Source organism: Vitis riparia, chromosome 1, assembly GCF_004353265.1.
Source record: "Vitis riparia cultivar Riparia Gloire de Montpellier isolate 1030 chromosome 1, EGFV_Vit.rip_1.0, whole genome shotgun sequence".
Lineage (NCBI taxonomy): Eukaryota > Viridiplantae > Streptophyta > Magnoliopsida > Vitales > Vitaceae > Vitis > Vitis riparia.
This window is the reverse complement of record NC_048431.1, coordinates 12,839,419-12,911,507: the sequence shown is the minus strand read 5'-3', so window position 1 is coordinate 12,911,507 and position 72,089 is coordinate 12,839,419. Positions and strand designations below refer to the sequence as shown.

Sequence of the window (72,089 nt, the reverse complement as noted above, 5' to 3'; positions counted from 1 at the left end):
TCAAGGTGAAGGTGAATAGTACAAAAGCTAAAAAGAGTAGGGGATTTCCAGCTAAAGTTATGTGGTATTTTGCACCTATCCCATGATTTAAGAGAATGTTTCAATCCTCAAAAATTGCAAAAGATCTAACCTAGCATGCACAAGAGGGAGAGTTTGATGGGAAAATGCATCATCCATCAAACTCCTTGTCATGGAAGGTAATTGATCATAGATGGCCTAATTTTGGTGTAGAACCCAAAAACGTTAGACTTGTGATTTTAGTCAATGGTATAAATCCTCATAGTTCCTTGAGTAGTAGGCATAGTTTTTAGCCTATTGTAATAATCACTTATAACCTTCCATCATGGTTATGCATGAAAAGAAAATTCATGATGTTATCCTTGTTGATATTGGGTCCACAACAACATGAAAATTACATAGACATTTATTTAGCACATTTGATAGAAGATCTCTAACTTTTGTGAGAAGTGAGGATTGAAGCTTGATGCATATCAAAGAGAATTCTTTATATTAAAGGTTGTTTTATTATTGAAAACCAATGATTTCCCTACATATGGTAACTTGTCAGGTTACATGGTTAAAGGGTATTTTGCTTGTCTTGTATGTTGCGAAGAAACAGATCCTTAAAGATAGATTGAAGCATGGGGAAAATAACTCATTTGTAAGCCATAGACGATTTCTTCCATGCAACCATCCTTTTAGGAAACAAGAAAAATGCATTTAATGGTAAGTAAAACTTCTTATCACCTCTACAACTATTGAGTGGAGAGGAAATATTACACAAATTAGATAGCATTTGTAATTCATGGGAAAAAAAAAGTTTAAATGTGATAAGTCTAAAGGAAATACTACAAGTTATTGGAAGAAGAAGTTCATATTCTTTAAACTTGAGTATGAGATTATGTTTGTCATAACTTGGATGTGATGCACATTGACAAAAATGTTTGTGAAAACATCATTGGTACATTACTAAACCTCTAAGCGATGACAAAGAATGGACTAAATTCTCGTTTAGATCTTATTGGACTTAAGGTCTAACTTAAGGTTTGAACAAAATTGAACTTATCTTCCACTTGCTTGTGAAAAACTCTCTAGAATGGAGCAAAAGATATTTTGCCAAACTTTAGTAGACTTGAAGTTCCTAAAAGGTAAGAAAAAGAACAAGCTTAATAGAGAAGCTAAGGATTTAAAGGTGTAGTTTCGTTTCTTCAATGCTATGATGGTCTTATCATGTATCATTGTGATGTTAGCTGACTTTTTCATTGTATTGTAGGCTACTGTTGGTACTAAGCAGCTTCTACTACATAAGGATGCGGAACAAGTGCACATTTTTTTTCTTTTTTTTTTCTCTTATTTTCATAGTTTTCACTTGTCTGATGTTGGTTCTTTGGGTTTAATTTGCATAGTACTCCATGAATTGTGCTTTCTTTTGTGCAAGATTGCCCAGTGAAAGAATTTTTGAAAGAAATATGATTAGCAATGGAGGGACTAAGCAAAAGCAAAGATTGTTAGGATTAATTGATGTACAAATGCAAACTTAGATGTATGCATGATACATTGATTAGTCCTCATCAGCGAGTGCTTTCCATTCTACCCTTGTCAATTGAACTATCTCTTACATATTTTATTTTTACCTTTAACCTTGAACTTTTCTAAGCTTTGTTAGAGGGGATAAAAGAATGAAAACAATATCAACTATTGTAATTCTCTTCCTTTCTCACACACCCAATATGTGTAATTCATTTTTCCATTAAATAATTATTTGCAAAAATATGAACCTTCACCAAATATATATTTTTTCCTAGATGCCTTATCATCATCACCTTCATTGTCCCCCTCATTTTCTTGTGATATAAGTGTCTTTATTAGTTGTACTCTTTTTTGCAAAAAATTAAACAAAGTTTCAAATATGCTTCTCATTTCTTGCTTAACATCTTTAAATTCAGTTTTCAGTTCTCCCATTTCCACATTCAACTTCTCCAATGCTTAAGTAACAGTCTTTAGTTCTAGTACACGTGTGGAATCAACTATACATTCTACATTTCTCTACTTTGGCTATGTAGTAGACTCCTTATTTATTTCTTTTTCTTTTTTCTCCTTCTAGACCAAATAGATTTTCTAACATCAATTTAATAGTAGGTTGATTCATTTCCTCTGTTAGGTGTTCTATTTGTTGTTGCTCTGATTGCTCATCATCTTCCTATGGAGCTTTGTGGGTCTTGCCTTCCAATGTAGCTTTCTCTTTTTCCTAAAAAAATAGGAATTATTTTTTATATAGAACTTTCTATTTTTAAAAACAAAAAATAGAATGTGTATCCAATCGAAACTACACTTTATATTCTACCATGGAATGGAGTTTCTTATGAATCAAATAGTACATAAACATTGTTAGATAGAGTTTTGCTATAAGAGAAGTGAAAAGCATAAGTTGTCAAGTCTTTAGGAAAGAAACGATAAAGAAATGTCAAAAGTATTATACTAGAATATTGAGCACCAAAATGTGCATGGTTACTTCATAATCATAGGAACTGCACTATTATATGGAAATTAGAGAATATAATTTTTTTTGTTTTATCTTGACATAAGTTGCCTACATATCTATGTTGTTTGAAAAGCATTTGAATTTAATGTGACTTCATAAACGTGGTTGAAGATTCGAAAGACTATGTAGAAGTTTCGCTTTAAATGTTTATATGCTATTAGGTTTGCCGATTTTATCAATAGAATGATGAGAAATCTATGTACTTTGTTTGTTGAACATTAGAAAATCTTTAGGTTTGTAATATATGTGGTTTTGCAAGATGTGCAAAGTAAACATTAATGTTGATTCTTCTTTCTATTGTGATCGCTAATTTTTGTTTCTAAAATTTGGTACCAACTAGCATATTCTAAAGTTTTTGTTCATTTGATTCTCTACTCTACTTTTTCTACATTTGAATTTCTACTTCGTGAAGCTTTTTGCCGAATTTAGATATAAAAAAGGCCATGCTATTACACATGGGAAAGATGACCATCATTCTTATTTCCTTAATTTAGAAAAAAAAAAGTAGGCTTGGGATTATGTTAGTGATAGTTTTGTCTATTAATTGAACAAATCAAAAGTTGATGGCAACTTGGCAATGATGGACTCTTGTTGTTTGTCAAGTAAAGGAGATTATGGTACATATAGGTGTATAGACAATTGTTAGGAATATTAGGCTAATCCAACCTATGGTAATCACCCTAGATGGGGGGTGAATAGGGTGATGGTCTCTTTTCACAAATTTAAACAAGTGAATGCAAGAGACAATTATATGCAATTATATAATAATCAATATATAGACAATTGCATATAAATTAAAGAGTAGGGAAGAGAGAATGCAAACACAAGAGTTTATAGTGGTTCGGCGCAACCCGGCCTACATCCACTCTCCTCTAGCTTCAATCCCGAGCTTGAGGTTCCACTAATTCAAGACTTCCAAACCAAGCCTTCAAGCAATACAATTGGATTATGGTTCCAATCACCCTCTTGGACTTTTGGCTCCAAGCACCCTTTACACTTCTCAAGAGATATCCCACTCTTGAACAACTTCCTCTCAAGGATTTACAAATAAAAGATCTCACAAAAATCCTAGCACAAGAACTTTAAGCTCAAATGATACAAGGAAACTAGGATTGAAAGGTGCACTAAGGATATGCAAGTTTTAGAACAATGGTGCACTCAAAAACACTCTTCCAAGGCTCAAATATAATCAAGAAAGATTTGGGAAGGTTAAGCTTTTTAAACAATGAAGATTGGAGCCTTTTTATAGAACAGAAAAACCAAACTAGCCATTTGGGGGTTCGACCGGTCGAGCTAGGGGTCGACTGGTTGACTAGCCGTTAGCATTTAATGCTTGGCAGGTGACCGTTGGGCCTCAACCGGACCTCGACCGGACCTCAACCGATTGAGGTTCAAACTTGACCGATTGAACAACCCTTTTGGAAGAAAGAGAAAGTTTTTTGCACCCTTGACCGGTTGAGCTAGGGGTCTACCCGGGCCTCGACCGGTTGAGTTGTGGGTTGACCCGGACCTCGATCGACTGAGCTGGGGGTCGACCTGGACCTCGACCGGTTGACCCTGCGGTCGACCAGCTCCTCACCCGGTTCAACGGGTTGAGTCGTTTTTTGGCTCAACAACCAACTTTTTCAACTTAAAACCTTTTAAAACAAGTTTGAAAGACATTTAACACAAGGTTTTAGTTGAAAACATGAAATCATCCAATTCTTAAAATATTTAAAACAAAATAACTCGTGGATGATTTTGGTGCATAAGTAAATAATGTAATGCATGAAAATCCTAGTGCACCAACAACCTTACAAAGAGATCTTATGAAGCTTGGGTCTTGAAAAACACTTTTCTTTGAGGTGGTCTTCTTCTTCATGATTTCTCCTTGGCTTGATTTGTTTTTGTGATTGCCACTTTGGAAATCATCTTGCCTAATCACACTTGAAATATAATCATTAGTTCTAAACCTTGTTTTGTTATCATCAAAATAAAGATTATCCAAACCTTGGTTTCACAACAATTTAGAATTAGTGTCACTTTTTTCAAGAGCAAAATTGAAGTAGTATGTGTTGTTTTCTTTTCCTAGTAACCTTATCTGGATCTCTACTTACTATAGTTTATGTTAAATGACCAAAATCCTGACAACTAGTTTACTTGTTTGGTATAACTTGATTGGTTGGGGCTGAGGTTGACCAACTCTTCATTATGTCTTAACTTGAATGCTAGTTTATGTGATGGACATTAGTGATTTTTGTTACTTTTCATTCTGTGATGTTTACTACTAGGATAAAACAACTTGACATTGTATCATAAAACAAGTTGATTTGCCATTATTGCTAATAGATTGTGGATGACCTGTATTATCTTCTTTTTCACTTCCTTCTTTTCGTTGTTGTTAATGTATATCTTTCATATTGTTTCCAGGCAATTATTAAAACCCTTCCACCTCTTTATGAAACCATAGGGGATCAATTTTGTTTTTTTTCAAATATGTGATCATAAATCTGTGGTAAGACACCATTTTAGAGGTAGCATGTCAGCAATTAGTCCACATTTTGGTAGCCTCACTCCCGCTTAAACAATTTCTTAGAGTGAGAACTTCAATATTCAGTTATTAAACACTATTCTAGTATTTCAAAAATAAGCTAATTCATGATGCTATATGAAAGCTAAGTTCTTAATTTCTGAAACTACTTAAAAAGGGTTGAATAGTTAATTAGACCCAAATATTAAATATTTATTAGACATTTTTAGTCCGTTCTTCATAAACTCCACTATGTTTCAGTCTTACTCTAAAAAACAATATATACATATGGTGAATTATTTATTTGACAATAGTAATCAAAGTAATTAACATTTTTTATATTTGAAACCATTTTTCATACTTAATATGCTAGAAATTGTTCATCTTGACTAAATATACTTTGGTTGTTCAAAATAGCATCTGAATTGGATTCAAGACATAAACCAATATAGATTATAATAATCCATTTCCATATCTTGCATATCTAACCATTTTTTGTACTTAATATGCTAAAGATTGTTCATTTTGACTAAACATACTTTGGCTATTCAAGAGAGCATCTGAATTGGATCTAAGGTATCAACCAGTATGGATCGTAAGAATCGCTTTCCATGTCTTGCATATCTATTCTACTTAAACAGAACTCAATGCAGTTTCCTTCATTGTCTTTATTTTCAAGTTGAAATTTTAGCAAATTATGCAAATTGTGGTGCAAACAATATCTTATCCTAATAGTTTTAAAAATTAAGTTCTCAACTCTAATAATCTTATTGTGATTGATCACCTCATATATCGTGTTCATTAAGAAGTTTGGGGAATGCTTTTGTGTATATGGAAGAATGTGTGTGAATTCGCAAGAAAATTAATCAAAATTACTGATTGTTTGGGCTATGGGATGGATGGAATGGAAAAAAAAAAAAAAACATAGCCACAACAAGAGAAATGTATCAAAGAGCACTATCTATTGGCTTAACTTTTGAAAGTGTTGCCCATTGGCTTCAAGTAAACACTAAAAAAAAAAAGTAAGCATACTAGTATGATAGAGTGATACAAATATTAGACATAAATATGAGATTTCTATCCTTAAGCCATGGATCTTTAAGGTATTCCATATTTTCACAATCCTTTAATCTTCATCAATTGAATGAACTTTATCCTTACAAACTACCCAAATTAACAAATGCATTTTTAATTTAACTAAGTTGATTTTGCAAATTTGAATAGGAGCAAAAGATCTCGTATGGTGGCTTAGATGAGCTTGGAGCACTTTTGCATGGGAAGATCCTCCACCACTTGCTAATTAAAGAATATAACTTTGCATTCCAACTCTTAGAATCTATGTAAACTTGTACATGAATGCATGTATAAGTTTAAATCAATGAACTCAAATATATAGTTATTTTTTCTTATTATATGACTTTAATATGATATTATGTGCAAATTTTCAATAACAATGAGATGTCATATTAGGATTTCTAACCAATGAAATTAATCGAAATAGGATTTGTTAGCCCAAGGGTTCTCATAATTTTTTATGATAACAAACCATGGTTAAGTTGCTAATAATTTTGAATCAGAAAAGTTTCAGGTTTTGGTTTAGAAATTCAAAAGGATATTTAAGAAAATCATCAAAAGACTAAATGAATGCAAGATCAAGACATATGAAAGACCATTTAATCTTAGAAAATATATGTAAGATGAATGCATTGGTGCACTTAGGATTTTCATACCAATTCATGCATTTTAAAAAACTCAATTTATGTATTAAAGTCAATTTTTTTAAATTGACATATTAATACACTTAAAGATCGTATCTAAGTGTTAGAAGTGAAAGGAATAGAAAAAAAATATGATTTCAGGCCAAAATAGGTGAATCGATCAAGGAAACTAGTGGATCGGCTCACCTAGTCATGGAATAGGTCAATTGTTTAAGTTTTCTTGGTCGAGAGCTGGTTAAGGGATGTAAAAAACCTTCTCTCTCTTCCACTAACTATGCATTCTCGATCAAAGGTGAGACCTCTCCCTGTCAAGGTTAGGTCTTCCCAGTTGAGGCCTAACGATCACCTGCAATGCATTTAATGTCTAACAGCTAGTCAACTGGTCGAGTCGGAGCTCGACCGGTCAAGGCTACTTTTTAGCATTTTTGGTGCCCAATGCTAGAAACCTATAAATTAAGAGTTCCACTTCATATATGAACAAGAGAACACTTACATTTAATTGTCCAAATACCGGTTATTCACTTAAAAACTTTTTTTCTCTCTCTTTGGTACATTGATTCTTCACTTGCATATCCTCTAGTGCACCTTTTGTCATTCATCCTAGCCTTCTTGTGTATTTGAGCATTTATTGAGCTAGGTTGAGAATTCCCTTCATTATTGATTAAGTGAGGTTGTGTGAATAGAAAATTTCAAGTTAGTGAATACTTGAAGGATTGTGTAAGAACCCATTGAAGCTAGAATCTAAGTGTAAAGACTTTAGAAGCTTGGTTGAAGTTACAAGGATAATGGAAGCCTCACTTGGTTAGGAGTTTGAGGAGAGTGGATATAGGCAAAGGGGGCCGAACCACTATAAAATTTGTGTTTGCTCTTTCTAACTCAATCTCTTTACATTTGTTCCTTATTTTGCTTAAAATTGTTGTGCTTGAAAAAGTTTTTCAAACCAATTCACCCCATTTCCCCCTCTCTTAGGTGTTTTTCTTATTTAGATTAACCTTATTTTCTCAATTGGTATCAAAACTAGACCTTTTTGTTTAAGACTTAACCATCTAAGAGATAATGACAAATCTATCAAGCTTATCTCACTTTGAAAGTTTTGCAACCAATAAACCTCTATTTTTTACAAGAACCGATTATCCTTATTGGAAAACTAAAATGACTTGGTTTTTACAATCAATCGATTTAGACTTATAGGATGTCATTGAAAATGACCCTACTATTCCTTCAAAATTTGTTGATGGGGTCAAACAAGAATGAGATGAGCATGATAGAAGAAATGTTCAATTGAATACTAAAGTCGTTTATACTTTGCAATGTAAGATAGATAGAAATGAATACAATAGAATTCGTCAATGTAAGTCGGCTAAAGAAATTTGGAAATTACTTGAAGTAACTCATGAATGAACAAATCAAGTCAAAGAGTTAAATATCAATTTACTTGTTCATAATTACAAATTGATTTTGATGAAAGATAATGAAACCATTGTTGAGATGATTACTAGGTTCACCGACATTGTCAATGGTCTTGAAACCTTGGGAAAAACCTATAAGGAATCAGAGAAGGTGATGAAGATCTCGAGGTCATTTCCACCAAAGTGGGATGCAAAGGTCACCACAATTCAAGAAGTCAAAGAGTTGACCAAGCTACCTTTGGAAAAGCTCATAGGATCCTTGATGACATATGATATCACCTTGGCAAGAAACAACAAGAAAGAAAAGACAAAAATAAGAAAAGTATGGCTTTCAAGGCTACAACAAAGGAAGAAAAAGAAGTTGAAAAAGAAAAAGAAAGTGAAAAAGATGAAGACTTACTTTCATCACAAGAAAATTCAACAAGTTCATGAGGGGTGAAATTTTGGATCATATACCATTTATCTTTTGGATAGCATGGGCTATCTTTGATATTTGGGATGTTTGGACACATGATATATATTGTTTGATACACTTGCCATATGATATGTCTATATATCCTTGATGACTTGTCAGTTGATAATTTTGGTCAATGATTTTCATTACAATACTCTTATGCTAAGTAGATTAAATTGACATACTTGATATCTTGTTTTAAAAATATCTTTTATTTGTTAAATGATCTATGATTGGTTTGAAAGGGAGGTTCATTTCCTCCAAGATTTGTCATCACAAAAAAAAAAAAAAAAAAAAAAAAAAAAAAAATTGTTAGCCCAAGGATTCTTCTAATCACGTTTTGATGATAATAAACCATGGTTAAGTTACTAATACTTTTAAATAATAAAAAATTCAAGTTTTGATTTGGATATTCAAGAAAATCATCAAATGACCAAATGAATGCAAGATTGAGGCATATGGAAGACAATTTAATATTAGGAAATATATGTAAGATGAATGAATTGGTGCACTTAGGATTTTCATACTAATTTATGTATCTTTAAAAACTCGGTTTATGCATTAAAGTTAATTTTCATTAAAACCCAAATTTTCTCATATGAACCTAAGGCAAACTTTTTAAAATTGAAATATTAATACACTTAAAGACCTTATCTAAGTCTTATAAGTGAAAGGAATAGAAAAAGATAGGTTTTTAGGCCAAAATAGGTGAACCAGTCAAGAGGACTAGTGAATCGGCTCAAGCGGTTGACTAGTTAAGTATTCCCTATTGAGAACCAGTCAAGGGATGAAAAAAAAACCTTTTATCTCTTCTAGTAGCTATGCATTCCCGGTCAAATGTGAGACCTCCCCTGATTGAGGGTAGGTCTTTCCAGTTGAGGCCCAACTATCACGTGTAATGCATTTAATGTCTAACGGCTAGTCAACCGGTTGAACCGGAGCTCAACCGGTCGAGGCCACTTTTTAGCATTTTTGGTGTTTGAGACTAGAAACCTACAAATTAAGAGCTCCACTTCATTTATGAACAAGAGAACACTTACATTCAATTGTCCAACTACCTGTTATTCACTTAAAAACTTTTTTTTTCCTCTTTGGTATATTAATTCTTCACTTGCATATCATCTAGTGCACTTTTTGTCATTCATCCTAGCCTTCTTGTGTATTTGAGCATTTATTGAGCTATGTTGAGAGTTCCCTTCATTGTTGATTCAGTGAGGTTGTGTGAATAGAAAGCTTCAAGTTTGTGAATACTTGAAGGATTGTGTAAGAGCTCATTGGAGTCAGAATCCAAGTATAAAGACTTTGGAAGCTTGGTTAAAGCTTCAATGATAGTGAAACACTCACTCAATTAGGAACTTAAGGAAAGTGGAGATAGGCAAGGGTTGTCGAACCAGTATAAAATTTGTATTTGCTCTCTCTAACTCAATCTCTTTACATTTGTTCCTTATTTTACTTAAAATTATTGTGCTTGAAATTTTTTTTCAAAAACTCGATTCACCCTTTCTTTTCAGTGTTTTTCTTATTTAGATTAGCCTAATTTTCTTACTTGGTTGGCAGATCAGAGGTCGACCATATCCATCAACTTCTCTTGTGTTCAAATATTGTGGATGCTTGAGTGAATGCACTATAAGGTTAAGATATACACCTTTCCTGACAACAATTACTTTTAGGAGAGTTGGTAGCGTCTAAGGTCCTACAAGTGATATCAAAGTCAATGTCACGGGTTCGAACCCCATGGATTGGCAGAGAGGAGGTTGGTCGCATCCATCAACTCCCTTTGTGTTCCAATGTTGTGGACACTTTGGTGAATGCACAATAAGGTTAAGATAGGCACCTTTCCTAACAACAATTACTTTTAGGAGAGTGGTAGCTTCTGAAATCCTACAGGATTCTTTATATAAAAAAACCATGATGCTTGTAAAGAGTGTCAAGGTTTTAACAGAAGCACATATTAAAAAAAATATGACGCTCATAAAAGTGTCCTTGTAAAGATCTTACAATGAAATAAGATGATACTTTATATATATGAGCATCAACATTGTTTCTTATATACAATGATACATTTTTTTTCCTTAAGGCTTGAAAAGTGTCAATGTTGACTGGAATATAAATTCATTACACACCTAGGTAGATTGAATATGACTCTTAAAATGAGTATCAAGGTTTTAATTTATAGAAGATGAGGCTTGTAATACACATCAAGGCATATAAAAATATACAATGACAATCTATAATATGACACTTTAAGAAAGCGTCACTATATATCCTCCTTGATGCATTAAAAGCATCATTGTTTTACTTTTTCCTTGTAGTGTATATCAAGCAAAAACAAGGCATCATGAAAAGAAGAATCTGATCTGGGCATTAACCACTTGGTTTTGTTTGGAGATCAGCGCATTCTAGATTTGCATTAGGCCCATTGTTCATTGGGTTAAGTTTCAGCTTATGCAGTAAGTGGTTATATTTGATTCTCTTAGTGGAAATGGACTTTGCAGTCTTTCTTGTTGCCAGTTTTACCGGTTGAACTGGAGTAGCCCCACGTGATCATATGAGTTGGTCATGAATTATGGTGTGGCGAGCATGTGCATCCATGCTTATTTTAATTACTTATATATATTTCTGCTCATAATTTGAAAACCACAAAGTGGCTGAATCTTCAATTTTTAGAACGTTGGATTCACATTCTATTTCAATCATAAAACAGGTTCCATGGCCTACCAAAAGATTGTACATGTTCCTGTAAACTGAATCTTATGTTTCTAACATGAACTTGAACTTGCTTGCTAAAATCTAGAAAACAATGGTGAACTGTATATCAATTTGATTAAGTATAGCACTTGTTCGTAGAATAACTTGTGGACATCTCACTAGGGCATGGAGAAGAATCCCACAGCATATTTGGTTTCCATCCTTCAGCCATATTCAAAGGCAAACCGAACGGAAATCCCATTGCTCGAACAGACTCCCATTGATCATCACCATGTATCACATTCAGGTTCTTCAGCAAGGCAGCCTCTTCGCCACTACAGACATTGCCTTGTATATCCTGTGGTAAAGTGACTGGGAAGCCATTGCATAGCTGTTCTGACCCGCTAAAATCTATGCTCTCAGAGGTCTTACCAAGATCTCCAAGCATGGAAGATGGCATATTTAACAGCATGGAAGAAACATCAACTGTGGGTGTTACAGGTCCAGACGTTCCCAGCTGTGAAAGCATGAAGCTTGTATGAAGGTCTCCTATGGCAGTGGAAAGTTGAGATGGTTTACCAGCCATTGGATTAATGGGCTTGTAGGAGGAAACATGTATAGGAGAGAAAGTAGTAGTGGAGGTTTGTTGTAAATCTTCGGTAAAACAAAAATGGAAGCCCGAGCTAGGTTTTGCTGCCAGTGACATATTCCCTGAACTAAACTGATGATCAGCATTGCGTGCAAACTGGCCGAGTATATCAGATGTTGTGGTTTCAGGCAATGGAGAGACCCATGAGTGAGAAAGAGCTCTTTGTGCCATGGAGTTGGTTTTCTTAAAGATCCTGCAAATTGCCCATGAATCCTGCAAGTTCAAAAGCAGTGCTCAATTAATAAAAAAACCAAAATATGAAAGTAGATTTATGGGGAAAAAAAATACTACTCTATTGAGATACTTTACATTGGCAGGAACGCTTTTTTCCATTAATCTTTTTGGTGGCGCGGAGTTGGTGAGAGAAGGCAACCGAAACTCATGCATCATCCAATCAGTTTTGATCCCTTTGGCAGCTCTGCCTTTGTAGAAAACAAGAGACTTCTTCAAGCCAATGCACTTGGTACCTTCAGAGGAGTAGATAGGTCGGTCTGTTCCTGTGGCTTTCCAAAATCCAGCTCCAGTTACTCGATTAGGTCGTGCACTGTTTCTATACTTGCGGTCCCTAGGGCAGTAAAAATACCATTCTTTCTCTCCCGTGGTTGCCAACTCTTCTTGCAAAAACATGAGCCAAGAGCAACTTGTCAGGTTCAGTTTCATGGAACAACTCATGCATGATGAGAACTTATAAACTACCTTTCCTTGAGTTAGAAGTGGGTATCAAAAATGAAGAAGTTGTAGGCGCATGTATATATAATGAAATGGTGACTGAAACAACTGTCTAAAGAGATGGATGATTAACATAACCCTAGCTTTCATGCTGCTATGGAGATAAAAGTCTGAAGAAACTTCGTTTCCAGATAAATAGAATAAACTTTACATAAACTAGGTCAGCCATTGTATGAAGGCATGAATAAGATAAAAGACCTAAACTCTTACTTGGAAGATCCCAGGGATCATATTTATAGATATCTAGTTGCTTGATGAGCTCAATAGAGAGAGGCTTCTGCTGAATCTTCCTCTTCAGGTAAAACCCAACCAGCTCCTCGTCCGTGGGATGAAACCGAAACCCCGGAAGCATGACTTCCTCCAGTTTATCAGCATCATTTCTCTCCATATTTTTGAAAAGTACTTCTTGTCAAATACTCAAAAGAAAAGAAGGGACTCTAAAAAATGCACAAGGTATATATATGGAAGAGAGGAGCTGGATATCTATCTGTTTTCTCCTTAAGATGGATTAGAAAGATAGTCTTATCATCTCACCTTCAGAACCTAATCAAAAATAAGACCCTGAATAATTAATCCAAACCCTTGGCGGAAAATCTGAAAAGCTACTTCAGAAGTGAAGAGCAGCTTAAACCGTGGGCACAAACCCTAAGAGAAGGCGTAGTAGTCAAAAGAGATGAGTTGAAAGACAAGTAGTTGAGAGTGAACTTCACTTAACTTGAACCCATTATATGCTTCCTGAGGAGGGGTCTGCCTCCGAAGCTTCAGCCGCCTTTCCAGGTGACTTTTAAAGGAGTGTGTTTTGCGAGGATCACGGTGTGGCTGGCTCACAGAGAAGCTAAAAGCAAAGCTCTTAAAAAGGAACAACTACCAAGAAACCCCAAGTCAAGGAATGAATTTTCATTTTAGACTCTTTACTTCTTTCTTGTACCTTCATGAATCCATTTGGTGTTTGTTTAACCAAATTTAGGAATCTCAAGAAACCACCAAATCAGCAGTTTCTGGGGATTATGAAAACTATGCTAGTTTCACATTTCTCATACTAGTCTTATGAAGCTTTTCTCTTGTACATACAAATCAAGACAAAACAAACTTCCAAGAAAATGAATTTTATATAGTCAGTGTTTGAATTGTTATTTGGAAACGTGGAGCCGAGCCAACCCCCAATAAGAAAAGCTCAAAAATATATTCAACTGTCGATTAAAGTTCTTAAGAGACCCCCTCATGCAAGCTTATTTTATTCAATATTTTGCAGGTTTCCTTTTAGTTTTCTCAGGATCCAAAAATCCCATTTCTATTCCATTCTTAAAGCTTCTATTCCACTGACCTGTCAGATTGAATATATTTTGTGTCAAATGGAGGATCCCTGATAAAAGTCTAAGGGCTAAAAGCCAGGGACCACTTGCCCTATTTGCTGACCAACCTTTCTTTCAGAGTTTAACCCTTTGGACAAATTGACTTTATGGGTTGGGGAAGGGTGTTCAACCGTTGCTCACTGACAAATTTGCCCTCACATGGGAGGTCCAATATCAATATTTTATTTTTATTTTTTAAAAATATTTTCATCTCTTCAATTTTCTTTTTCGTTATCTTGAGTAGTGGATAAATTAGTATTTGTTTCATGCAGAGTATTCTTTATATTTATGTACAACAGATGGTTTCATTGTGCAGAGAAAATAGGCTAATACAGATTTATGGAATTGTTCCTTCATTTTATTTTTTTTTTGTACTATTAGAGTAATGAAAATGAAAAGGATAAATACTCAAACTGTTCATTAATAAAAAGAATTAAATCCCAGTAAAGAAAAAAGTAAAGAAAATACCAAGTAAATTATAATTTAGAATTCTTCCAGTAAAGAAAAGTATAAGGGAGAGTAGCTTTTTACGTCATTATTCAAAAATCAACTTGGGGCTGGAATGATCCCTGGTAGATTTTACCATCCATTTGTCCCATGCCATATGGGTTCTACCCCAACATGGCTACTTGTTGATAAATTTAAGTTTTTTGTTTAAAGTTACAATAGAAGAACTCCTTCGGACCAAGCCTGCCTCCTAGGATAAGCTTCACCGATATGTGCATATCATTTATTTTAGGAGACACATGTCATTTTGAGCATACAAAAGGGCTAGAGGGTGCTTTTGGTCATTTAAGAGAGACACAAGTCAATTACCCTAGATAGTGTGGGCTTTGGAAAACCCATGTATGGGATTCCTCAATTTCTTGCTTTTGGTAATGACAATTAAGGTGACTCCTAAAATTAAATCACAAATTGAAATTTTTCCCTCAAAAACCCTACTCCATATTTAAATCTAATGCATGAACTTCGATTTCTCATAATTAGGTTTGATAAGTATGTCCACTAGTTGGATGGCAAGTTAGTAAGCGAAGTACCATGTATTAAATGGGTGAAGTTCAGTGAGTCAAATGCCAAACTTGGGACTCCAAATTCAGTGCAACTCCCAAGCCCAGCCCTCGTTTGGAACCCTTACTGTCTCTTTCTTGACCTTGGGTTTGCTTCCCAAGCGTGCAACCCTTATTTAAAAAATGGGTCAAACTCTTCAAACCCAAGCATCAACACCTCTTTCTATGTGAACATTAGGCCCCTTCATAACAATCATAAGTCTCAAGTCCACTTAAACTGAATAAAAAATTCACTCACCTTCCATTGAACACAGTGATTTGGGTACCTCATTTTTCTTCATGGCTTCAATTTCTTAAGCAGCCTCTAATTTCCGGTGACTTTAACCGTCACAGTTTGTTAATCCAGCACCCAACAAATGAGAGAAAAAATGGTCTTGTGATATAGATTATATAGGTTGATGTCATGATACTATGTTACAATTTCATAATATCACATGACTTATGGTATTAGGCGATAAAAAAGATATTGGTATGGTATCTTCCCATTTAAAGCATAAATAACTGTGACAACAATACATCTTAGAGAACACAACACATGTTGTTTTGATAGGTCATAAAATAGTCAAACTTACTTCTACTTCACTTTATGATTCGTTAAGTACGATGGGGGCAATGTTGTTATTGTATTATAGCCACCCTCATCATCTGTATATGCTTCAATTGCAATCTTTATGTTGGCTGTAGGAGACCATCACCCAACCAACCAAAAAAAACAAAAGGGAAAACCCATCCACCGAACACGCCCGGACACAAGGCCAAAATTAATTGTGTCCATACAATGATCAAGGATGAGTGGATAAAGAAGAACCATAAGGGATGATGCTCCTCCAATCTGGCAGGGTGACGTTAGCCACTGCCTCTATCATTAACACCAAATTTGAGTTCCCATGCCCACTGGCTACAGCTTGCACATTACTTGGAACGCACATTAAGCCCTCCTATTTATTAATTATTTAGTTCCAATCCAATCTTAAGTTCCCTAATATTTCTCAATCTAAGTTAATTTACAGTGTCATTTGCAGTCTTACGTAAACATATAACTCTTTAATTTTTTAGGGTTTTGGGTCATATATTGGTTCTCTTTCAGTGATACCAGTTGACACGTACTGAAATTGCCGTCCGTCTGCAATTTTTCTCATTTTATGCTTACTAATGTATATTTCTACTGCCCTCACTGAGGGAGCTGGGATTTATCCCTTCCGATTAGACCTATATGTGCCCTTACTTTATGTACCGACCATATCCAACTGATCCAAGCTGGACATCTCTACCTGACATGGGGACCTGCACAAAATAATAAGATAAGCATAGTTAATTTACAGTACAATCAGACTTGTCCGCTTAAGTGTATCATACCTATAACATAAGTTCCTTTTAAGCTGATAAGTTTGTTAATGGAAGATTGTTCACTAGTTACACGAAAAATTCAGCTAACAAATTTCTTATTCACAATGGGTTCATGAATTTTAGACAATCCATTAGAAGTCGCCATAGCACACTATCTCTTAATTGGTGGGATGATCAAGATGGTTTTTCCATTATAAGTGTACTTAATGGCAAAGCCAACAAATGGTTTGAAAGGGGGCAACTTCTAACTTTTTATTTCGAGGGAATGAACAAAAAGCATTTATAATCTAATGGTAACAAATAAATGTTCCTTTTATATATGAGAAGGGGTTCAAATCCCCTGAGTGTACTAGTATATATGGTTACGCATGGAAGAGGACCTACGAAGTGTTATATGGATAAATAGCTATTGATAATAGGACTGCTCCAACCTACTAATGTTGTTTGGGTCTTCAACCTTGAGAAAATATTGCATTAGTGCTAGGTCATCAATCACTTTAACCTACAAATAAAATCCTAGAGTGATTACACATTCCATATAGATTGAATAATTAATGGTTTAGGCAAGTGACAAAAGATATTCTCAATAAAAACATCATGATATGTCATAAGTTTGAGATAATATGTTCTTTGGAATGATTCTAAGCATTCTTGATTAGGAAATTTATGGTCATAGTAATCTCTTAAGTGGATTTTGCTAGGAAACCTAGATTGTTTTGTTCCCTAGCCCTAGATCTAATAGGGTGTATAATATATATCATAGGCTTCTCTAAATCTTAATCAAAGTGAAATAACAACATTTAAATACCAATATGATATCAAATTTAAAGAGTGTTGAAAACATACCTGGATCTGAATGTTCCCAAATCGTTGAAGTTGTCGAAAATGCAGTAGAACTAGTGTACCCAATGTCTTCCATTCAATATCTCCTCCAGAGTTGGGCACGAGAAAAGTATGGGCTTAAATGACTTGAGCCCAAATTAGGCTTAGGTCACCTAATCTAGCCCAATTGGATCCTAATTAATTAATTAGCTCTTACGTACTCCAATTAATTGATTAACTCATACCAGAAAAACAATTTATAAAATCTAATGCAACCTTGAACTTTTACCAAAATGACCTTATGCGCACTTATAAACCAAAATCCAAATCCCTCAAAATAAACATTCCTACATGAATTATGAGTTTGAACGATGACCACTAAGACCCATAGGAAAATACTAACTCCCTTATAATCCAATTATAAAGTTGATTCAACACTTCACTAGAAAAACTTAATTACATTTTTGTATCCTATGAAATTATAGCGAGGCAAAATTCGAGTATGCGCCCTACTATTCATTGCATGAAAACTCCCCACGAACTAGTATTTGTAATCTAACAAGGTAATGTTATCACCTATCAAAATTATCTTTTCAATCGTTGAGTTACAGATCCACCTATTATGGCATCAATTGACATACTCTAACTCCAATGAGCATATGTCAAAATTCCACTAAAGAAATTGCTATGGTTATAGTCGTCTAGATCACATATCCTTTAGATCACTTATGGGAACACATTGTCTCAATACCATGAGATACAATACCTCTATTGAGAATATTTTTTGCTACCAACTTCTATCAATAGCAACTCAATATATAAGGATATATGACTACATTAAGGTCTCATTTGTAGGTTTAAGTCTCTTATTGATTTTGGTCTAAACTCAATATCCTCTCAAGGTTGAGAGTCCATGCAGCATAATAGCTTGGTGAATCATGACAACTAATAGTCTTACATCATGATTCACCATAGGTCATATCCAATGTGTACCATACACACTAGTACATTCATCATGGAAAACTCATCCCGACAACTAAGATAAGTCATCCTATAATTAAGAAGCAATGTACTATACTCCCTACTAGATTGCCTTAATCTATGACTTATTGTAAACAACTTATCATCTTACAACAATTATTTGTATCATTTATGCAACTCTTAATACATTCAAGTCATATACAATGCAAGTGATATGAGTTTGTATCCTCAAATAACAAATTAATGCAAATGGGATAATAAAAGGAAATCAAGAAACATAATTAAATAAATTTATAAATGAATCTCAATCTATTACATCATGTCATGCTTTCTAGCGCTTAATCCCAACAAATTCAACATATGTCATTCGTGGACAATAATATACCAATTGATCATGACATAGGTGAATCTAAGACTCAATGATTATAAAAGTAATCTTAATAGGTTGATAGTCACTACCTTGTTGAATTACAAACATCAGTTCATGAGGAACCTACATGTAATGAATAATAGGTTACAAACTCGAGAAATTAATTCATTTATATATTGGAATGTAGTTGACTTTCTTTAGTAAAATATTGAGACAACTTCAAAATTAAATTTTGAGGGAGACAACATTTTCCTATGGGTCGTAGTGGTCCCCAACTCAAGCTTATATTCTTTGATGGCACATGGTTTGAGGAAAGTCTATTTTTAATTATAAGTGAGCATAAGCATATAAGTGTTTTTATATAACCACAAGGTTGCATAAGTGCTTATAATTAAGTAGCTTATGGTTTCTACTTATGTTATTTAATTAACTAGAGCCATTGGGTTAAATATAACCCATTAAAACTAGATTTAAGTTACCCAAGCCCATAAGATGGAGGCACTTAATCTAATTAATATACTAAATAAACCTCTTAAGGTTTAGGGTTAGCAATCTTTTGTTTTTTACTTCTAGGAAAAAAACCTAGCCTCCATCCCCTTAGGGAAAAGAAACTCACATTTCTCTAATGTGACTAGATTTGAAGAAAGGGTCATTAAGTGAAAGGCCCTAGGATGTTGAGATTACTCTATATCTTGGAAAATGTTAATGCAATTATCTTATAAAGTAATTTTGAAAAATAAACATATTTGTTGTATGTAGTGATTTAAGATGTAAGCTCCACATTATCTCTAGGATACCAACAACTTCTATAAGTATCGTTGACCACATCTCTACTCCATAAAACCACCTTGCCCATCCAAAATGTGCCAATTGTCCCTTACAGGCAACACAGGGCTATTCATAATCTACCACTCCAAATACACTATATAAGGATCATGAATATAAAATGGAAGACAAGTATAATCTAGTCGTTAAAAACACCACTCCATTCTCCTTCCTTCATTTCTTTCTCTTTGCTTGAAACCTAACTTGACCAATGGAGGAGAATTTTCAAGGTCCACTTCGCTCTTCCTTTTGTGGTAGGTTATCCTCAACAATCCTATGGATCTACATCAGAGCTTGGTTTTAGCCACCTTACTAGTGACTGAATTTGCCTAATTAATGTCATCCCAATAACTAGTACCATTTATGGTAACAAAAAGCATTATGCGATATCAGTAATGTTGGCCACATTCTTTAACATCAATTCTAAGGAAACCAATGACTAGTCTGCTTTGACAACCAAAGAGCACTTTTCAGCCCAATGAATTGAGTTAGAAGCTCAATAGGCAGAGCATGTTAGGCAAATAAAAGGACTATTCCTCATAACTGAATTGTTATGTAAGGAGAATGAAATGCTTGAGACGTAGTTGGCTAGTATGCCTCAACTCACACTAACAAGGCAAGCAGTTTTAGCCACTCCTAGTTTAAAGCTACCTAAAGGTTTGTTGGAGTGTGTTTGATAAATTCAACCCACTATTCAAAACATTTAATTGTTGAGGATGTGTGTGCCTACTAATAAGCCCATCCCAATACCTACCATGCCCGAACCGTTGGTGGAGTTGTTTTCTGATGAACTAGATCTAGATCAAGCAATCATCATTTCATAAGAATACATGCACAACATCTAGAGAACATGCATAATAATCGGAAATACACAGTACTCGATATCAATGGCAAGATGCATTTGTTTGTGTTTGATCATCTCTCAGTTTAATCAATCAAATCTTGTATGATATTATATCCAACATCTAGAGAACACACATAAGGATTAAGGGCACATTATAGAAGAATGTCAACATCTACATTACTTGGTGGAGAAAACAATCAAATTAGGGTAACTTTGTCAGTTCATCCTTAATGGTGGAGCCACTCCTCCCAAGAAATTCTAGATATTTGATATCTTTTTCTTTAAATGAGATTTCAATTCTAGCAACACTTTCATTAGATATCTTACAACTAGAATAATTCTTCCACAATCTCTTTCCTTTATCAATGGTTCCACCAATTGATGTCTCCATAAATAATTAAAATTCAATTTCTTGATCTATATAGTTTATTTTTGAAAAATTGTAAAGTTCTTTTGTCAAAGCCTAATCAATAAGCCTATAAAATCCTTCAAATTATATCTGATTAAACCGAAGTATTGTAAACAATCCTTCATTTACACTTCATAACTTCTTTAGAAGGTAAAGAAATAGTAAAATCTCATAATTTGTGAATAGGATCAACCCAGATTGTGTATTAGTACTTATTAGGTATAGAATAGATCTATTTATCTTTGTTCCTACAAATAGAGTTCCATTAGTACCAATAGAATACAACATATATTAATATTAACCCATTGGATTTATAATTGCATTACTTATAGCTTTCTAGTTCATAGACAAAGGTGATTTGGAATTGCCTTTCATTCCAAGGCATGACTTGTATCCCCAAATTACCAGTGCCACATCTTTGACTCCCTAAGTACCTTCAAGAAAGGCCTAACCAACTATTCATTATCTATAGAGGGTCAATAAATTCAAACTAACATTTTTGCGTGCAAAAACGCTTTATGCCTAAGCATTCTATGAGAGATAAGGGCATCTACATTTTTTATTACTCCTTTACCCCACAAAGTTTACAATCAATTAATGACATCATCACTTTCTTAGAGGTGGATTTACTTCATATACAATGTCCTCATGAAAATGCCTTAATATTGATGGTAAAAATTTCTAGATTTGATGTTTGCAAACTATTCATACATGTCTTCGCATACAAATAGACGAGATTCCCTCTAACAACCTTAGAAAGCCTAGATAAGGTGCTAGCCTAGTTCAACAACTCAACCACAATTTCTTTAAGGGAGGTAGTCTTGTCCATCTTAATCAATCCCATCACCATGGCAATTCGATTCTTAATAGTGATTTAACATTCACCATATAGAATATTGGGGAGCATATGGATAAATAAGATGAAAGTCATTTTGTTCATATACCATTAGAAAATTAATTATCTGACCACCCAATTGGAACATATCAATCTACATTGGAGCTAGCTGGCAATAAGGAAGTGTTAACAAGTGACTCTAGAGCACTTAGAAAATCAATGAAAAATGGGTCGGGCATACCAATAAATAAAACAAAATAACAATTAATAGTCAAGGCACAATCAACTAAAGAGGATTGGTAGACTGAAAAGCAAAGCCATTCTAACTAGTTGACTTGTTCAACAATGGGACTGGTTGCTAAGTGTTTCTAAGGAATTATTTGTTTGAAGAAATTTCCAATGCATTTTCTTGGAGACATTTAAATATGAAAGAATTAGCCTAACTATTGTTTACTACATGTTGAATATCCGAGAAAGAAGCCAACCATTAGATAGAAGAGAAGACAACTCCACTTAAAGCAACAAAATATTATAGAGGAAGGAATCACTTGGTTGTTAGAAGCCAAATTATCAAGAAAGTAAACTACTTGGTTTGGTTAGCCAACATAGCAGTAATGCCAAAGAAATAGAGAAAGTGGTGTATATGTGTGAATTCATATACCTGAATGAGGCATACTTAAAGGATTGTTTCCCTCTCCAATAGATAAACGAGCTAATTGATGCTACGTCCAAGCATGAATTCCTATCCTTTATGACTATTTTTTTCTTAGTATAACTAGATATCTATGTTATTGGGATCCTAGATTGCTTTGTTCCTAGGTCCTGGATCTCATTAGGTGCATGCAAAACTTTGTAAGCTTTTATAGATCAAAGCATAGAGGAAACAATAGATATCGAAAACAATTTAAGATATAGAAAATCGGGTTTAAAAGTGTTTACCAAGATCCAGATGTTCCTAGATTGTTTTCTGTCAATGAAAAGTAGGACACAAGCAAGAAGATCGCGTACACCCCGAGTTTTCTGCTTGATGACTCCTCTTTCAATCTTGGCACTCAAATGATGGAAATTAAGAGGATGGAGACTAGGGTTTTCTCTCTAGAACATAAGGGAGAGAATGACAAAAGTTTGAAGCCATAACCCTTAAAGAAGTATTTGTAGGTTTTCCATGGGTAAGTGATTTGAGTCCACCTAAGGTTTAGGTCACTTAATCTAGCCCAAAAATAGTTTTAATTGATTAATTAACTTAATATGACTCTAGTTAATCAATTAACCTAGTTCAGAGATACCGTTCACTAACTCTCGTAATATTTATCAAAATGCCCATATGCACATAGGTGAACCAAGAACTAATCCAACCCTCATAAATCGTGTCATCAAGGAATATAAGATTGGGTAGGAACCACTGGGACCTATAGGTCAAAACCATTATAAACTTTAGTACAAGCTCAATGTTCTCTCGAGATTACAAGACAATATAGTATAGCAACTTGGTGAAATCATGACCATTTGATAGTCTTATGTCGTGACCCATCACAGGTCCTGTCCAATGTATAATCATATACATTAGTGCACTTACCATGGGAACCTCATCCTGATGGTCAAGGTTAATCATCCCTCCAATTAGAATGTAATATATACTACTATGATATGCAACCTTAGGATTCAAAGAAGACAACATTTGTGGCTTCACAAGGATTGTATTGCTATAGTATGGTGTTTTTTGGCCTTAAAAATATTGAGGCTACTTTTCAAATGCTAGCAACCAAAATCTAAGCTTATACTTAGTCAGATAAAAAAGGTCTAAATAGGTAACATATTGGGCGAGACTTTAATTACCTCAAGCAAATCATGTCAGGTACCTAGATGAAGCATTTGAAATTATATAGTATTGAATACATGAACTAGAATCTAGGCAACATCACTTCCTCTTTAGCTTGACCTTTGTAGCCTTTAAGTACTTCCCGGTTTCTTTGTTAGACTTTTGCTATCTCCTCCTCAAAGATGTCGTTTTTTTTATCCTATTTAACTCAATCAATGCTTGAAGACTCAACTTCAACAAGTGACTCCCTAAACCAACATAAATACAAGAGTTAGATCTAAAGTGCTTAGGTGGGTCCAAAGGTGGCCACATATTCAAGCCCAACTTTGTATCAAACCAAGAGCTCACTAGAAAGACCATGGGAAATTCACCAAACAAGTTGTTGACTACCATTTTTTTAAGGCAACTATGACTAAAATTTATAATGGAACTATAAAAGGGGGACAAACCGACCCCCGACTCCCTAACCTTAACTTAATCCAGATGCATAATAGCTCTAGTATGCCCAAATGCATAGTAAATATGGAATAATACAATTCTAAAAGAAAAGTTCTCTTACATTAGACCTAAAAAGTACCACCAAGACCCATCAACAATAAGGGACTCACTCTATTGTCATTCACAAAGGCAAAATCCAAGCGAATAAGAAATAAAAAAACATAGAACCTAAAAAACAAAAAACAAAAAAAAAAAACAACAAAAAAAAAAGTAAAAGAAGGGGATACCCACCAAACTATGAGCAAAGGCAATGACATGAAGATAAGAAACAATAATCATGAACACAACAAGATGTTTCAAAAGGGAACAAAAAAAAACCCAGTGATTGAAAGCCTTAAAAATAGAAAACAAGAGAAATTATTGAAAAATGGTTCTTATTTAGGGAATAAGAAAACCAACGGTTGTATAGAGAGTGAAAAAGTTGTCATGATTTTCTGGTCTCTTAATTGATGGGCACACCACCTCATGTTCCAACTAACAATGTCTTCCCTAAATGACACTTGTCCTTAATTAGCACTACAGCTAAAAATTTGAATTTGCTAAAATAATTTTTCTTTTTCACTATCTTTTTAGAAAAGATAATAAGTTGAAAATGGGGCAATTGAGGAAATTGGGCTTTATCTACCATTCATGAGGACAAAAGTCAAGTCATTATAAATAAAAAAAAATGCATGACAAAAAAATAAAGGAAAAAGAAATACTTATTGGATTATGAGCAAAGGCAAAGAAACAAGGACAAATAACAATGATCACAAATGTCACAAGATGCTCCCAAAGAAAAAGAAATTGTTAGTGGTTGAAAGCCTTAAAAATAGAAAACATGAGAAATTATTGAAAAATGGTTCTTATATAGAAAATAAGAAAATCAATAGTTGCATAAAAAGTGGAAAAGCCACCCCGATTGTGTAATATTTCCTAATGTATGGGCACGATGCCCCATGTTCCAATTGACGATGCCTTCCCTGGATAAAACATGTCATTAATTGGCACCATATCTAAATATTTTAATTTTCTCAATTAATTTTTCCATTTCACTACTTTTTTTAGAAAGAATGATAAGCTGAAAAATGGGGTAATTGAGAAAGTTGGGTTTTGTCCCTTTCCAACAAGCTATGTGCCTGAGCTTTATGTACCGTTCATACATCACAATTGAACCTAACCAATCTAGGTCGAACATCTCTACTTAACACAAGGACCTATATGAGTTGACAAAGTAAGCATAACTAACTAATAGTATGGCCGTGTCTGTCTGAGTAAGTGTGTCACATTAGGATAATCCTTAAAAGTATAACATGATGTAACAGACTTTAAATTCATTATTTATTTAATGATATTTTAGTTTCACTTTTATCTATTCTTATTTCATGCATTACACTTTATGAGCATTCTCTCCTAGTATCTCTTGTATTGTACATGACTTGGGTACATTAAGAATTGCACGAAAGATCTAAGTCATGGGTTCCTTTTAAGTAAATGATTTGTTCACAATCAATTCATGGATTTTAGGCAATCCATTTAAGATTGTAATGCACTACCTCCTAATTGGAAGGATGACTAGTCTTGGCTATCAGGATGGGTTTTTCATGGTCAGTGCACTAGTGTGTATGGTTACACATTAGACAGGATCTATGATAAGTTGTAACAAAGGCTATCAAGTAGTCATGCCATCACCAAGTTGTTTCATTGTGTTGACTCTCAACCTTTGAGAGAATACTATACTTGTGCTAAACTTAGCAATGACTTTGACTTATAGATGAAATCATAAGCTAATCATATATTCCCTATGAATTGGGTCATTATTCATGGAAATCGATAGTAATAGGTATTCTCAATAAAGGCACCATGATATCTCATAAAATTGAGACAAAATGTTCCTTTGGGTAACCCTAATGAGGTGTGTTTATGTAAACTATGGTCATTGAGAAAATAAAGGTTAAACTTAAATGAGAAAAACACCCAAGAGATGGGGTGAATTGGGTTTTTAAAATTCTTTTTTAACACAACAAATTCAAGCACAAAAGAAACAAATATAAAGAGATAGAGTTAGATAAATCAAACTCAGATTTTATAGTGGTCTGGCACTTCCTTGCCTACATCAACTCTCCTCAAGCTCCTAATCGAGTGAGGGTTCCACTAACTTGAAGTTTCAACCAAGATTCTAATCTCCTTTACACTTGGATTCCGACTCCAATGGGCTCTTAAACAATCTCTTCAGGATTCAACACTTGAAGGCTTTAACACTCAATTTAACAAGAATGAATCCCTCAACCTAACTCAATGATAGCTCAAATACAAATCAAAGCTAGGATGAAACATAAAGGTACATTAAAGGATATGCAAGTGAAGATTTAATGCACCAAGAAAGAAATGAGAGCTTTTAAGGCAAGAACAAGTGGATAGACAATTAAATGCAGGTGTTCTATATCTCATAAATGAAGTAGAGCTCTCTATTTATACGTTTCTAACCTTGGAAGCCAAGAAAATCAAAAAGCAACCTCAATCGATCGAGCTGGGGGTCGACTGGTTCACTAGCCGTTAGAGCATTTAATGCTTTGGCAGGTTACCGTTAATTCAATCGGACTTCGACCAGACCTCGACTGGAGGTCGACCAAGAAGGAGGATTGTAGACCCCCTCAAAGGGTGTTCGTTTTTTATTATTATTATTTGATTATCTCTCTTAGCCACCTCAAAGAGGAGCCGTTCTCGGGAAGCTAAATGGGGGATGGGAAGTGAAGGAAAGCGGCTGATGAGAGGGAGCCGTTTCTCGGGCAGCCAAAGAAGGCTGGCAGCCAAAGAGGATGATGGGTGAGCTGTTCTTGAGCAGCCTAAAGAACTTGAGGTGAGGGTCTAAGGGAACAGGGAAGCTAGGGCTGCAGGTGTGACAGAGGAGATATTTTCAGTGGCTTGCAAAGGAAGGAAAGAGGAAAACAGAGATTTAGGGAAAAAGAGAAAGAAAAACAAAAGGAAAAAAATGAGGGAGCTCACGCGTTCTGAGGTCTCAAATCGAACATCCCCTGAAATAAGTTCTCCATTATGAAACCTTATTTTTCTTTATCTGTTATTATTGAGATTGGTTGCTTCTGATAGTTCATGGTTAATGGCTCCTCTGTTGCTCTATGTTTATGTTCAAAAACTGATCCAACTCAGTTTTTTTTAATCTCTTTTGAGATATTCGGAAACCCTTTTGATACACCGACATTTAAGCCCGATGCTTAATACGTGAAGTGTGACTTTTAGTGGTTCATGTTATCTTCTTCAGACCAGCTCTGTTTTTGCATTTTCTTCTTCTTCCTCTCTTCCTGGTGTTAGCTTGCGTCTACGCACCTGGCTTGCACCCTTGATTCAGGCCTTGTCTTCTTGTCCTTTCAAGCACACCACTTTCTCAATCACACATCACCCATGATTTTCTTTCGTACCCACATCCTCTATACCATTCATATTCCATCATCTTCATCGAAATTCAGGACACCCTCAAGTCCCCACCATCAGAATCAAAGACAATGAAGAAGGCCACCTTAGTAAATATTGCGGTCATAACAGCTTTCTGCATGCTTTATGGGTGCATGGGGCATGCAGCTTTTGGGGACCTTGCACCTGGAAACCTTCTGACCAGATTTGGCTTCTACAACCCTTTTTAGCTTCTAGATATTGCAAATGTTGCCATAGTAGTCCACCTTGTTGGAGCATATCAAGTCTACTGCCAGCCACTTTTTGCCTTCACGGGGAAATGGGCAGCCCAAAAATGGCCCCGCAGTGACTTCATCACCAAGGGAAATCACCTAGTATGGTGCAGCCAACCCGCAATGCCATGAGCAAGCACCCGTTTCCTGTGCCCAAATGCTGATCCAATGGCCATGAACCCTAAGTTTTTTTGCCATGCGGATCATTATCCACCTCCTGACCACCCATCAAACTCCTCAATGGCCCAATCTCACCCTCAGCAGCCACTTTGTCCATCAAACAGTCGCTACCGAAGATGGAGCCTGCCACTCGTCTCGCCACCTCCCTCTTCATCAAGATTTTCGTCCAGCGGCGGAGACAGCGGTGCGACCAACAGCGCCGGCCATGGTTGCGGCAGCGCGCGCGCCAACAGAAGCAGCAGCCCCCACCTCTTTTCCTTCATGTCGTCATGGCCATCATCGACATGAAGGCCCAATTCCCCAGCCGACTTGCTATTCGTTGGCCACCCTGTTGTTTTTTTAAGAGAAAAACAAGGTGGCAGCACCTCTAGATCTCCATGATGGATGTCTGACTGGTGGGCTTTGTTGGTGGGCTCTCAAAGCCCAAGTTGCATGTTTAGTTCACATGGGCCTTAAGCCCCATCCCCCAAGTAACCTTTCAAAATTCTTTCATTTAATTATTATTTTGTATTCCAATTTTCAAATACTCTTTCGAAACCCCAAATTTCCAAAGTTTAGCTTGCAAATCTATTAAGTCTCGAAGTTTTAAATTTTCCGAAGCTTCATCCCTATTTAATTTTAAGAAATGTCATTTTCGAAATAATCCCCTAAAATTTAATCTTAAACCCAGACTATAAAACTTTGATCCTCAAAAATTCAATTTACTTAAACTTCTTTCTCAATAATAATAATAATAATAATAATAATAACACAATTCACCAAATTCCCACCTTCCCATTAATTTATTATTTTATTTATTTATTCTAAAATTCTATTTTAAACAATTCATTTAAAACTTCCGATTTTCGAATTAAATTTATATTTCTAAAAAATTCCAATATTCACATTAATTTATTTAATTATTATTATTTTATTTATTTATTCTAAAATTCCATTTTTAAACAATTCTTTAAAATTTCCGACTTCCAATTTTAATTTCTAATTTCAAAATTTCCAATATTCACATTAATTTATTTAATTATTATTATTTTATTTATTTATTCTAAAATTCTATTTTTAAACAATTCTTTAAAATTTCCGACTTCCGATTTTAATTTCTAATTTCAAAATTTCCAATATTCACCTTAATCTATCTAATTATTATTATTCTGATTATTTATTCTAAAATTCCATTTTAAACAATTCATTAAAATTTCTGATTTCCGAATTAAATTCCTAATCCCAAAAATTCCCATATTCCCATTAATTTATTTAATCATTAGTATTTTATTTATTTATTTCAAAACTCCATTTTAAATCAAAATTCTTTAAAACTTCTGATTTCCGAATTAAATTCCCAATCCCAAAAATTCCCATATTCCCATTAAATTATTTTATCATTAGTATTTTATTTATTTATTTATTTCAAAACTCCATTTTAAATCAAATTCTTCAAAACTTCTGATTTCCGAATTAAATTCCTATTCCCGAAAATTCTCATATTCTCATTAATTTATTTAATCATTAGTATTTATCTCCATTTTAAATCAATTCTTTAAAACTTCAGATTTACAAATTAAATTCTTAATCCTGAAAATTCTCATATTCACATTAATTTAATCACTAATAGTTTCTTTATTTATCTTAAAATTCTATTTTAAACAATTCTTTAAAATTTCTGACTTCTAAATCTAATTTCCAATTTCAAAAATTCCAGCATTCCCATTCATTTATTTAATCATTATTTTCGTCCTTATTATTATTATTCCATTTATTTATTTCAAAATTCCATTTTTAAACATTTTTTTGAATTCCAATTTCCGAACTTAATTTCCGATTTCTAAAATTCTAATTTCTTTCAAATTTGACATCCAAAATTCCAATTCTTAAATTTAATTCCTAAGACTCCAATTTTCAAATAATTTTCGAGACCTCAATTTTCAAATAAATTTCAAAGAAAAAAAATACAATCTTCCATCGAATAGTCTTAATTCTATTATGGTTTTCAAATAACCTTCAGTTTCTCTTTTCGGTGGAGGCCCGAGATCCGAGTTTTAAAAATAAAATTTGAATAAACTGAAACGTGACGCTTGATGATTTATTATCCAATTTGGTGGCGGGTGTGCTATATTTTATATCTATTCGTTGTGCACTAACCCTATTTCATGATAGCGCATTACGGTTTGTGGCCCAGGTATGCATTTGCTCATTCTGACATTTTTCCTATACATATTCTGATTCTCATATATGCATGATTGATGTGAGTATCCATTGACTTTCTTATCGATTGCCATGATTGCTTTATTTTATTAGTAGAGACCCGACTTTAGGGACTTAGAGGGGTGCTATGGTCCGTACCGCACCTTCCCGATAAGTAACCTGACCCCCGAGCCCGATCAGGTTTTTTACAGACCACCTTTTCCAAAACCATGAGTCACACTTAGGGTTTTCTTTCTTATTTTGTTTACCCTTTTAAATATAAAACAAAAATAAGTGGCGACTCCAAGTCATTTTTCTTAATCAAATAAAAATCATTTTTCGAAACAAAAATCGAGCTCGTCATCGAGTAGGAAACGCATGAGCCGAAATGCGGGGTCCACAAGGATACCTTAACCGAGAAGGGAAGGCTACTAGAAGAGAAAGAGTGTTTTTTCACTTCTTAACCGGTCCTCGACCGAGCAAAGGGAACTGATCGACCGGTACCCTGGCCTATTAAGTTTGTTGGCTTAGTGCCTCGACCGATTCAACGTTTTGGCCCCAAAAACCTATCTTTTTCTAATATTTTCTCTTCTAACACTTAGGCAAGGTCTTTAAGTAAATTAATATGTCAATTTTGAAACGTTTTGCCTAAGATATATTTGATAAAACTCATGTTTTGATGGAAATAAAACTTTAAAGAATAAATCGAGTTTTTGACAGATACATGAAATGATCTGTGAACCCTAAGTGCACCCATGCATTCATCTTACATTTGTTTACTATGATTAAAGGTCTTCCAAACATCTTGATCTTGTATCCATTAGGTTCCTTGATCAATTTCCAAATTAATACCTGAGATTCTTTGCAATTCAAACCAATTAGTAACTTAACAATGGTTTGTTATCATCAAAACTTGATTATGAGAACCCTTGGGCTAACAATCTCCCATTTTTTTATGATGACAAACCTTGGTTATCTATGAGAAGAAGAATCCTCCTCTCAAACTAATCATGGATCAATCAATCAAAATTTATGAAGTTAAAAATAGGATAATCAAGACATGCTAGAGAGAAACAATGTAAGTCAACAAACATGCAAGCATATCATATATAAGTCAAATGTATCACAATCCAACATGTACGATCCAAGTGAGGATATGACAATGTAAGTACAATGATGATATGCATGTAAGTCTCCTAGATCCTAAAATATCTCTCCCTTTTGGCAACATCAAAAATGAACAAAGGGGATCTCTATGAAATCAAGGTTGAAGAGGTGGAGGTGGAAACACGAAGCGTAGGTAAGCCATCATCTTCTTATGTCGACTCTCCAGGCGACCCTCAATGCGCTCAATCATCTGCTAGAGATGCTCAAATTGTGAGGTGAAACCAGTCTACTGTTAATCCATACGATCCTCAAGACGCTCAAATCTCTGTTGTAGATACTCAAACTAAGAGGTGAAGCCAATCCGATACTAATCCATGTGATCCTCCATGGAATAGAACCGAGTATCACTTACTACAACAAGCTCCTCCATGCGAATGCCGAGAGAGCTAATCTGAGCAGATAGATCCATCTAAGGCTCATGATCAGGAATGTAAGGTGCCTGATGAGATGGTATCTCTATGTGAAGAGGCTCAATGAATGATGGTTGAGATTATGGTCCTGTTGTATAAGTCGGCTCAGTCATTATCGGCTCAGAAAATGTGGCCTTAAACTGAATACCCTTTAACTAGAGTGGAGGAATGTCAAACTCGGGCTCTCTTTGTTGGAAAGCCTTTCTGAGGGTTTACTCCATCATCCATCTCTCCTATCTCGACCTCCTCCTCTACTCTGGGATATGTCTCTCCCTGTCCCTAGGCCTGTGCTGGTGGTCTCTCTGTTTGTCTAACCCAAGAACTATCGGGGGCCTTCTCAAATTTCATCTGCCCCATCGACAAATCATCATACGTGTCTCTCTACTCAAATCAACCTCGGCATCTTTGAACACTCGGGTGAGCCATAGGGGAGTATGCGGGTTGTGCTATCGCAACATGAGATCATGTGCATCATCATTAGGTACCCCAAGTGGATCCGTCTCTCCGTCAAAATAGAGTCCATGAGGAATGCCTCATAATAGGAGACCTCTTCTTGGTGTCCGCCCCGTGGTAGCAGGATAGAGCAAATCATGTGGTGTATTACTCTGCTAATCACGGTCAAGTTGTGGGTCGAAGCTTTACCCATCCCCTAAGCTTCTGCAAGTCTGCAAATCCTCTAAACAACCTCTCTAGGCTCGAATCCCAGTACAGTGGGCCAAATCTTGGACTCATACACTCTGAGTCCAACCAGAGCTATATCAAAAATTCGGCAGATGCTCTCCAAGTCCAGACGGATCTTGACTCTTTTGATAGTAGAAATGATAGGGCCACCAATGCCATAAGTAGACCTCAAATAAAATGCTTGCACCGGAGTCGGCAAAATTGGCTCCGACACCGTCACCACGGGCAACCAACACATCCTGCTGAAAAGACCTTCAAACCTGAAATGCTGGAGTTGGGAGAAATTGATATTTCACCTTGGGACTACTTTCCTCTTAACAAACTTTTTCTTGTACCATTGGTAGTCCTCCACGAAACTTAATAGGGTGGTATCAAACCTCGTCTTTCTGCGAGCCTCTAGTTGAGAGGGCTGAGACAACTCAGCCAGGCGTTTGCCCTATGCCCTAGAAGTAGCCGACTCTCTCCTAAAAGCCATGAGAAAGACATAAACAAAGGAAACGAGGTTGGTAAAGAGAGAAGCACTCACAACCAAAACCCTAAGTGTGTAGGAATGGAGAAGAACCTAACTATGACGCGCAGGAGGAAGAGATGCAGTCCAAAACCAAAACCCTAAGCTCCAATCTTCGCAGAAATCCAATCCAAAACCTTCAATCGGTCCAAACTTTGCTCAAAATCGTCTCCGGAAGCCAAAAATCATAAAAGCCCTGAAATATGGAGAATAGTGGAAAAAACAAAGCTTGGGAGGCTATTTAAAACCCCAACCTCGACGAACCGGTCGACTGGTCTTGGTCTGGTTGACCGCCTGGTCAACGCGGTCAACATTTTGACTTTTCACCTTTTGTGCATTTTCTCGTTTTCTAATCCTCACTCTGCCCTTTTCAGTTGAAATCCCTAATTTTTTAAGCCCAATGCCAAGGGAATTTTGATTTTTAGTCAAATTTTAACCTATCTAAGTATATGTTTATATGATGCATATGACATGAAATTCATGCAATCAGGAGGATATTCATCAAGAATTCATTAAGCAATCATTAGATCATAAAGAATTCACCCCTAGTTGTCTTCTAATATCAACAAATTTTTCTTCACTTAGAGGTTTTGTAAAGATATCAGCAAGTTGATTTTTTGTGCTTACAAATTCAAGTGTTATGTCACCCTTTTGTCCATGGTCTCTAAGAAAATGATGTCTAATCTCTATATGCTTAGTCCTAGAGTGTTGCATGGGATTTTTTTGATATATTTATGGCACTAGTATTATCACATTTAATATGAACATGCTTAAAAGATAAATCAAAATCACTAAGTGTTTGTTTCATCCAAAGAATTTATGCACAACATAAACTGACTGCTATGTATTCGGCTTCCGTTGTTGACAAAGCTACCGAATTTTGCTTCTTACTATGCCATAAAACAAGTGAGTGTCCTAAGAAATGACAAGTGCCACTAGTGTTTTTTCTTTCAACCCTACAACCAGCAAAATTGGCATCCAAAAAACCAATTAATTCAAATTTATCACTCTTAGGATGCCATAAGCCTATGTCCATCCTTTCAAATATCTGAGAATTCTTTTTACGGCACTTAAGTGAGACTCTTTAGGACAAGATTGAAATCTAGCACACAAGCATACACTATACGTAATGTCGGGTCTACTAGTGGTCAAATCTAGCAAAGGAACCTATCATGCCTCTATACATAGTAGAGTCAATGGGTTTACCTTTCTCATCCTTATCAAGCTTGATGGATGAGCTCATTGGAGTCTTCATTGTTTTGGCTTCTTCCATGTTGAACATTTTGAGAATATCTCTTATATACTTTGCTTGATTGATGGAGGTTCCTTCCTTTAGTTACTTGATTTGAAGTCCAAGGAAGAAGTTGAGTTCTCCCATCATGCTCATTTCAAACTCACTATGCATGCACTTAGAAAATTATTCACAAAGAGAGACATTAGTAGCACCAAAAATGATATCATCAACATATATTTGAACTAAGAGCATATCATTTTCTTTGGTTTTTATGAAAATAGTTGTGCCAAATTTTCCCATTTTAAAACCCTTTTCAAAAGAAATTTACTCAATCTTTCATACCATGCTCTAGGTGCTTGTTTCAAACCATAAAGAGCATTTTTAAGTTTAAAAACATGGTTAGGAAAGTTAAAACTTTGAAAACCGGATGGTTGTTCAACATATACTTTTTCATTTATAAATCTATTTAAAAAACCATTTTTCACATCCATTTGATATAAAACAAAGTCTTTAAAACATGCAAAGGCAAGTAGCATCCTAATGGCTTCCAACCTAGCTACGGGGACAAAGGTTGCTTCATAATCTATCTCTTCTTCTTGATTAAAACCTTGGGCTACCAATATTGCTTTATTTCTAACAATTATATCATTTTCATCTATTTTATTTCTAAAGACCCATCTAGTTCCAATAACACTTTGATTTGAAGGTCTTGGTACTAATTCTCATACTTCACTTCTTTCAAATTTATTTAACTCTTCTTGCATGGCAATCATCCAATTTTCATCATCTAAAGCATCATTTATATTTTTAGACTCAATTTGAGAAATAAAAGTAAGATTATTGCAAATGTTTCTAAGAGATGATCTAGTTCGTACCCCACTAGATGGATTACCTATAATTTGATCTTATGGGTGATTGATGACAAACTTCCAATATTTAGGAAGGTCTTGGTTTGATTCACCTTGCACTTGTTGAGGAGGGGGAAGTGCCAATGGTGATTCTTCTTTCTTGGGATCCTCTCCAATTACTTCTTGTTGGCTTCTATCTTCAATTTGGAATCTTCCCATGGAGGTCTCCAAACCTAAATCATCATTAAAACTCTTTTTTTCTTGGAGAGAATTGTTAGATTCATAAAAAATAACATGGATTGACTCCTCTACAACCATGGTTCTTTTGTTAAATACTCTAAAAGCTTTACTTGAAGTTGAGTAACCAAGGAAAATTCCAACATCCGATTTTACATCAAATTTTCCAAGATTGTCTTTGGTGTTTAATATAAAACATTTGCACACAAAGACTTTGAAATAGCTAATGTTGGGTTTCTTTTTTTTCCAAAACTTATAAGGAGTTTTCTTAAGAATGAGCCTCAATAATATTCTATTTAAAACATAACAAGAAGTGTTAACCGCTTCAGCCCAAAAATATTTTCGTAAATTGTTTTCATTTAGCATCGTTCTAGCCATTTCTTGAAGAGTTCTATTTTTCCTTTCAACTACCCCATTTTGTTGAGGAGTTCTATGAGACAAAAAATTGTGGTTAATTTCATGCTCATTGCAATACTCTTCAAAATCAATATTTTCAAATTCACTTCCATGATCACTTCTTATACAAGTAATTGTAAAACCTTTTTCATTTTGAACCTTATTGCAAAACTTTGAAAACTCATAAAATGCTTCATTTTTTTTACTTAAAAACAAGACCCAAGTGTATCTAGAGAAGTCATCCACAATAACATATGCATAAGACTTTCCTTCAAGGCTTGGTGTCCTAGGGGGACCAAATAAATCCATATGCAACAACTCAAGTGGCCTAAATGTGAAAATGAAGTTTTTATTTTTGAAAGAGTTTTTTATTTGCTTTCCCATTTGACAAGCTTCACAAACTTTGTCTTTTTGAAAATTTATTTTGGGAAGGCCTCTAACAAGTTCATCTTTGTTAAGTTGGGAAATGAGGTCCACGTTAGCATGTCCCAACCTCCTATGCTACAGCCAACTTTGATCATGTATGCTTGAAAAGCATCTATCATGGCCATCATATTTTGAAATATTTATAGCGTAAACATTATCACATTTATGACCTATGAAGATGGTTTTATCATTTTAAATATCCTTGATGATGCAATGAGATGCTTCAAAAATCACTTTAAAACATTTGTCACAAAGTTGACTGATGCTTAAAAGGCTATGTTTTAAACCATCTACTAATAAAACACTTTTAATAAGAGATAATGTGTCATTACCAATGTTGTCTTGATCAATGATTCTTCCTTTTGCATTGTCTCCAAAGGTAACATATCCTCCATTTTTCTTTGTAAGGAAAGCAAACTTGGATTCATTTTCGGTCATGTGTCTTGAGCATCCACTATCCAAGAACCACTTATCCTTCTTTGAACCCTACAATATATACTAGTGTGTCCTTCTCTTCCACAAAAGTTGCAAGTAGTAGAAGGACTTGCACTTTTGGATTCTTTTACAAAATGGTTTTTTAAAATACTTTTGATTTTTTTAAGATTTGAATCCTAACCCTTGTTTGTCAAAAAGATATTTTTGACTAGCTATAATCATTTCAAAAGATTTTTTTTCCACGATAAAATATTGAAAAAGATGAGGTCAACCATTCATTTTTCTTTCTCAAATCTCATTTTCTTTTTCAAAATGAGTTTTAGAAATTTCAACAATTGAAATTTTTTCTTTTACTTCTCCAAGTTCTTTTTCAAGTTGTTGAATTTTCTTTTTAAGAGAAATATTTTTCAAACTAAGTTTTTCAAAATCCTCACACAATTCTTCAAAAACATCATCCATATCTTCATCACTAAAGTTAGAGTTTACCTAATCAAGTTCATCTATTGCCATGAAGCACATGTTTGTCACTTCTTTCTCATTTTCTTCTTAAGAGGATTCTTCACTTTCACTCCAAGTGGCCATCATCGCCTTCTTCATTCTCCTCTTGGATTCACTTTTGTAGAGAGGACAATCATATTTAATGTGTCCCGGTTTCTTGCATTTGAAACACACTAAATCTCTTTTCTCTTCCTATTTTCCTTGTCACCATGAGATGAAGATTCCATTTTAGAAATGTCTCTTCTAGAGGTGAACCTTCTTCCTCTAAACCTTTCACCCCTCATGTATTTGTTGAGCTTTCTTGTGATGAGGGCTAAATCATCATCTTCTTCACTTTGTTTTTCTTCTTCAACTTCTTCTTTTTCCTTAGTCGTGGCTTTGAGAGTTATACTCTTCTTCTTTTTGTCTTCACCTTCTTCTAGCTTCTTTGCCAAATTGATCTCATATGTCATTAATGACCCTATGAGCTCCTCCATAGGTAGCTTGGTCAAGTCTTTTTATTTTTGAATTGCGGTGACCTTTGTATGCCACTTTGATAGGAGTGACCTCAAAATCTTCATCACCTTTTCAGATTCCTTGTAGGTCTTTCCCAATGCTTCAAGACCATTGACAATGTCGGTGAACCTAGTGATCATCTCAACAATAGTCTCATTTTCTTTCATCAAAAACAATTCATAGCTTTAAACAAGTAAATTGATTTTTGACTATTTCATTTGATTTGTTCTTTCATGAGTTATTTCAAGCAATCTCCAAATTTCTTTAGCCGATTTGCATTAACATATTCTATTATATTCATTTCTATCCATAGCGCATTGCAAAGTGAAAACGACATTTGCATTGAATTGAAAATTTCTTCTATCAAGCTCATTCCATTCTTGCTTGGGTTTTGGAACCATGACTCCATCAACTAGTTTTGTAGGAAAAGCTGGGTCATTTTCAATGACGTCTCATACGTCTAAATCGATTGATTGTAAATACCAAGTCATTTTAGTTTTCCAATAAGGATAGTCGGTTCCCATAAAAATGGAGCTCTATTTTTAGCAAAACTTTCAATGTGAGATGAGCTTGATGAAATAGTTATTTCCTCTTAGACGATTAAGTCTTAAATAAGAGGCTTTGCTTTGATACCAATTGAGAAAATAAAGGTTATGCTTAAATGAGAAAAACACGCAAGAGGGAGGTGAATTAGGTTTTTCAAAAACTTTTTCAACATAACAAATTCAAGCACAGTATAATAAAAAATAAAGAGATAGAGTTAGAGAATTCAAACTCGGATTTTATAGTGGTTCGACACTTCCTTGCTTACGTCCAGTCTCCTCAAGCTCCTAACCGAGTGAGGGTTCCACTAACTTGAAGCTTTAACCAAGCGTTTAATCTCTTTTACACTTGGATTCAAGCTCCAATGGGCTCTTACACAATCTCTTCAAGATTCAACTCACTTGAAGGCTTTAACACTCAATTTAACATGAATGAATCCCTCAACCTAGCTCAATGATAGCTCAAATACAAATCAAAGTTAGGATGAATCACAAAGGTGCACTAAAAGATATGCAAGTGAAGATTTAATGCACCAAGGAAGAAATGAAAGCTTTTTAAGGCAAGAACAAGTGGGTAGACAATTAAATGCAGGTGTCCTAAATCTCATAAATGAATTGGAACTCTCTATTTATAGGTTTCTAACCTTGGGAGCCAAGAAAATCAAAAAGCAGCCTCAACCAATCGAGTTGGGGGCCGACTGGTTCACTAGCTGTTGGAGCATTTAATGCTTTGGTAGGTGGTATTTGCTTCAACCAGACTTCGACCGGACCTCAACCGGAGGACGACTAGGAAAAAGAATACCTTAACCGAGAAGGGAAGGCTACTGGAAAAGAGATAGTGTTTTTGCACTCCTCGATCGGGCAAAGGGAATCGGTCAATCGGTACCCTGGCCAGTTGAGCTGGTTGGCTCAATGCCTCAACCGTTTCAAAGTTTTGGCCCTAAAAACTTTTTTTTTTTTTCTATTATTTTCTCTTTTAACACTTAGGCAATGTCTTTAGGTAAATTAATATGTCAATTTTGAAACGTTTTGTCTAAGATGCATTTGATAAAACTCTAGTTTTGATGGAAATAAAACTTTAAAGAATAAACCGAGTTTTTGAAAGATGCATGAAATGATATATAAACCCTAAGTACACCCATGCATTCATCTTACATTTTTTTCTTATGATTAAAGGTCTTCCAAACGTCTTAATCTTGTATCCATTAGGTTCTTTGATGAATTTTCAAATTAATACCTGAGATTCTTTACAATTCAAACCAATTAGTAACTTAACCATGGTTTGTTATCATCAAAACTTGATTAGGAGAACCCTTGGGCTAACAGTCATAATAGTTCCTTAAATGAAACTTGACATAAGTTCTTGGATAGCTAAGATATATCAATCGAACACACAATAGAACGATATGCAACTTAAGGATAATAGAGGTAGTCTTGAAAGGCTAATAGTTTTCTCTTTGTTAGACTACAGACACAAGTTCATGGTGAGACTAAACATAATAGATAGTAAGTTACAGACTCAAGTAGTTTATGTCTCATTATTATTTGCATAGGGTACTAGAATGCAATTGACTCCCTATAGTCTGATGTTGAATCAGCTTCAAAATTGAATTCTTAGGGAGCCAATACTATCTTATAGATCCCAATGGCCCCCGCTCAAGCTCATATACCTTGTTGGTATAGTTTATAAGGGTTGAATTGGCTTTAAGTTCACTTTTGTGCACAACAACATTTTGGTAAGTATGTAGCATTGCATGGGGACAATGTCTTTGGATTAGACTAACTGATTAATTAGTAGGTCTTATCGGGTTAATTAATTAATTAAAATTCATTTTGGGCTAGATTAAGTGACCATTGCCCTTAGTAGGCTCAAGTCACTTAAGCCCAATTGGGAAGTCTATAAATTCCCTTTTAGGGGTTAAGGTTTCCTAAGAGTTGTATTCCACCTCCATAGAGAAGAGAGAGTTCTAACCTCCACTTTCCCAAACTCCTCACTATTTATGTGCTAAGGAATGATGTTGAATCAGAAAATGGAAGATCATGGATCTACAAGACTTCCAACAACATTGATTTGATTCTTCAACACTTGGATTTAAGGTTTGAGAACATCTAAATCTAAAGATTACTACTTTAACCCTAAAGATCAATTTTTTGAAAAATCGATATTTTTATTGTTACTTAAATCTAAGATGTTAACACGTTGTACTTGGAACATCCTCTTACTCCTCCTAATAGGCTAATAATGTCACTACATCAGATTAGATGTCCCCTTGTAGGTATTGTTAGCCATGTCATCACTCCATGGAATCGCCTCACCTAGCTAGAATTTGTCACCGTCCTTTTCAAGTAGTACAAGCATTATTCCCAATCTACCCCTCTAAAGGCCCTATATAAGGATAACAAATACTAAGCAGAAGATAAGTATAATATAAACCTTAAAAACATCACTCATTTCTCCTTCCTTCATTCTTTCTACTCAAAACCTAAGTATTTAACCATCGAAGGGGAATTTTCAAGGTCCCCTATAGTCATCCTTGTGTGGCAAGTTGTCCTCTGCAATCTTGTGGATCTACATTAGAGCTCTATTTCAACCATCTTACTAGTGGTCGAACCTTTCCAATCAATATTGTCTAACACTAACATACAAATTTTAAATTTTCACAATGGACATATTATTCAGTAAAAATCAATCTCAAACCTAAGCTTAACAAACCAATCAATTCATGGGAACAAGTTAAAAAATTTACATGCATTGTTAATTATGAACATGACACATTATTTTCTAACCCTTAACATTAGATCCGTGAAAAAAAATACAAAAATGGTCTTATTTCATTCTTTTATTGTTAAATTCTATGCAAATAAATGCAAAGCTAATGAAATATTATAAAAACCAATTCAACACTAGGGCTGACTTGGTAAAATGGAACCCTCACTATAGGCAAGGTTGAGGAACTTCATTCATGTGCTAAGTCATTGATTTGTTGATTTACTATATCAAAGAAACAACATAAACGCTCATGATTTTGATTTTATATCATATGTTATTATCTAGATATTTATCCAATAATGTTGTTCAAAGAAAAAATAGCATAAATGAATCATTTCATCTTCCTAAGGGGTTTAGTTCCCTCACCCCACTAGTCGAATACTTGCTACATATCATCTCACTACCATGTGCTAATATTTGCAACCTTAAATTGAAGGAAAAAAAAACTATAAATATGTTCTTCCCGATACAAATTAGAGATACTTCATCAAAATAACGCATGTTAGATGCATCCAACATGATTAATAGTGTAGATATCTCAATCGTCCAATGTTTTCATCCAATAGCCAATTTTTCATTGATTTATTAATAATATACCAATATTTTGTCAATTTTTCACACTCAATGTTTTTCTTTTTCTTTTTTTATGTCATATCATCCCAGCCTAACTATTTTTCCTTAAAAAATGTAATGTATTCACTAAACAATTTTGTATCATATGTTACTATCTAGATCTTTCTCTAACAAGACAGTTCAAAGCAACAATACCATAGATGAATCATCTTTCTTAGGGGTTTAGTTCCCTCTCCCCACTAGTCAAATTGATCCAAACTTCACGTGCTACATATCATGTCATTATCATTTGTTACATATCATCTCACTACCATGTGCTAATATTCACAACCTTAAATCCCCCTTTTAAAAAATAACTATAAGCATGTTCTTCCCAATACACATTAAAGTTACTTCATTAAAATATTGCACATTGGACGCATCCAACATGATAAATGGTGTAAATATTTTGATCTACAATTGAGCATATGATCTTAATTAAGTACGAGAATTTATTCACCCATTATTGAGCAAAGTTTACCTTTTTATTATGTGTGCATGTATAATGTGTGTGTGATATATGATATATAATAATCAATTAAAATAAATTTATTATAAATTAATTACTTTTAATTGTTTTATTATACTTTTGTATAATAATTAAATATAAGACAAATATAAACTTATAAATAAAATTATCAATAGTTTTAAATAAATAAAAAATACTTTTGCATATATCATCATTTCTTTAAGATTCTTAAATATATCCAAACTAAATAAACCATCATTTTAATATTAATATGTTTCAAATTATGCATTATTCTTGCCAAATGTTACAAATTTATCATACATACGTTTCTATATATATACTAGTTTTCAATAAATAAATAAAATTTAATGTGTGTATTATTGTTTTTTTAATCATTTTTTTAAAAGTCTTCTTCAATGTTTATATAAGTTTTGATAAGTTTTCATCTTATGATATTTACTAAAATCCAACCATGATATTTTTATCCTTAATTTTAGATACACGCTACACAAGTTTTGAACTTCCTGGCCCCGTTGTCACGTGTGTATTAAACAATAATGACTTTTGTGGATGGCTCCAATCCAATCTAAATCCAACCTGACATGTAGGTAAGATATGGCAATCAATTTTAATACTCAAATTTGAAAGTTTAGGTAACCAATTTTAATAGTTGGATTGGCTTGGCATTGGATTAATAAGAAAATATAAATCCAATCTTAATTCAAATTCAATTCAAGCCAAGGTTCGAGCAACCGGATTCTAATCTAACTCTGGTTTAATAATTTTTATGATATTTATAATCCATATTATCCTCAATAAAAATATTTATTTTATTGGTTTTTTTAGTTTTATTAAAAAAAAATTAAATTGCAATTATACTATGTACTATTTCATGTTATTAGAAAAATAGATAAATTTATTTTTTACTTTTTTATTTTATTTTAAAATGCAATCTTATTTATTATCCAAATTTTAGTATAATGAAAAAGTTAAGAAAAACATTATGAACTGGTTCAATTCAACTCTTTACTAAACCTAATTTTGAGTCATACAACATGATCAATTGGGATCTAACTTGACCAATTTGAGTCTAATCTAATTTAAGGAAAATGAGATTAAATTTTATATGAACTAAACTGCAGTTGAGTTGAATACAGATTGAATTTTTTTTTTTTTTTTTTAATCCAGGTTGATTGGTAGGGAAAGATAATCCTTGGCAAGAAAAAGCTTATTCACTTTCATGTCCATCCATATGTATGCTTTGCATATTCTAATGAATTATGACTTCAGTGCCTTAAGATAATAATAACTTCTATTTATTCTTGATCTTTCATGTCGCATCTTCTGTGGATACAAGTTTTTTAATGCCCCAAAATTTTCTTTTTTATTTTTTTAGTGGCCTGCATTAGGCTTTGCATTTTCTATTCTTCCTACATTATTCTTAACTATTTTACATTTCATTAGTTTTAAGGGAAGCTTCCAATCTCCCCAAATTTTAGGTTTGTCTAACTGTTTGTTTAATACAGATTTTCTTTTGTATTAGTTTTCGGCCCATGGGTAGATGATTCAACCATTCTTAACATTTATTTAGGTATTTTTGGCGTAAAGAAGGCTAGCCCACACTTCCCTATAAAGCCCATTTCCAACATTGAGAACAAGTACCCTTTATGGACTACGTAGTCTTTTCGGGCTGGATCAGACTTGCATTTTCATGATGTAGCCTAGGCCCAAACCCTATAATATTTATAATGGGGATGCTCGGGCCTGGGCTTCAGTGCTTGCCTGCGGGCCTGAGCCCAAGCTTACCTGCTATTAGGGCTGAGATTTTGCATGGATCTCAAGCTCTATATTTCCCTTCTTATACTTCTTCCTCTTGTGAAAAGGATCCAAGTCCATGACTTCGAAAACCCTATGAGAGAGATCGAATCATCCTCCACAAGCAAGATGTGTTACTAGAAGAAATCTCCCTCACAGTTGCAACGCACGCCCATTGTTAAGCTACAGTTTGCCATAACTTCGGATTTTGATAGTGTCTGTTTAAAAAGAACACAAAACTACTATGATCATACCTATGGTCCTTGGCTTAAAATAAAATGGAGCAAGGGCAAACACAAGCCATGAAGACAAGTTGTTAAAGAGATCTACAATCTGTCTTTATACTCACAGTTTCATTGGTAAGTGTCAACTAATCAAACAAATGTTCATTGCCTTCATCAGCCATTTTCCTTGTTTTGATTTCATATATAAAAGGAGGGAGGAAAATCAGTATGGTCCAATGGGAGGAACCAAAGAAGCCAAATCGGCACAAGATCCATGCCATTGAAGAGAAAACAACTGCTCCTATGAAGATGCTTGCAACAATTCCTTGATATCATATCCTTGAAGCTACAAGTGCAACCAACCAGAAGTACTTTTAGCACTTATTACCAAAATTAGGCACAGAACATTAATCACTACTTGAAGATCTTGCAATTGCTAATCCTTAAAGATTAAGGCTGCATATGTACAAATATATGAAAAAAAAAAAGTAGATGTAGGAAGAATGGCTAAAGGGATACCACGCAAATATACAGGAGGTAATTCTTCAAGGCCATGTTATAAATTATAGAAAATAAAAAAGAATTGTCTCAGCTGTGCCAATCCATGAAATGTTTTTGGATGTTTCATTCTAGGGGATTGTGCAAAATACAGCGTTAGTAGTTATGAAATCTCCTAAAAGAGGTCATTAGATCAACCATACCCATTGCAAAATAAAAATGAATAAAGTTTCTGTGATGGGTTAAAAGACATCATATCATATGTCTGCTAATAGGCATGGTAAGAGCAATGCATGTGAATAAGGAATCTGAAAGCAATACCACAAAGGCATATATCATAATAATGGTGTATAGTAGCAAAAATGTCATGAGTTGAAGGCAAAGAATGAGTTCTTGAATTATGCACATCATAAATTTTGTCCTCTCGAGAAGTAAATAAATTACCTGAAGAAAAGTGAGCAGCAAGATTACTCCAGAGTTCCACGTAGCATGTATTGTGATTGGGGTTAGAAGATTGCGAGTTTGAGCGTATGAAAATCCCAAAGCAGTCCCTATATGGATCATGAAGTTCTGTTGGTTTCTTCAAGTGGATGGAAATGTTTTGAAATCACTGGAACACTTTGATCACATTTTCAAGACTTACAATGCAATCAAGGAAATCTCATGTTTCAGCTCTAAGTAAAAAAACTCAACACAGAAAGCAAATACATGCTATGCTAAAAATATTGTTAAATATTAGTACGCATGACTGGTCAGTTCCACTCAATCTGCAGAATGAATAGGTAACTGGATGTGAGTTACAGTGCTTTGCCCTAAAATTCCTTCCTCCATATAATTTCAGACACAGTTTATACAAAGTTTAGTTATGGAGGTTTTGTTTTAAATTTCTGTCTCCACTTCTCACCTTTATCTTGTTAACATGCCTCATTTCCTTTGAAACAATTTGTCATTGTCTTTTTCAATTTTTATTTAATTATCCACTGAAACTTGGGTAAAACTAAATAATGCTTATAAGTACAGAGATACCTAGCACAAACAGTTGAGGAAACTCGCTAGGAGTGAGATGAGCAAGTGCAAATACAGCAGCACTAATAAGAACAGAAACTGGTGTAGGAACCCTGCAAAAAATTCAGGAAAAGAGACCATTGGTAATTTTATAAACATTTGTTAGATTATAGGAAATATGTTATGGGAAAATCAACCTAAAACAATTACAACTAGCAACTCACTTATCCTCAATGCAGAGACATTAAGATGGGACAGAATTATATAAAAATGACATTTGATGTCAAATTCTTGAGAAATTGGATGCCATGTTTTGCAAATGAGATATCCAAACAATATATATGGTTCAGAAGTTTATAGGAAAGCATTTTAGATATTAAATAAAGGCATAGAAGAAAGTGCAGACTATTTTGCATAAACCAAAAAGATAACCTGCAACACTCAACCTAAATTGACTCCTCTGCTATACCTTATCCCAATTATTTGCAGTTGATTACCAGATTGCTGTTCTGCCTTTCTACTTGATAAAGTTACTAATACTTAAAGGGAGCTTCCGGTAATATATCAAAGTGTTTTAAAATTATGAAAACCAATAGGGCTAAAGCGGAGAATATCTACGCAGATAGTATTAGAATCAATCTACAATGGGAAATGTGCAAAGTTAGGCCACCTTGTAAGCCATGTTTTAGGACAAGAATGGTGTTCCTATATGATGATTAATGTGATGTTATACATCACCTAAGAAGGAGAAGTTCCTAACTCTTATAAGGAGTGACTCATCTCATATGTGTAGACACATTTAAAGACTATGAAGATTAGCAGATTTACAATAAACTATATCTACACAGGTTGTGATGATAGTATCAAAGTCAATCATCAATAAAAAATGCATGGAGTTTGGCATACGAGCCACAAGATAAAACAAGAATGCCATGCCTACATGGGAGGGTGTAAATATGACGTTCCACACAAGAAGTTCTTGGTACTTAAAAGGGTCAACTCCTCTAATATATGCAGAAACATTTTAAAGCCATGAAAGTTAGGATATAAAGTGGACAATATTCCACATGGGCTGTGACAGCACAACAATCAGTACCATAAAGCAAGGTCAGCCATTGCAACCACCCATATTATGTGTTTCTCATTTAATTGGTGTGTGCGTCCATCTATCTATCATTCATATATGTATATATATGTATGTGTGCGTGTCTATATTTATATATAAATATATATATATAAACCAACCACATAACCTTAAGAGCACTTTCGGCACTTTCTACATCCTGCTCTAAATCTATTTTATTTTTTCTGATTTTTTTTCTTATAGGTCTCATTTCAATTTTTATTACATGGCAACGGTTAAACTCATGGTGCTAAAGACAAAAAAAAAGCTTCAGCAATCCCAATTTAAAAGTTTAAAGACCATAAGTCAATAGAATCTGGCAGATTTTTTTAGTTTTCATGTTTCTCAGTCCTTCCACAAAATAACGCGATTACAAATAAAACATATCACATAATGTGTTTCGAGCAGCATGCAAAAAAAAAAATTAATGGTTAATTTTACGATAGTTGTTAAAAACTTACATTACACAATACAATACAATGATATAATACGTTTTTTCTATGAAAATCGATAAAAAATGGAATCCATATCTTATTTTAATGTGTATCTTACAATACACAATACAATAGATGATATTATGATATACAATACATACATCTTCAACTATTTTCTATAATTTTTTAAAAAAATCAATTTTTTTTTTTTTTTGGTTAAAAGAATTTATTATGTTAATTGTTTAAAATATACTAAAAGATTAAAAATTGATCATAAAAATGAGAAATAGGTAAAATAATTTCATATGAAAAGCTACATTCTTGTTGTTGGATGCTATATTAGAAGTCAAGTCAGTTTATCTTTATAATGAATATTGGAAATTTTTCATTCGAATAATTTAAATGTTGACAATGAAAATAATGATGATTGGTGAATAAAAATTTTTCTTAATATATTAGTTTTTTTTTTTAATTTCATTTTAGTGAAAAAGGATTAACGATGAACCTAAAAAACTTATATATATATATATATATATAACAACACAATAAGTGCATATGCCTATAGAATTTGGAACTAAAAATTGAAGAAGCTTATTTTTGTAGATTATGCGATGAATCTATCTATAAAGTTATATTTTGTTAATTTGAACTTATCAAAATTTTAATATTTAATGTTTTCATATGATACAATATAGTTTAACTCTTTACATTTTACTATCTTCCATAAAATTAGTAATATATTACTCTATAATTTATACTTTCAATAGATATTCATGCAAATACATATTTTTTCTATTTATTTTTAACTTTATAAAAAAACTTGCAATACACATTATAGAAAAATAGAAAAACGATACATGATACATGTTACGAGTTAAAGACTATGAATTTTACTCCTAAAACAAATGATACAGAACAAAACGAAGTTCTAATTTTCACAAAACATAGCACTAAAAGAAACTTCACAATTCAAAAATAGAAAGAAGAACAATACCACTTGGTTAGGGAGACCATAAAAAACCCTCGAAATACAGTCTCCTCAAGAAGTGGAGCAAGGACACCTGTGATGCCAACGAGGCAGGCAGTGCTATAAGACAAATAAAATTAATTAATTCACTAGTTCAATCCTAAAGACTCAAATTTGGTCGAAGTGTAATGGTCAAAGTTTGCAAAATAAGAGTGAGTTTAATAGTGTTTTTAGTGGAAGTATTTTCTCTAGAAGTGTTTTTAAGAGAATCATTTATCAAGTGTTTCTCCAGATAACATTATAAGTAATTTTTTAGATTTTTAAAAAAAAAATTCTAAATTTTTTCAAACATCTAATTTTTTTCAAAACCACTTTTTACGCTAAAATTGCTTCCTACAATCACACACAAACGAACTCTAAAGGCCTGTTTGGTAATTGTTTTCGAAAACAATTATGAAAAACAGTTTTTTAGAACAGTTTTTAAAAACTATTTTCTGACGTTTTGTAGAACAAAAGTCTATTTGAAAACCTAAAATGTTTTTAACCTATTTTGAAATATGTTTTAAAAATAAATTTTATGTCTAGTATTTTATTTTTAATCATTCTACATGTTTGTATAATCATTGTTTATAACAACCCTTAACAAACAAGTGAAAACAGTAGAAATGGAAAACAGTTTTTGGTTATCAAACATGTTTTCCTGATTATTTGTTTTGGAGATCAGAAAACTGTTCTCAAAAACAGTTGTCAATCAAGCCCTAAGTTTCCCTAACCATTAGGAAAATTTTACAGCTACAACATTATAAGCAAATTTTTTTGTTGAAAATACCTAATACTTGAAGATCCAATCAACGGAAGCAAACGAACTAGAGCATCAGTCTGCAACCAAAATTACAAAAAATTTTAAAAGGATCCCTCGGATAGAGAGCACAAAAGAAAAAAATATATATAAACATTCATAATGATATGTCATAAAGAACAACCATGATGCTACCTTGTCATTCTACAGTAAACCTGGACAAGTAAACCTACAGCTACTGAACAATGCATTACTCTCTTCAACTATATGATTACAGTTACCTCAGCCAAATTCACTATTCATTCACACACTCAAGTATGCATGTGACTGAAACCCATTTAGAAGATTTATGGCTTCATAAATGACACCAAAGAAAAAGGACAGACTAGTTGTATGATCATAAATTATGGTACAGGAATGAAAGAGATCTATCTTGCTCCTCTATATCTAGTACCATCATCACGATTAAAAAGTTGACCACACACAGTCCTAGATGAAAAGTTGCTTCAGTAACTTAAAATGAACAAAGATTATCAACTATGTTTGTAATCAGTTTCTAACCTCTCTCTCTGGGGTCTCACCACTAAACAAGGACATTGCCGCTCCTGTTAAAGCAATAGCAATTATGGCACCAAAAAGCCCAATTCCTGCCCACAAGAGCCACCCTTTCTGCAGACTGAAAGGTTCCCTCAAATCTGAAACAATATATCATTTAATATTACATCAACAAATTTGGTTGTGGATAAAACCTGGACATTGACTGAGAGCAAATAAAACACCTATCTTGAGTGCCCTTTATAATTTAAATTTGATAATTGCTTCCTTGAGTACTTATAAAAGATGAATTTTCATACCATTTCCTTGGGGATAGACCTTTTTCTTTTTCTAAATAACAGGGAATCCACCTCAACGGAGAGGCATTTATCCTAAATGTCGAAAAAGCAAACCCTAGGTTGATATGGGCCTACCCCTCAACCCTACTCCACTTAAATACTAGGAAGCTCAAACCCAAGACCTTTGGTTCATTGCCAGAGGTTACTAGTGCTAAGCTACACTCTTGGGGCTCCTTGAGGACAGACTTTCCTAAAGAACATGGGCATTAAGTAAAGACAAGGAACCATCAAAAGTGCAAACATAGAAGAAGAAAGCTTGTTTTTGCATGCATGATAAAGTAATAAGTTTTATATGATTCATACCATAGCGAAAGAAGTCATCGGGAAGTGGTTGGAATGTGTTAGTAATACCATATATAACTCCAAGTACAACTGCAGTTGTAATGCTGCCACATTAATAAGTAACAAAGTTACATCCATTTCAAACTTAAAAACAATCACCAACATAAACTCAAGGAAATATCAAAAAGAAATCCTTCAAGGTGTTTATAAGAAAATGTGAAAAGGAAACGCATATTCTCCATTCCCCTGTAAGGCATCAAGTTATTCAGTTGTTCCCAAGCATCTCTTCTACCACATACAATGGGTGCAGTCTCCAATCCACAATGCCCTTGCGGGCAAAAATGGAACAGTATCAAATCCCAGAATGTTAAATATTTAGCAGCACTTATGAGTATCACATTTCTTGTCTTTCAGTAAGCTAAACACTCCTAATATTGAAACAACTGTGGACTGTTTATAAACTTAAAATTCCTTCTAGGAAAAATTTTCAAGTGATTTTGCATCTTGTCTCCCCTAAACAATCCCACCAAGTAAAATTTTAACCCCAATTCAAGGATAACAATACACACCCCTGATCCACAAACAATATTTCTGCCTTCTCATCTAAGCTCAATTCGCCAATTTGAAGCCCTAGGTAGGGCACAGCTGCTGCCTCGACCAATCCTGTCAAAACAAAACTGCCTCAAAAAGTTAAATTTCACATTATTAACAGCACGCTATTCCACAAACAATTCCCAATCCAACATACTTTCATTTCATATTCACCTTAATCCGCAAGCAAACGAGGTTAGAGAAACTGTTTGCCACTCCCAAGGCACGTCCCATCGCCTTAGGACTTCCTGCAATACAAGGTAAATATACAGTGCCTTCCCATCAATTAATCATTATCACCCGTTTGGTTGTCAAGAAAATGAAGGGGAAAAAAAAGATTGAAAGCAAAAACGCTGAACCTCACCCAATCTTTGTTTCAGATTTTTGTGGGTTTTATAATTCATAACAAGAATCGATTTTGAAGCTTAAAAACCAAACCTTTCCCGGGAAATTGGCGCCAGAATCTTCTTTGGAACTGTCAAAGCAAATTGAAGAATGTCGTCTCCGAAATGGGGAGCATGGTAAAGGCGGATATGAGAACCGCTGAGAAAAGTTACGGTTTGGTTTGAGAAGAAAGGCATAGGTTGGGTTTGAGAAAGCCGATAGGGAGGACTGAGCAAGTGATGAAAATATGACTGAAACCATTGCTCCAATTATTGAGATTGGTGATTATAATCTGCTTTTACAATTTTTGGTTAAGGGGCTTACTGTGAAGAGAGCGTGAGACTGTGAGGCGAGGACTGTGACCTCACGATCTCTCCCTCAGTACTGTAGAAGATAAGGCAAGTGCCCAACGTGGGCGAGGATGGGAGAATTATGTTATGAGGTAAGATGGGTCTCATAATTGGGCCAACACCGTCGTATTCCTTATATTTGAGTCCAAGTCCTCTTATCCTTTATATTTGAACCCAAACCTAAGAGGGAAATAAAAATTGAGTAGAAGGATTTTATTTTTAAAATTTTTTTAAAATACTATTAATTATGAAAAAGAAAAAATCAATCAATTTCCTATTTCTCTCTCTTTTCATTTACCTCATCTTTCTCTCACATTATTTGGTAGGATCATGTAGATTGATTCAAATGTAAGGAGGTGACACTATTTTCACCATTTATTTTTCTCCCAAAAATCATGTCCAACAAATTGAATATTGGAAATTAATGATTAAAAATGATTGTTATCAAATGCCTTTTTTAAGTAAATATTTTGTAAACTCCTTATAAAATATTATTTCTTTTTCAAACTTACAAAATATATAATAAATATTTTTTAAGCACCCTAGAAAATATTTTTTTTTTGTTACTTACAAAATCATATATATATTGTACATTATTTCTTATTTATATTAAACAATATTTAAAAACCTCATAAAATATTATTATTCTTTTTTATCTAACTTACAAATTATATAGACAATTATTTATATATCTTTAAAGTTACAGACAATTATTTGAATAATTTTTCTGTTTTATGGACATTGCATAGATATTGTCTTAATCGATTATTTGTAACATGACCATCTTTTAGTTAATGGTGATAATTGATTTTTAATTAAATAATTATTATAATTTAATAATTTAAAAAATATTAAAATACCCTTCTAAATCTGAAATTGATGTGGAATGTTCTTCATCCTTGGCAAAGGGAAATGAGCAAACGAGTTTTTAAAAATCAATTGCATTCCTTCGAGGAAGGTAACCTTGTATACCCTTATACAATTAGTATATTTACCTTATACACTTAGTATAAATACTTTGTACACCTACACAAATTTCATAAACCTAGAATGCAATGAGTGTATATTGGTGGGTTAACCATGTTTACATTGTCATGGCTAAGGGAAAAGGGGAAAAAATGAACATAATTTATGTTTCCATTCATCATTAGTGAGGTAGCTAATCGAATGAATATGTACAAGATCAAAAAAATGAATGGGATGAGTGTCATCAAGCAATGTGTCTTGTGGAATGTCCCATATCCTTGGTAAAAGGAAATAAGCAAGGAGTTTTTGAAAATCAATTGAATTCCTTCAAGGAAAGTAACATTGTATATCATTGTATAGTTAGTACATTTACCTTGTACACTTAGTGTAAATATCTTGTACACTTGCACAAATTCCACCTAGAATGTCATGTGTGTATAGGGGTGGGTTAGCCATGTTTCCATTGTCATGGCTAAGAGAAAATGGGAAAATTTGAACCCAATTTATATTCTTATTCATCATTAGTGGGGTAGGTAATCGAATAAACACGAATTCTCATTTTTTGATAAAACTACGGCCATATGAAAAAATTGAAAAATATTTCCAAATTTGCAATGTCATGTGCGATATTGGATGGTGATATGGAAGTTTGAAAACACATTTTCCACAATTCTTACATCAATTGTAGATTTGAAAAAAAAAATTAATTTATACTATAGGTGACTTCATTTGCCACAATTTCATAAAATTGAATTTATATTAAAGATATGAAAATTAAGGAAAGTGTCTATTAAAGAAACACTTTTAATATAAATTTAATTTTATGAAATTGTGAAAGGTATCTCTTAAAGAGGCATAGTATACATTCAATTTCTTTTTTAACGTATGGCTAATATAAAAATGACAGAAAGTGTTTATTCAAAATATATCTTTAGTATAAATTCAATTTTGTAAAATTTTAAAAAGTATCTCTTCAAAAGATAACTTTAGTATAAATTCAATTTTTTTTCAATGTATGACTGATATAAAAGCTTTAGAATGTCTCTCTTCAAGAGAAACCTTTAGGGGGTGTTTGGCACACGAAAATGGAGAATAAGAATAGACATTTCATTCCTTGTGTCCCTCATTCTCATATTTGGATAAGTTTAATGAATGAAGGAATTGAATAAAAAATAATTCTGACAATTATCAAATCCCACTTATAATTGGGATAAGTGGGATTTGAATTCATCACAAGTGTGATATTCTAATTCATTCATCCTATGAGATAATATAAAATAATGTAATTTTACCCTTGGATTTCATCAAGTCTAATGTCTCTATCTTCTCTACAAAACTAAAGACTCATTCCTTGGCTCCTTCTAGATCAGTAGGTGATTCTCTCAAACCTTTGTCAATCTAATTTCACTTTCCAAATCAATCAAACATTCCACAATATAAGGTTTAGAAAAAAACTTTGATTTCATATTTCTAAGGTTTTAGATGTGTATTTTGATTATTAGACGTGGGATTCATCATTGTTCTTTGCAACTAGGGTTCCAATAATTTCCCTCTCTACATCTTCAATCAGGTTTATCTTCTTCTCTCAGTCTTTCTTTTTGTACTTCTTTCTCTATCTTTCTTTTTCCTTATGAATTGAATTTTTTTTATTGATTTTTTTTTTTTTGGAATTTTAAGGGTTTTTTTATTTATTTATTACAAACATAGGGAGTGTTTGATTCAAGCATGTTTTTTTTTTTGGTTCAATCATGTTTGTTTGCCGTTTCTTTTCATGTCTCACTACAAGTCATTTCAATAAACGTTTGTTTTGGACTTAACATTACTTTTGCACATACATGAATTTTCAATTTTTTTTTCTTTTCTTTGATTTTTCTTGCTATGTTCTCTACTTGGTTATGTAAATTGAATAATGCTAGTTACATTTTAATTAATGTTCATGAACAATAGTCTTCCATCAATATGTACATTTTTTTAATGTGAGTTCAATTTTGTCATTTGAACTACCAACTTGATTGAATAAATATTTCTTGATTAAGCGGTTAAATAAAAAGTTAAAGTTAGGTGTTTTCATGTGTTCACATAATGGAGTACAAAGGGAATTTGCAAGAAGGTATAGACCAATCCAATAGAAACAAGATCCCTTGTATGGTTGCTTGTGATGGAGGGAATGAGATTTGTCCTCCTTGGTTTCCTATGTTTGTCTTACAAAGTTGAAATCATAAGAAGATGTAAGGTGTGAAAGAAGAAACAAAGTATTATCAACATTCATGAAGTTGATCATTTAACTAAGTAGGGTTAAATTTCATCCAAGATCTAACTAAGTATGATGAGAATCCAACCTATACATGATTTTTATAAAGGGTTACATCACTTAAGTTGCTAATTGTACAAAGACAAAACATTTATATTAAGAAAATCACAAAGTATCTCTTGTGACTTTCTTAGTTATCTAACCATGGTAACTTTGTAACTAAGCCTGATTCTAAAAGGTTATCAAAATGGATTGGGGATCAAGGCTTGAGGAATATTGTTAAGATCCCATCTCCAGGTTTGGAAAAAAAAAAAAACTTTCGGTTCAGAAAGGTCCAAACATATGACAAACCCATGGAATCTAAATTAAATTGACTTATGTTCTTTTATCTCCATTGTTCATTTTTCACAAGCATCTAACGGAAATCTCTAGGAAATAATCCAAGGGTGTGTATATTCTTTGAAAAATTAGTCATTTCAAATCATAACCATTCATAAAATATATAGGAAGTGACCCAAGGAATTTAATTTTCATACTACGAAGCATTTAAATTGGTGGTTGGGAACGATCCTAATCTTAAGTCACACTCTTTTATTTTTTGTGAGTTGTTGGGATAGTTAATATGACTCTAACAATAGGTTTTTTTATTAGTAAACTTAGAAGAGAGTATTTGGGTTAATATCCAAGTTTCTCAATTGATTTTGTTTAAGTTACAAGTAACAACACAAGAAAAAAAAAAACAAGGAGAAGGGGTGGTTAAATCAAATTAATTGGTGTCAAATAAAGTTATAGGTTAGTAAGGAATTGGATTGAAGAAAATTATGAACCTAAAATTTATATGAATTTTTTTTTTCAATACTGCTTTGTTTGGTTGCTAGGAAAACAAGGAGTAGGTTGAAAAATAAATTTAGATCTCATTATCTTGTTCTATTTTGAGAAGGAAAAACTCTAATAATATTCATAATTTTAGGCTCAGTTGGGTAGATGATGGAAAATCTATTATTTCAACTTCTCCTCTTTTCATCCTTTGATGCATGTAGCAATTAAGTGGGGCACTCAATTGGAAAATTTAGAAAATAAATTATTATTCCCAAAGATTAATTGTTTCTTTATTGATATATGTGATTATAAAGTAAAAGTGGGCATTGTAAGGTTCCTAGTTAATAATGTTTGACAATCTCGCAAAGCATTATTATTTTTATATCCAGTGAAATTTATTAATTTTGAATAATTTCCACCAATTACAACAAATTGGTGGTATCTTGTTATCAATATTGTGATGACTAATAAGAGTTCTTTATATGCTCCTTGTTTGACCAAGTGATCTAGAGTTGGTAATTTTGAGTCTGATTAATGCATAAGAGTTCTTTATATGTTCCAAGTTTGCTTGTCCTAAAATGCTTTCATTGACAAATACAAACATAATAGCAAGAAGAAAATGTGTTAAAAGAAAACAAAGTTATAGCAAATAGAGCAAAATCAAAAAGGCTTAAACGATCCTTGGGCTTCCAAAGTCTAATGTTATCAGGTTCTCCATGGTATAGAACATAAGGTTTTCAAAAATTAATACATCATTGCCCTGGGAAATCTTATTTCCTATTATATAGTTGTGGATAACCTACAATATGAAGGTTCTATGCAACACAAATTTTGGAAAATATAATTCAAGAATTTGTTGTGAAGCTCATGCAAATAATCTAGTTATGTTGGTGAGTTGTTACTATGTTTTCTAAGGTTAGTTTGAAAAACATTTTTATTGATAAGTTATTTTGCAGGTCAAATAAATTATCGATTCTACAATTTACTTTAAACAATTTTTTATGTATTTAATAACACATATCATAGCTATATCAAAGTAGATAACCCATTCCAAATGGGTCAAATTCATCTAAAAATGGTGTGTAAGACAATTGCCTATTTGTCATCATGTACACAACTTAATTAAAAACAATTTAGCTTGCTTTATTGTCAACGATACAAAAAAATGTATACATTAATGTGACATGATACCACCCATATTTTGATGTTGGATTGCAATGTTGATTATCATATTTATTCCAAAAATATAGATAAATTACTTGCATTACACTAGTAAAAGTTCATTTTTTTATATGCGGTTTTTTTACCTCTTTAGGATGGTAACATGTCAAAGGACATTCAATAACTTGGGGATGAATTCCATATAAACTAGGTACCTCTGTTAGTCAATTCTTTAGCATTCTTATTATCCCTTTTGTACTAGTTTTGTGTATTTAGAGTAATTTGTTATATTTTTACATATATTAATTTTTCTTTGCTTGTACAAATAAATAATGGGGTCAAACATAGAATGTTTTTTCCCCTTTATGATTGGGACTTTTGCACAGTTATGGACCTTATTGAGATAGAAAAGAGAAAACAACTTACCCTAATTCTATATGTTATTGTGAAAATACTTCATATATTTACTTCACTTTGTATTGCTACAAGGAAGCGTTATCAAAAGCAAACATTGATAGAAAGACCTCCAAATAAAGTATTTTTGTGAGTTGAAAATCTTAATCGATTGATTTATGGGAGTGATATAGCATGTATAGAGCAACTTAGGATGGATAGTCATACTTTAACCACATTATATTCTATGCTTTGTACGATTGGTAAACTAAATGATTCAAGATATGTTGATGTAAAAGAAATTGTTGCATTATTCTTGCACATCATGTAAAGAATCAAGTTATAAAATTTTCATTCTTAAGATCTACAGAAATTATTAGTAAACATTTCAATTTAGTATTGAATGCAATTATTCGCCCACAAGGAGTATTACTAAAAAAAAATAAAATGGAACCAACCTCTAAGAACTCCAAAGATAAGAGATAGAAATGGTTTAAGGTATATAAAATATAATTTAGTTTACATTTAATTAATTCATATTATAACAATACTAATACTTTGATTTAAATAGAATTGTTAGGAGCTTTAGATGGAACTTGCATTTAAATGAATTTATTTAAGGGAAAGAAACCTAGATATCGAACAAGGAAGAATGAAATCACAACAAATGTCTTAGGAGTTTTGTTCTCAGGACATGCAATTTATTTATATATTGTCAAGCTAGGAAGGATCAACCTTTGATTCTTGAGTGCTTCGAGAAGCCATTAGTAAGAGAAATTGACTAACAATTCCACATGGTAACTATGTGTTTCTTAGAAACTATTGATTTATTATTAATATATGATATATGTTATAAAATATGCTTTGGAATATCCATTTTATGTTATTACTATCTTGTTTATGTTGGATATATAAATGGAGAGGGATTTCTTACCCCATAGAAGGCAAAGATATCATCTCAATGGTTGCATGAAGTGTTTTTCAACATAAAGCATTCTACAACAAGAAATATTAATGAGAGATGTTTTGGCTTGCTCAGACTACATTGGGCTATACTTAGGAGCCCTTGTTTCCATCCAGTGAAGATAAAATGTAAAATCATTCTTGGTTGTTATCTTTTCCATAATCTTATAAAAGAGAGATGTTTGTGGTCCCATCGGAACAAGAGTTGGATGTACAAGACTGCTAAGTTGTAGGTGAACTAATAACTACAATTGAACCATTGGATCATGAGAGTTCTTGGCAAAGAAATTCATCAATTCAAATGTTTAATGAATTGAGAACATTTTAGTATGTTATTTATTTTAGGAATTGCAAATTTTGAATTATTTGTATGGATGAATATATGATGAACTAGTTTGAATTGAATTTGATAATGTTTTTATATTGTTAAATTTGAAATATAATTAGACATGTGTTTATTATAATTGTCTTTATATTATATTTGTTCTTAAAATACAGTTATATAATTTGATATTTTTGAAACATAGAATGGATTCTATATCAAGTGGTTAAATAAAGTGGCATGGAAGGAATCCTAGTGAGGATGAAAAATTGGTTGAGTGTCTAATTGAGTTGTGTGTTTCAAGGAAGGTAAAATGTGATAATGAATTTAAACCATGAATATTTTTATAAATGGAGAAGATGCTAGAGGAAAAGCTTCCAAACAGTGGACATAAAGCAAGTCCATATATTGAATCATGTATGAAGACTTTAAAAAGACAAATCTATATTATAATGGATATGCTAACCCATGGTAGCTAATTTTCTTTGAACAACGAAAAGAAAATGGTTTTATGTGATCAAGATGTATTCGAATGTTGGATCAAGGTAAGTATTTACAATACTTCCTATCTTGTATGTTCTTCCTTTCCCTTTTTTTTTATGAATTTTTATTTCACAACATCTTATTAATTTAGTTGATGCATTGGTATATTCTTTTGTTTTTAATATATTATGTATTTTATATGCCTAAATATCACTTATGTTTTAATACATGGTATATTCTTTCTTTTTAGGTATCTACCAATTGTGATGCTTTTGGGAAAATAATTAGGAGCTATAGTTGAAAGTGATCATAGAAATTCAAATAGGCCTATTATATACTTAATTTCATCAACGAAAAGAAATAGTATATATTCTTGATCATTTTTATTGTCTTCAAACTAATGTGGCATAAGATTAATATTTCTTTAACTTAGTAACTTTTATGTTAAAAATGCTAATTATTTTTTGTATATTTTATAGGAGTATAAAGATGTTAATGGTTTGAGACTCAAACATTTCTACATTTTGATGATCTAAGTTTTGTTTCTGGTAAAGTTCGTGTTAGTGTTGATGAAAAATGAAGGAATCATGTCAATTGTCGATATTTTGAAGGAGTTAGGTCAAGATAAAGCAAGCAATGACATTAGAGTTGTTGACTTAAAAGTCAATGTCTCTCGTATTCATACCACTGCATCCACTCCAAATAGAATGAAATGTTCATCACAATCTTATAGGAAAATAACAAAGAATGATGACATGACTTCAACTAATGTGATGACAAGGACATGTAATGCATTAAAGAGCCTTGTTGCTAACTTCAACTAACAAATGGAAAGTGAAGAGTGAAGATAAGAATGGTTGATGAATTGGAGAAACTTCCTAATCTTAGTAGGTTGGGCGTATTGAAGTTAAGTCAAATTATCATAAACAACCCGATGAAAATCAAACTTTTGTTCAATTTAGATGAAGATCTCAAGGTTAAATGGGTGAAACAACTTCTTCAAACCTCATGAATTTCCATGCTGCATCTTTGTTGGTTTATTGTCTTTAGGTTGGATTCATAAAAATTTTAGGTTGGATATTTTGTTTCACAAATTTCCTATGAACTTTTGATTATTTTGTTGGCTTATTTTTGGTAGATATACTAGTTGTGGATTTTAGTATATACAGTACTTATATTGAGAACTAGAATGAAGTTTGTGTTTTTCTATTTCATCTTTTGCAAATAGAAAACAAGTATTTGCTAACTTTGAGAATTTAAATATTCTTATAAATATTTTTTTCTTTTAATTTTTGGTAAAATATAATGCTATGACTTCTTGTGAATGACAAATTATTCAAAATTTTGATAATGGAATAAATGAATATTTGCATATTTTAGGGTTGTGGATTTTATTGGATGTGATATTTTTTGAAAATTAGAATGAAGTTCAAGTTCTTTTATTTTCTCTTTTGAAAATAGGAAAAGTATTTGTTAGCTTTGAGAATTTAAATGTCATATAATATATATATATATATATATATATATAATATATTTTATGGCTTTAGAGGCATGACAAATTATTCAAATTTTTAATAAAAAGAATAATTGAATATTTGTATATTATGATTGTATTATTTTTTTATGGTTAATTTTGTATTTATTGAGTAAATATTATTATTTTTAGTCTTCTTATCTAGTAACAAAAACTCTCAAAATTTATTCTTTTAAAATGAAAATAAAAATTATTTTAAAGTAAGTCTAAGGGCATTATTATCAATTTAATTATTTTTCATTCTCATTTCCTATTGTTACAAAACGTCATAATGGAAACAATTAATCATTCTAACATTATGTTCATAGGTTCATTCAAACACAAGAAATGAAATCACTAAATTCATTCCCATTCAACAAAAAATGGGGATGGAAACAAAATTTTCATTTTCATTCCCTATTCCTGCATACCAAATATCCCTTTAGTATAAATTCAATTTTGTGGAATTGTGAAGGTATCTCTTCAAGAGGCACATTTAATATAAATTCAATTTTTTCCAATAAGTGGTTAATATGAAAATTGTAAAAGAAGTCTCTCCAAAAGACATTTTTCTGATATTGTAAAAAGTGTTGTAGATTTCTTAATAGTTTCATAAGTACCTCTTTTAAGAGTTTTTTTTTTTTTAATTAGCCAAAAAAGTAACAAAAAAAAAAAAAACAACGGAACAACTCCTCCTAAAATCATCAGAGTTACTCCTAGAAAAAACAATTAGCTTGTTTTATTGAAGAGATTGATATATGTATGTCAAAATTAATAACATTGATCAAATTTACAAAAATATTAATATTAAAATAAAAATTTTACTAATATTTCAATAATTAAAATTTAAGACTATAATAATAATATTATATATATATATATATATATGGAAATTTCTATTAACATTATCTTAAATTACTTAAAAATATTTACATTCATTTATTTAAAAATTTAAAACTACTATTATTACAACAAATTTCATTACATTTTGAATAAAAATTTAAATTATTTTGAAAGTCTTTAAACAAATTATTAATACTACTTCCAATAATTTCTAGAGTTTCATTAAAAAATTTATATAAAATATTTTATTTGAAATTAATTTCTAGAGCTTTATTAAAAAAAAAATGTGTTGAAAATTGTATATATGATTAAAAAAATGTATTGACATTTAGTTTATTCAAATAATTAAAATTATTAAAATTTATATTTATAATTTATCTTACTTAATTAAATTTTGTTTAAAAATACAATGTTATCTGTTGTTTTGATATTTTAGTTATTATTCAATAATTTTTTCATTTTAATAGGATAAATATCTTAAAAATTAAAACTGAGGTGAAAAGTAAGAGTTTGTTTGGTAGTTTTTAAAAATAGAAAACAAATTTTAAAAATTCATAACATTGTTTGGTTATTGTTCTTTATTTCTAGTTTTTAAAAACAAAATAAAATAGAAAACAGCTTTTAAAGAACAAGTAAAAGTTGTTTTCATCAGTTTTAAAAAACAATAGAAAAACACACACATACACACTCTATTATTTATCTTCTATATAGAATTATTATTTTTCAATATTTTTTCGCTAGACAAATCAACTCCAAATTAAACAAGACTTAATGCGTTGAATTTTTTAACAAGTTCATTAATTTTTAAAAATAATTTAAAACTTAAATAATAAACTCATTAATACCATAAATTTATGAATATAATAAAATATCATTTTTCAAAGTATATTTTCTATTAAAAATATAATTTATGATTTTATTATAATAATATTATTTATATTTTACTAAAAACTATATATTTTTTAATTACAAAATTATTTTCATTTTCAATTAACTTTAATTATTTAATGTTATATAAATTGAATTTAAAATGCATTTACAAAATCAAAACAAATTAAAAAAAAAAAAACAATTTATCCAAACAAGTCTTTTGGTTTTTTATTTTAAAATCCTCTTATAAAAACATCTTGCCAAATATCATTTTTTTTATAAAACATTTAAAAACTTTTTTTGGTTCTTTAACTTAAAAACAATTTCTAAAAAAAAGCATAAGAAATCATGATCAAATAAGAAATTAAATAATAATAATAATTAATTAAAGTACTTATTTGACTTGTATTAAAAATGAAAATTAAAATTATTTTTATCTTATAGTAATTTTTGTTTCACTATAATAAAAAAATTGTTTCATAATTTAAAAAATATATTTATCTTTAACTCATACATAATTATAAATTTAATTTTTATTTTTAAATAAAACTTAACTTGAATTTGACTTCATATTATTATAAATTAAATTTATAAAATTTTTAAAAAATAAAAGTAAGACTGTGGACCCCGCATTTTGCTCAATGCGTTTCCACTAGATGGCGAAATTCACTTTTTATTTTATTTGGTGAAAATTTGATTTTTAGAAAAAGACTTGAAGTAACCACTTATTTTTGTTTAATTTTTGAAAGGAAAAACAAAATAAGAAAAAAAAACAAAACCCTAAGTGTGACTTTTGAAGAAAAAAACAGGTCAGTGGAAAATCGAGTCTGAGTCCGGGAGTCAAATTACTTATTGGGAAGGTATGGTGGTGAGCCATAACACCCCTCTAAGCCTGTATACGTACGGCCTCTACTAAACGAATTGAGGAAATTGTGGCAATTAATTAATTAGTTATGGATACCAAGAAAAATAATCAATGTATAAGTCATGGTAAAAATTAATATACACAAAAATAATGATAAAATTTAATTACAAGAATATACAAAATAAATGACGAGGAATTATGCAAAATGATTTATTGAACTAAAAAAAATATTAAAAAAAAATAGTTTTTAAGAAATTTTCAAAGGATTTTATAAAGAATGATTTTGAATTAATGATTTTAATTTATTTATTTTACAAAAAAAAATAAGTTTCAATTTATTTTCAATTAATGATTTGATTCAATTTCATTTGTATTTAATTTTCAAAAAAAGTTATTTGTACTTATTGTATAAAAAAAAGTTATTACAAAATTTTAATTTGGCAATAAAAAATTATTTTGTTATTTTAAGAAAATAATGAATTTTTACAATTTTATTTAAAGTATCTTGATTCATTTTCATTTTTTTTTTAAAAAGTGATTTTTAAAAATTATTTAAAATGACATAACTTTATTTGCAAAAGAAATTTTAATTAAAAAGAAAAACAAAGATTTAAATCCTCTATTTCTAAAAAAAAAAAACACTTTTAATCCCATTTTAATTAAGGAAAAATAATTCATTTAAAAAAATATTTTTGGACAATTTTATTAAAAAATTAATTTTTGAGACAACTTTATTTACAAAACAATTTTTGGACAAAAGAAATTTTTGGACAATGTTATTAAAAACAATTTTTCGAATTCTATTAAAAACAATTCTTTTGGATTTTTCTAAATGCATTTTTCTGAATTTTTATGAATAAAAAAAAGTTTCTTTTATTAAAAATAATATTTTAAAATTAGTGTTTTATCAAAATACATTTTCTGGATTCTTTCTCTCATTTAAACAAAATTTATAGTCCGTTCGATATTCAATTTTGTGCACAGTCAATAAATATGTACGAACGAATATTTACAATAACTAATAAAAATAAAACCAAATAAACGTGAGGAATAAAATATGTACCCAAATAAACTTATAACAAGTTTCACGTGTCATCAATTCGTATTCAACCAACAAGATTGTAGAACGGGTCCATGCAAAAACAAAAATAGCACGAATGTAAATATCTCGAGACATACAAAATCCTAAACAAATATTCAAATTTCAAATTAGTCCAATAAATTTCAGCAATTAAAAATGGGCCCAAATTAACAAATATAACTTAACAAAAATATCTCACATATCTTAGATCTTAACCTAAAGTTTCCAAATTAATAACCAAAATATAAGCTCGATTAATCAAACCTAAAACATGATAAATTAAAATAAATCTCATTAGGCCTAAATTTAATATCTCATCATTCAAGTTCAATTTAACATGCAAACCTAAATCCACAACCAAAATCAACCCAATTTAATATTCAAACTCACATCCAAAATATACTACAATATTACATCATATTCAAATTAAATACTTCACATGAGTACAACCATATAAATTATCAACTAATTTGGTCCAAATTAACAAATTTCAAATTAATTCACCAACAATAAATTAGCCCAAATTTCATATTAATTTACCAACAACAAATTAATTCAAATTTCATATTAATTCAACAATCCAAATTTCACAAACAACAATTACTATTAAAATAAAAGAAAATAATAACAATAACAATAACAATAGAAAATGAGTGGGATCGGAAAGTGAGGGAATGAGAAAAATTGGGAGTCGTCGGCGACAGTGGCTCACCGGCGGGGACTAGTAGGAGCTCGCCGACGACAATGAGGGTTGATGGTATTTTTGAAAAATAAAAAAATAAAATAATAATAATAATAATAATAATAAAAGGAAGATAATAATAAATAAATAAATAATGGAAGAGAATAAATGGGTTGGCCCGTGTCTTTGCAAGTGTTTGGATGGAGAACAAAAATGAAAAATGGGGAAGAAGAAAATGGAGGGCTCCGGTCATGTGGGAGTGAGTAAGAAGAGAGAGAGAGGAGAAAAAAAAATGGGGGGAGGAAAAATAGGAAGAAAAGAATCTGGGGGGTCCGGTGGGATGTGGTGTTTAGGTAGCCAAAATAAAAATAATCAAGAAAAATGGGGGAAAGAGCTAAGAAACGGAGTGGGGAAATGGGGTCGTTGGGCACTGTGGGAGTCCGTCGAGAAGAAAAAAAAAATCTGGTGAGAACTAGGGGGAAAAAAATGGGTTGGTTCCGTGTGAGTCCAGAGCAAGTCGCAGAAAAAGTAAAAAAACAAGAGGGGAATGGGGGGTCGGCCATTCTTGGGAATGGAGAGAATGAGAGGGAAAAAAAAGGGAAAATTGTGTTTTGGGCCCAGCTGGGCCCAAAAATTAATGTATGGTCCATATAAGTTCTATATTTAAGCCCAACACCCAATGAAATAGTGGAAATTGAGAGTAAGGATATTGTCTTTAAAAAATCCCTAAAATACTCTTGACTATTGAATGAAAAAACTAACTAATCACCTCACCTTTCTCATTCTCTCTTTGACTTTTTTGCCCTTCTCTCACCTATTTAATAGTGGAACCAACTTGAGTCATTTTTCTTGGTCAAATATGAAATATGGTTAAAAATTATTATTACCAAATGTATTTTTGAAGTGAATAACTTTTATATACCTCATCAAATTTTTTTTTTCAAACTTACATAATATATTATAAATATTTTTTAAATATATTGAAAACTTACATAATATATAATAAATATCATTCTTTATTTCAAACTTATATTATTTATCATATATATTAAATAAATTTTAAACACCTCATAAAATATTAGTATTATTTGTTTACTCTAACTTGTAAATTAGATATCATCAAATATTATATTTTTTTCAAATTTATAGAACATATAATAAATACTTTTTAAATACCTCATAAAATATTATTAATTTTTTTTTTCTAACTTACAAATTAGACACATGGTGTTTATTATTTTTTCAAAAATAATGTAAACACTCACATGCATATATATATTTTTTTTTTTTTTTTTTTTTTTTTTTTTTATAGTATTAATCAAGACGACAATATTTTTAAGACTAATTTACCAATCTTCCAATAATTTTGAAAGTGTAAATAGGGTAATTGGCCGAATTAAAGTCTTCAAAAATATCCAAAATTTCTCCATTCCAAAATTACCTAATTGCTCTCCACACTAATCCTAAATATTTTTTAATAAAGATTTAAATATTTAAAACCATTAAAATAACTACTTTCTTATTAAAGCAATTATTTCAAAGTAATAAGATAAAAATCATGAAATCTTCAAAACTATAATTACAACAAATATTTTTAATTTTAAAACTAATTTCATAATTTAAATAATGATTTTAAAAAATTAAAATGTTATAAAAATAATTTTTTTATTTTTAATTCCATTTAAATATGATTTTTTTTAAATCTCTATTGATAACAATGAAATTATATTTATAAAGGAAAAATATTAAAAATATATATTTCATTTAGTTTACTTATAATGAACAATTCAAATATGATTGATTTTAATTTTATTTTCTATGTGTCAATTTTTGTAGGGAATGTCATAATGACATAGTTTGGTAAAAAAAAAAAACTATCAATAATCGTCTTAATATCAAATTCAAGTTGTTTAAAAATCGTATAAAACCTATTAGAAGCTTTGTATACCCTTGTACACTTAACACATTTCCCTTGTACAATTAGTGTAATACCCTTGTACAATGACACAAATTTCATATCTCTCCTAAGTTATATGTCCATGTAGGTGTATTAATCATATTTTCAATGGTTTGGTTGAGAAAATGGTGGATGATATAGGGTTAATTTTTTTGTACAATCCTTGGATGACAAGGAAAATAAAAAAGTAGTTTAGAATCAATTAAAATCATTCACAAAGGGTAATCTTGTACACCTTTGTACAATTAGTACATTTCCCTTGTACAGTGTAATACCCTTGTACAATGACACAAATTTTATATCCCTCCTAAGGTATGTGTCCACGTAGAAGTGTTTAACCATATTTCCAATGATTTAGTTGAGAAGATGGTAGATGATTTAAGATCATTTTTTTTTTCTCCAAATATTATTATTGGGGAAAATATTGGAATTTCCATGCTGAAATTAAATAAAGTGCATGACATATGTGTACAATTTGTGAGTGATAAGAAAAATAAAGGAATGACTCATAATTGATTATAATATTTCACAAAGGGTAGCCTTATACACCTTTGTACACTTAGTACATTTCTCTTGTACAGTTAGTGTAATACAATTGTACAATGACGCAATAAATAAATAAATAAATAAATAAAATTTATTATTTTTTTATTTTCATATAAAAAAATAGTACTAAACAAGGTCTTCAATTTTCATTTTAAAAAATAGTTTTCATTTTTTAATTAAACATATTTTCAAAAAGAGACAATATAGAAAATAAAAATTATTTTTAAAAATAAAAAATAAAAACTAGAAAAATATTTTAAAACCAAACTCAAATATAATCTATATAATTTTTAACTACTTGTTTTTATCTAAAATAAGTAAATATACATTTCAACCCTTTTATATAGGAAAAATTCAATCTCTACTATGTATTGATATAATCCACTTCTAAAGTTATGTCATATGAAAACATTTTAATTGAGTACTTAAAATAAAAACTCTACATCCATCCTCTTTCTTTCTTTTTCTTTTTTTTATTTTAATAAATTTTCAATTAATTCAAATCAATAAAAAAAATCCTTAATAAACAAATTTGTAACATTTCATATAACTTATAACTAAAAGTCATGTTCAAAAAGTTATTAAAATAAGGAAGAAAGAAGATTAAAAAAAAATTGAACTTTTTATTTTATAATAGTAAAAAAAAATTAAAATAGTGAATATATTTATTTTAAATAGTATTTTAATCATTAAATTATTTACTTCTAAAATGTAAAAGATAAAAATAAATGTAAAAGATATTTTTTATTTATTTAAATTAATATTTTTTTTAGAAAGTATTTTCCAAAATATTTTTTGAATCATTAATATATTTTTTGTTTATTTATAATTTAAAAATAAAAAATAATGTTGATTTTTCAATTATTTATAAAAGAGTTTAAAAAATAATGAAAAATCCAAAAATTATTAAATAAGAAAGAATAGTGGCATGTGAAGAGTGGTAGAATAAAGACAAAAATGAGTCAAGTGGGTTTTTTTGTCAATTACTATCTCATATCCTTATAATCAATTATGGGTGGTTGGAGAACTTTACCTTAATTATCAAGCCTATATGGTTGAAAACACAATTGTCCCGGGAAAAAAAATGGGAAGAGAGAGAGTATGAGAAAAGTTGGGGAAGAAAATTGGGGAAAAAGGAAAAGAAAATAAAATATATAAAAAAAAAAAAAGATGAGATAGTGGCCGATGGTGAAGGGTATGGGAGCAGAGAGAAGGAGTGGGTGGGGTGGGTGGGTGGGGTGGTTGGGGAATAGGAAGAGAGAGAAGAGAGAAAAGAAAAATAAAAATAAAATAGAATATAATAATAATAATAATAATAAAATAAAAGTAATAGTAATAAAATAAAATAATAAAAGCTATTAAATGGTGAGTAAGCCAAAAAACACATGTAATTGGAATTTAAAATTTAATGACAAACAAATTTTGGGGTCTACAAAGACATTTATTTTTAAAATAATACAAATTCTTTTATCAAAACAAGTTTTTGTTTTAAAAAAACTTTTTTTAAAACATCTTGTTAAACACTCTTATTTTAATTTTTTTTACAAAAATTGTTTTTTGTTTTCTATTTTAAAAACATTGCTAAATGGGCCCTAATTTTTTCATAATTTTAAAATATAGAATTGATATGATAAATATGGAAAATAATTTAATAATATAAAATAAAAGGACAATATAAAAGTAAAATTAAAATTAAAATAAAAGATGGTTACAAGTTTTTTTTAAAAAAAAAAAAAATCAGAAAAATCATGAGATCTATGTGAGCCAATCAAAATTTTCAATATTAGCATCCATAAATTTGCGATTTTTTTCTAACTTTTTGAAAAATCGACCAACCAAGATTTTTTCCCTCACTTTTTTTTGTGTCGCTGGTCATGGATACACCCTTATTTTGAAAAATCTGCGGATCAAGATTTCTTCCCTATTTTTCGTATAGTTCAGCATCCTGATTTTTTGCAATCATGAAATTTTGTCCTTATTTTCAAGTGATGTGTTTTTTGTGTCATTTTATTTTCATAAATATAAATATTTTTTATTTTCCATTCTTAATTTTCTATACTGATCCATGTGACCTTAAATTTATGGATGTAAAATCATTCTTTTGATTATTCTATTTACATTTCTCTATATATTAAAAATTAGAAATATTATTTCCAATAAATAAATTAGGAAGTTTGAAAAGAAAATATAGCATTGTACTTTATTAAACACTTATTATTTGCGTTAGAGGTGACAATTGTAATACAATGATTTTCCTCAAACATTAAGTTTCAAGGTTGGTTACTCCCACTAATCTCATCATTCTCAAGAAACCTTACATTATGAGATTCTAGAATTTTCATCCTAGATAAAGATAATAAAATCCATACCTCTTAAACTTTCATACATAGTCAATGAAATATTTAACTATTTTTTAGTCAAATTCTTCTCATGTGAATTATAAACCCTACCTTCCCATACTTCAAAAGGTGTTTTGGGAACCACTTTAGTTGGAACCTATTCAATATGTATGTCACCATCCTTAGGGCTTCACTTTATAAGGGTGATAAGAGGGTAGTTACTGATCATACACCTCACTTTATCTGTCAAAGTCTAGTTTCATCATTAAGTTATACCATTTTGGGATGGTGAGCCTAACATTATGTATTTGGCAACAAATTTTTATTCATGTAGAAACCTTGCAAATGGACCGAGTAATTATCTTTTTTTAGCCTGCCTACCATAAAACTTTCTACTTCTATACCTTACGATCTTAATTTGTTTACTCAATATTTCTCTACCTTCGCTTTTATGGATTTTGAAAACATATAGTGTTTCACTCTTATTATAAAGCAAATATAGGTGCATATATCACAAATAGTTATCAATAAAGGTGATGAAATATTTCTAATTGTTCAAACACATTTCAAAAGGCAAAAATATCAATGTGTACAATTTCTAAAACATGAGAACTTCTCTTAACATCCTTCTTGGTTTTGTTGGTTTGCTTACTTTTAATGCAGTCCACACAAATACCAAAATTAGTAAAATCAAGAGTTTTAAGGACTTCATCATTTATCTTTTAATCCTTTCAATGAAGATATGACCTAATTCCTTATCCCACAATATGGAGGATTTCTCATTTATAACACGACAATTAATACTGACATTACCATGGACGATCATGCAATTATAATCAAAAGTGAAATTCAAATGAAGTCTAAATAACTCATCATTTAATATATGATTACCAACAATAACATTGTCTTTTAACAAATGAAAGGAAGTTCCCATGAAATTGAAATTGAAACCACGAGATAAAATTCTTGAAACTAAAAAGAAGGTTTCTTAAAAATATGGAATATAAAAGGTTATTTCAAAATCTAAAATAAAGTAAAATCTAGGAATTAGTCTATAGGTCCAACCACTTCTACATGTGAACTTATTTGATTCCTTAATAGATAGAATGTTCACTTTTTGTTAATTTCCTTTGGGTTAAGAAACCCTATATGGTATTGGCAATATGAATTTTAAAACTAGAGTCAATCCACTAAGATTTTATGAGAAACATGAACCATATTAGATTTATAACAGTCTAAAGAAATGAGACTACCTATTTTTTTAATCCAATTCTTAACTTCTTGCAAAAGAAGCTGATGACACCGTCTCTATTAACTTGATTAAGAGATGTTTTTTCCTCTTCCCCTTCTTGGCTGATTTCTTTTCATGAGTCATGATCATCAAATGAGCACTTTCAATTCTTTCATGATTCTTTCTCCGTTCCTTTACCACACACATGTTTAGAAGTTCATTGATTGACCATTTCTCCTTATGTTTGTTGTCTTGAAAGGTTCATATTCATATGGAAGTGAATTAGGAATGAAGTGAACCAAAAGTGACTCAAACATCTTAATCTCCATTAACTAAAGTTGGGTGGCAACATCCCTTATTTCCATAATGTGTTCATGCACTTTGTTAGTACCATTAAATTTCATGGAACACATCTTTGTCATGAGGATTCTAGTCAATGTCTATTAAAAGTCTTAAATTAAGAATGTTGTGACATTCTTAACTAATCAAATATTACTTCAATATGAAATAAAAAATTTCACTAAACTTTATGTCAATATTAATAATATTTCCACATATTACTTTTGGACATATTTACCATGAGTTAAATGTTCAAAATTATCAAGCATGTATCTAATAGATGAATAAAATATTTTAATTCATCAAAAATCCAAGTTACTAAATGCACAATGATCTTATGGCATTTTCACTCTTTGTTTAAAATAATTAATAAATTAACTCATAGTTATCTCAATATGCAAATTACATCAATCACTTGCTTTAATTGTGATTCATATTATAATATTTACTAATTTATTAAAATATCACAATATCTTAGTTTCTATCTTTTGCTTTAAATGGAAGACCTAATATTTATCATGAAATAAATAAGTAAATTCCTAAACTTGAAGAAAATACTCAATCAAAGATATAGGTTGGAGCAAACTCACGGAAACAATGTAAACTTATGAGTTGAAAATAATGTAAATTTCAAATTTTGATATTTAGAGTCGTTTGATGGTGATTTTAGGAAGCGTTTTTAACATTTCTAATAGTTGAAAACTTTTATCATTCAAGCGCTAGAAATACTAGAAATATTTTCTAAAATTAGTACCAAACATACTCTTAAAGATTATTTAGTAATGATTCTATGAAACGTTTTTAATTTAAAAAGTGTTTATGAAAAAAAAAAATTAGGTGTTTGACAAATTTTAGGAAATGCTTTTAAAAAACTAAAAAATCACTTGTAATGTTTTATGAAGAAACACTTATCATGTAATTTTCCTAAAAACACTTTGAATAAAAACATAGTGAAACACATATGCATCAAAAAACATAAATAATAAAAACGGAAGCTAGGGATCATGCTCCATCCATAGCAATCTGATTCAACAAAAACATTGATTATAAAATAATGTATTATCTTTAATATATATTTTATAATTGGGACAATTTTTATTAATCTATCCAAGACCTTAGATCCATATGGAGATGGATAAAAACACAAACTTTCTTGTAGATTATAGTCTCTTTATCCTTTATAGTATTGGTAGAATTCTTGCACCAATATCTTCTTGCCATCAAAGGAAGATAAATAGGATTTAAATGAACAATTATATCCTTCTCTAACATGTATCCACAATATCGCGAAAAATAATTGGTAATGGAAAATTACTTAAAATTTAAATTGTTTGATAATAAGCACAGTTTTAATATCGGATTGGACTAGTAGGTTTGACCGGTTACGATTTCGATCAGGTCCAATGAATTGGGCTAGAAAGTGGTTGAATCGGACTTAGATTGGTCGAACCGGACAATTCAACGAAA

At 31.6% G+C, this 72,089-nt stretch overlaps 2 protein-coding genes across 3 annotated transcripts; both read right to left on the bottom strand.

Annotated features, from left to right (window-relative positions):
- Window positions 1–11,301: 11,301 nt before the first annotated feature.
- On the bottom strand, window positions 11,302–13,370 carry LOC117923327 (protein FEZ). 2 transcript variants are annotated; one of them, XM_034841583.1, is made up of 3 exons: window positions 12,909–13,370; window positions 12,279–12,583; window positions 11,302–12,182 (listed from the first exon to the last, which is right to left on the bottom strand). In XM_034841583.1, the coding sequence occupies exons 1-3, from the start codon at window positions 13,084–13,086 to the stop codon at window positions 11,457–11,459; spliced, it is 1,209 nt and encodes a 402-aa protein (XP_034697474.1). In that variant the 5' UTR covers window positions 13,087–13,370; the 3' UTR covers window positions 11,302–11,456. The 2 variants fall into 2 exon arrangements, with proteins under 2 accessions (XP_034697474.1, XP_034697481.1); XM_034841590.1 differs by having other exon boundaries at window positions 12,279–12,580.
- A 30,323-nt stretch (window positions 13,371–43,693) lies between these two features.
- LOC117924619 lies at window positions 43,694–51,077 on the bottom strand. The gene is made up of 10 exons (XM_034843300.1): window positions 50,703–51,077; window positions 50,439–50,512; window positions 50,243–50,350; window positions 49,695–49,777; window positions 49,060–49,193; window positions 48,529–48,578; window positions 47,727–47,819; window positions 45,197–45,288; window positions 44,615–44,721; window positions 43,694–44,018 (listed from the first exon to the last, which is right to left on the bottom strand). Exons 1-10 carry the CDS (start codon window positions 50,907–50,909, stop codon window positions 43,974–43,976), a joined length of 993 nt encoding a protein of 330 aa, XP_034699191.1. The 5' UTR covers window positions 50,910–51,077; the 3' UTR covers window positions 43,694–43,973.
- Between the last annotated feature and the right edge of the window lie 21,012 nt (window positions 51,078–72,089).

Coding starts and splice junctions, on each gene's coding strand:
- LOC117923327 (XM_034841583.1), bottom strand. CDS start 13,086: ATGGAGAGAAATGATGCTGATAAACTGGAGGAAGTCATGCTTCCGGGG. Junction 12,584..12,908: donor TGATCCCTGGGATCTTCCAA/GTAAGAGTTTAG, acceptor TGTTTTTGCAAG/AAGAGTTGGCAACCACGGGA. Junction 12,183..12,278: donor AAAAAAGCGTTCCTGCCAAT/GTAAAGTATCTC, acceptor TTGAACTTGCAG/GATTCATGGGCAATTTGCAG.
- LOC117924619 (XM_034843300.1), bottom strand. CDS start 50,909: ATGGTTTCAGTCATATTTTCATCACTTGCTCAGTCCTCCCTATCGGCT. Junction 49,194..49,694: donor CGATGACTTCTTTCGCTATG/GTATGAATCATA, acceptor ATATTGTTTCAG/ATTTGAGGGAACCTTTCAGT. Junction 47,820..48,528: donor ATTGGATCTTCAAGTATTAG/GTATTTTCAACA, acceptor TTTGTCTTATAG/CACTGCCTGCCTCGTTGGCA.